At 38.6% G+C, this 72089-nt stretch overlaps 3 protein-coding genes across 5 annotated transcripts in view; 1 reads left to right on the plus strand and 2 right to left on the minus strand.

Annotated features, from left to right (window-relative positions):
• Positions 1–27972: 27972 nt before the first annotated feature.
• Positions 27973–34677, minus strand: LOC105039003 (WPP domain-interacting protein 2). Of its 2 annotated transcripts, none has more exons than XM_029262685.2 (2): positions 33155–34677; positions 27973–28810 (listed from the first exon to the last, which is right to left on the minus strand). In XM_029262685.2, the coding sequence occupies exons 1-2, from the start codon at positions 34344–34346 to the stop codon at positions 28071–28073; spliced, it is 1932 nt and encodes a 643-aa protein (XP_029118518.1). In that variant the 5' UTR covers positions 34347–34677; the 3' UTR covers positions 27973–28070. The 2 variants fall into 2 exon arrangements, with proteins under 2 accessions (XP_029118518.1, XP_010913268.1); XM_010914966.4 differs by having other exon boundaries at positions 27973–28744; positions 33155–34676.
• Positions 34678–55640: 20963 nt separating this feature from the next.
• Positions 55641–58217, minus strand: LOC105039002 (uncharacterized). The gene is made up of 2 exons (XM_010914963.3): positions 58002–58217; positions 55641–56933 (listed from the first exon to the last, which is right to left on the minus strand). The coding sequence occupies exon 2, from the start codon at positions 56916–56918 to the stop codon at positions 55779–55781; it is 1140 nt and encodes a 379-aa protein (XP_010913265.1). The 5' UTR covers positions 56919–56933; positions 58002–58217; the 3' UTR covers positions 55641–55778.
• A 7243-nt stretch (positions 58218–65460) lies between these two features.
• Positions 65461–72089, plus strand: part of LOC105039001 (uncharacterized) — a 7265-nt gene continuing 636 nt past the window's right edge. The window contains exons 1-5 of one of the 2 annotated variants that reach the window (XM_010914961.4): positions 65461–65698; positions 69942–70389; positions 70701–71102; positions 71713–71857; positions 72013–72089. The exon at positions 72013–72089 is cut by the window's right edge and continues 332 nt beyond it. In XM_010914961.4, coding sequence (XP_010913263.1) covers positions 65595–65698; positions 69942–70389; positions 70701–71102; positions 71713–71857; positions 72013–72047 — 1134 coding nt within the window. In that variant the 5' untranslated portion in view covers positions 65461–65594 and the 3' untranslated portion in view covers positions 72048–72089. The remainder of the gene's footprint in view (positions 65699–69941; positions 70390–70700; positions 71103–71712; positions 71858–72012) is intronic. The other variant, XM_010914960.4, reaches the window with a different exon arrangement.

Consider the following 72089-nt stretch of genomic DNA (forward strand, 5'->3'; position numbering starts at 1 on the left):
AAGTTGTCCACAAAGTCTGAAAGCTTGTAGGCCATCCTCTTAAATTAAGACAAGTCTTCAAGATAGTCCATAATCTCTTAACAAAAGAACACATGAGGAAGAGATGACCCACTATTTCCACATTCCCTCCACACAAATAATATCTCACACTCACTGAAAATCCTTTCTTAATCAAAATTTTCTTCATGTGGAGCCTTTATTTTAGTGATAACTAGGAAAATCTTAACTTTCTCCATTCCAAATTGATTTATAGAAAGAGCAAAGGACCCCACCCTTGTTGATGAACTCATAGAAGGATATCTCACCATAAAGGATCCATTTTGAGTTAGCTTCTAAACTGGAGTATTGGCCACTCATGAGGGCCTCACCAACAAGAACAATACCATAGACTTTCATAAATATCTCCATTGAGATGCCACCATAATATTATGCTTTTATGCTATTAAGAATAAATCTGAAAAAAGCAAAGACAAGGGAGTCAAATCCAACCAAGTATCCTCCTAGATCCTAATTGACTAGCCATCACCCAAGTCAAATATCATAAAGTTCTAGAATGATGAGAGGTTCTCGAAAATATCCCTCTATACCGGAGAAAAAGATAGCATATACCTTACATGGATGCCAAACCTCCTCTGGGAGTAATAAGCATTCTTGATCATCTTGCACCAACTAGATTGAGAGTCACATAAGATTTTTCAAACCCATTTCACCAAAAGAGCTTTGTTCATGTGTTCAATGTTTTAAATTCCAATACCTCCTTCGTTCTTGGATCAGCATATATATTCTCAATTGACCAAACAATTAAAATTACTTACTCTTTCGCTTTCTTTCCATAAGAATGCTCTCCTCATCTGACCAATTCTATAAGCAATTCATCTTGACAATTTGAAAATTGACATGAGATAGAAAGGTAAAGCTGAAAGCACTACATTAATAAGAATGATCTGACCAGCCCAAAAGAGTAATTTTTCCTTCTATAATACTAGCCTTGAGCTTGACTTCTTATATAGCTGCATCCAACATTATTTTGGCAATGGCAATCTCAAATAGGTGAAAGATAATGACCACTCATACAATTCATCATCAATGCGAAATTAGACACTTCCTACATGCTCATATTCATGCAAAGGATCATGCTTTTGTTGAAATTGACCTTCAATCCTGAAGCTATCCCAAAAGCAAACAAAATGGCTAAGGTTATTCTCACGACCAGAGCAAAACAACAATATGTCATCCACAAAGTGTGGGCTTCTAATACCACTGAAATAGGAATCTCTCCCAGTACCTTTGATAAGGCCCGTATTGCTAGACTGTTTCAAAATCTTAGCAAGCACATCCATGATAATAATGAAGAAGATTAGAGGAAGAGGGTCTCCTTATCTCAACCCTTGTTTACATTTAATCCACTTACTCGCCAAACCATTAAACATTACTGCAATAGAAGATAAAGACATCAAAACATAAATCCAGTTCATCCACTTTTGAGGGAATCCTCTAGCCTTTAGGATTGCTAATAAAAATTGCTAATTGACTTTGTCAAAAACCTTCTCAAAATCAAGTTTATATAGACATCCTTTCTATCAAGTTTTCTTACAAAAAGCCAACATTTCATGAGCTGAAAGATAATTCTCGATGATTGATCACCTTTAACAAATGTCGATTGTAATTCATCAATGGGATTTGGTAGGAAAGAGGCTAGCCTTTGTGTAAGAATCTTAGCAATTATCTTGTAAGGAGCATCAAGGAGGCTAATAGGTCTAAAATCCTTTTCCATAGATAGTCTGTCCTTCTTTAGGATAAGAGTGATAAAAGCAAAATTTAGTTCATATCGAGCTTCTCGATGTGAAAATTCTGAAGAAGGATGAATATGTCTTTTTTGATCAAGTTCCAAATTTTTTTAAGAAAAGCGAATGAGAACCTATTAGGTTCTGGAGATTTGGACCCTGAGAAAGAGAATAGGACACTTTTGATCTCCTCCATAGTAAAATCCCCACCAAAGGATCCAAATTCAGTTGAATACTATTCATGTAAATTAACTGCCAATTGATAGATAAGGAAGGAAAGAAATCACCACCAAAAAGAATTTTGAAGTAATTATGCGATGCTGAAGTAATCTAAGCTGCTTAGTAAGCTCCACTCTATTCTTTAACAAACAAGGGATTTGATTGCTTCTCTTCCTTCATGAAGCCACATGGTGAAAGTACTCAGTATTTTGATCACCCTTCTTTAATCATTGGATTTTAGAATATTGGTGCCAAAAAATCTCCTTTTCATAAAGATCATCGATGTAAGATAATAAATTTCTAGAATCAAGCTCTGCCATGATGAGATTGAGAAGCTCCTCCTTCCTATTGAGAGCATCTAGATCCTAAAGTCACTTCATTTTTAAGTACTCCTAATTTTTTATTTTTTTTTGAAGTGGCCCAACCTTTAAGCATTGATTGCAATCTCCTCTAAGTTCTCTACCCACTTCGCAATAGGATTGGAAGTGAATTTCATACTCCCCCAATTTTGAAGAACCACCTCCTCAAGGTCCCTTTCTTTCAACCATCAATTTTCAAACCTGAACACTCTAGACCTCTAAAATAATGTTTGGCCATCCAAGATGATGGACAACAATCAGAAGAGTGGGAGACCATTGCTTTCTACACAAATGCTAGGAAAAAGCCATCCCACTTATAAGATATCAAAAAACGGTTAGGTCTCATAAATGTCGGCTAGTCTCTAACATTGCTCTAAGGGAACATTTTGCCTTTAAAAAAATGAAATCCATAAACGATATAACATCCTTGATAGATTGACTCTTTTCCTTCCTCTCCATCAATGATCTCATTACATTAAAGTCAACTCCTAACAACCAAGGTCCGGAGAACTCCTTCCTCATAGCATCAATTTCTTGGAAGAATAAACATCTTTAAAGATTATCATGTGGCTCATACATAGAGGTCAAGACTAGATTAGTGTTCAGAGCAGTGTAAAGAACATTGATTGTTAAGGAGTATGTCATCACTTTAGACCTCAAGAGTTGAAAGCAAGCAGAGTTCTAGCCTACAATCATTCCTCCGAAGGATCCAACTAAACCTAGGATAGTCCAAGCATTAATCAGAGAACCACCCAATGAGTGAAGAAAGGCCAAAGAAGGTCCAGCCACTTTAATCTCTGTTAGGTGGATGTCTGACCAGGACACTACCTCCCAAAATCTTTTTCGATACCGCGTAATGCAGCAGAAAAAAAGAAGAAATAAAACAGAAAACAATCAATTATGTGAATCAGCAAAAAAAAGCTCGCCTCCACGGAGTATGCAAATTTTACTATGAGAAAAAAAATATTATAAAAGAAGATCTTATCCTCAACACTCGTATATCCAATTTCTCCCTCACAAGAAGTTCTCCCTCACAAAAGCTCTCTCTAGGAAGACTCCTCTGAACCCCTGATGTGACCGCTGTCTACTGTCCAGGAGTCCTGCTTTTTCTTCTCTCAGCATTTCAGCCCCTTTCTCTCTCCACGGGTGTTTACTTTTCTTTGATTTTTGCATGAAGCCGTTCGCGCCACCACATCCCATGCAATTCTTTGTTGAGCATCAGGGCCTTTTAAAAGCCTTAAACCTGATTAGATTAGGTTAAAGACTCCTAATCAAGCTCAAATAAACCCACAGACCGTCGGATCATCATCGTAATCAACCCACGCCGTTAGATCATGCATCGATCCATAGAACAGTATCGTGAACCGCAAGAAATATATGAAAAATACCCACACAGTCCACAGATCTCTCTGTGCACCACCCGATCCACGGTGGATCGGGCTATGGGCTCCCAGCGGTGCACTGGGCTTGGTTCGCACCCACGCCGCACACCTGGGCCTAGGTGGACCAGGCTGTGGGCTCCCAGCGGCCCATTGGGCCTGGGCTGCGCCCGCTCTACGCGCCCGAGCCTGGGCCGCGCCCTGCGTGCCTAAGCCGGGCTCGACCGCTGGGCCGCACACTGCCAAGCCCAGGCTATGCGCTATCATGCCTGGGCCGAGCACAATCGCACCACCACCGCTCCGCCGGCCCACCGCCAGCGGTCCTCCATCGCTTCGAATTTCGTACCAACTTCTCTCGCACATATCTCCTCCGTTTGAGCTCTGTTTGACGTGATCTTGATCTCGTTGGACTCTATTTTTCATCATGAACCTCACTGTGGGCTCAATGTGAATTGAATCTTAAGGCATCAAATCCTAACAATCTCCATTTCAACTTGATATTCAGTCTCCTCCTAACTATGAGAGCTTCTAAATCTCCTCACCCCCATGCCCTAGGGCAATCGCCTGCTGATCATGGATGGGCAAACATGAGAGTCGAGCTAGGCCACTCGATCCCATCTCCATCGTATGCTGTGCTCCTTCTGACCTAAGATTTGCTCGGGGCATCATCCTGCGGCAATAGAAATCTCACCTTGCGACGTCGCTTCTCGTCCTCTCGAGTCTCCTGTCTCGTGCCCGATCCACCTCCACTTGGAGCTCTACCTCACTTTGGGCTCCATCTGGCTCATGAAGCTCCACCTTGTACTGGACTCTCCATCAGATAATAATGTCCTCTCCTCTCCTTCTTTCTCTTCAGTACAATCCTATCACTGTGTAGTACCTCCAGGATTCTTCCACCAGCTACCGTTCTGTAGCCTTTAGAATCTAGTCTGCTTAGTGAGATAAGATTCCATCTGAAATCAGATATGTATCGAATCTTCCTCAATCTTCTCACTGTACCATCATGTGTCCTCTAGCTGACCATCCCAATGCCTCTGATCGCATAGCTCGATCCATCCGGTAGATAAACAGTGCCCTCATTGTTCTCCAAGGAGTCAAACTGCTCCTCTCTACAATATTTATGATGGGTGCATGCAAAATTTAATATCCACTGCTGGAAAGAAGTAGATATCTCGTCAGATATCTTTAGGACATCTCTCTCTAAATCGCTACTAGCCATCGCTACAGCAACCATCGTCCGATCTTTGAGTTGAGAGCAATCTCTAGCTAGATGCCCCAACTCGTCACACCAGTAACATCTGGTCTTGCTCAAGTTTTTTCTGGACTTGGACCATCCTCATCGTGATCTCCTGTCGCTCTGTCTACCGCCTCCTGCTCCTCCAAAAACCACCAAAGCTGAGCTGCCACCACCTGAGCTCAAAGATGGGTTCTCCCTCCTAAGAACCTCGTTCTGGAGTATCTCCGCAGTGACATCGTCCATCTTGATGGTGCTCTTTTCCACTAGAAGAGCAGTCACTAAGGACTCATACGAAGGAGGAAGCGATGCTAGCAAAACCAGCATCCTGATCTTCTCCTCAACATTCTTGCCAACACTGAGGAGGTCGGTGAGGATCTTCTGGAAGTAGTTGAGATGCTCCTACATGCTCTGTTCCTCAGTCATCCGTAGCTGGTAAAACTGCCTCCAGAGAAAAAGAGTGTTGGTGAGAGATTTTGCCATATACAACTCCTCGAGCTTCGACCACAACACCATCGGAGAAGTGTCACTAAGCACATGGATCACCACCTCATCCGCTAAATACATGCGGATGGTACTCACCACCTACATCTGGAGCCACTTCTAATCCTGCACCTCCATGGTAGTCGGCTTCTCTTCGCACAAGAGAGCATCGATCAACTCTTGTTGGATGAGCACGTCTTTCACCTTTGCCTGCCACAAGGAGAAATTGCTCTTTCCATCAAACTTATTGATCTCCATCTTGATTGATCCTGTCTTCTTCATCTTCAGTCTTGCTCACCACCGCTGCAATCTGTATCCTTATACCGCCTCACTCTGATACCACTTGTTGGGTGGATGTCTGGCCAAGACACCACCTCCCAGGATCTTTTTCAATACCGCACGATGCAGTAGGAAGAAAGAAGAAATAAAACAGAAAATAATAAATTACATAGATCAGCCAAAAAAAGCTCGCCTCCACGGAGAATGCAAACTTCACTATGAGAAAAAAAAATATTATAAGAGAAGATCTCACCCTCAACCCTCGTACATCCAATTTTTTCCTCATAAGAAGTTCTCCCTCACAAAAGCTCTGTCTCTAGGAAGACCCCCCTGAATCTCTTAAATGACCGCTATCCGCTATCCAGGAGCCCTGCTCTTTCTTCTCTCAGCATTTCAGCCTCTCTCTCTCCACAGCTGTTCACTTTTCTCTTATTTCCGCACGAAGCCGTCCGCGCCACCACGTCCCACACAATTCTCTATTGAGCATCAGGGCCTTTTAAAGGCCTTAAATCTAATTAAATTAGGTTAAAAACTCCTAATCAAGCCCAAATAAGCCCACAGACCGTCGGATCATCACCGCAATCAACTCATGCCGTCAGATCGCGCACCGATCCATGAAACAGTGCCGTGGATCGTGAGAAACACATGAAAAATGCCCATGCGGTCCACGGACCTCTCTGTGCACCGTTCGATCCACGATGGACCGGACTGTTGGCTCCCAGTGGAGCGCTGGTTCTGGGCCGCTCCCGCACCGCGCGCCCGAGCCTGGGCCGCACCCTGCATGCCCGGGCCGGGCTCTGCCACTGGGCCATGTGCTGCCAAGCCCAGACTGAGCGCTGTCGGGCTTGGGCCGCACGCAGCCACGCCACCACCGCTCCGCCAGCCCACCGCCAACCGCCGGCGGTCCTCCGCCACTCCAGGTTCTGTGCTGACTTTTCTCACGCATATCTCCTCCGTCCGAGTTCCGTTTCAGATGATCTTGATCTTATTGGACTATTTTTTATCGCGAATCTCGTTGTGGGCTCAATATGGACCGAATCTCGAGGCATCAAATTTTAACAGTCTCCTATAATAATATAACGTCACAATTGCATAAATTTAGGTAATCCTTAATAGGTCTCCTTTTATTTCGGGACCTCAAAGCTTCTAATATTTTATGATAAGATAATCATCCAGCACAGGATGATCGCTCCCATAAAAACCACTCCTCTACTAGTGAGGACCCCACAAACAAACCAAACAACCCATGAGGCCCTATCAGTGAAACGAGTAATGCGGCTCGACAAGGAATCCAACTACCATTACAGCTGATGCGTACAACCAAGCCAAAGGGTGAGTTCAAAAATAAAAATCAGAACAACCAAACACGACAAAGGCCAAATGCCAACACTGTAACTGAGCAACAACTACATGACAAAAGCAACAAAATAGAGACCCAAGTGATATAAGCCATCCAAGAGCCAAGCTACACCACAAGAACCCGCATGCCTAAGGTTTTAGAAATCCCACACACAGTACAACCCAACATCTCATGCTATAAGTCCCATAGACTTGACCTGTTCAAGGGCTAGTATGGACTCCACAACTTCCATCATCTTGTCCTCAGGACATAAGAACCCACAAGCCTTTCCCCAGTCAACAATAACCTGATGGACAACCGATTGAAGGGGGGTTAAGGTTGCTTGCTGAATTTTTTTTTTTTGTTAACATCTACTCTCTTCTTTCTTCTCGGCGAAATAACCTTAGCGGCGGCTGCTTTAACTATATCAACGGTGTTAGACCTCTTCCAAACCACATCAGCTCCCTCAACAATAGTGGCCCTTTTGGTACAGTCAGCACCATCCTCATCCACCACATCAACTTCAAAAGTATCATATAGGCTAGCTCCAACAGCCAAGTCCAGGGAAGTAATATCCCCTGTTTCGTTAAGAATCCCAATAGGCCCCGTCTCAACCAGCATTTGACCTTGCCTCACCACATTCGGATTAAAATGATAGGCACCCCAAGCCAGAGGATGGGCCCCATCCAATGGCTGATGTTCAGTAGCTTGGGAGTAACGAAGGCTGACCAAAGAAATCGGCAAACTGTTGATGACCCCTACCAAGATAAGACCAGCCAATGGAGACTCAGTTGCAGGCCTTATCTCCTCAAAACCATTAAGGGATCGATAGCATAGATTGGTCTTTTCTAGGAGTGGAAGAGGTCAGTGCTATCTTTTCAATTGCAGGAACCACCAACCTATCCATAGAAATCACTGGATCACAAACTTGATCCTTGACGTTCTCAGGCCCCACACTTGTACAATCCTCGGTGTGAAAAATATTTGAACAAGATAGTATGGTTGAACCAAAAATAAGCCCCTTTTGGTTGGTCCCAACATTTGGGTTCACCACCGCAACCGCCTTTGCTTTCCTTCGCCATCAGAACTGGATCATCACTGCCAACTCCCGAGTCTTCCATAGAAGCCAATAAGTGGGGCTCAATAGCAGTAGAAGGCAAAAGGTGGTCAAGCAGGAGATCCATGGAAGCATCGGCTTGTATTCCCACGCCCTTCACGTTATCTCGAAATGGAGATTGCCAACTCATATATCTGTTAGAATATTCCCCTAGATCATTAACTGAATCAAGCAAAGAATCCCCAACCACCAAAGGGGCTTTCCCTTTGCTCGAATCTCTAAGACATGCCAGAGATGGTGAGAAGGTTACCAAGTCTGGAATGACACTTCTAATACACCGGCTAGGCGACCCCAAATAAACCATAGCTCGACCTCTGGGGAGAACAGATTCAAAAAACCCCAATGCAGAGTCATAGGATTTGCCGGTCTCCGGATCAAAATGGACACCATATTTCATCCAGTCAAACTCACAATCAAAATGCAGTGAGATGTTAGATGGTGGAGGTCCTCCTAGTGCAGCATCTTGGATTGAAATATGAAACTTGTAAGAGGCATCACCTAGCGCGATGCTCATTGAAAGAGGGATGGACTGCAAGCTCTCATAAAAAACATAAAACCTCAGTAAGAGAAAGGTCCCTTCCAAAAAGAGAGGCCGACAATATCCTATCAAGGAGCTCGATGGGAGAGACAATCTTATGCAGAGATTCGGCATCATAAGCATGCAAAGGAATTCTGTAGAGTTCCAATAGAGCTCTCACTTGATAGACTTGCTAAGTTGCACCAAAACAAAAGGACCACAGCCTGACGTTAAGTATGTAGTTTAATTGCACCGCTCTCGTGGGGAGGCTCGAAGAAGATGGCTTCTTGAGGGGAAAGCAGCCAGAAAGAGGTTGTACCCAAATGGCAGTGGATCCCACTTGTGGTTGGCAGCAAAACATTGAAGAACTCTTTTCACTTGGCCAATGCAAGGTCTCACACCAGCACCCAATGCCTTAACATGAACGATACCAGTAGTGGAAAACTCATATGCCTCCTATGGTGTTGATCCTTCACCGAAATGAATGCGTGGAGATTATTGGGCCTCCTCAAAATGAAAAACATCCCTTTCCATTCACACTATGACCCAAGCTACAAACTCTTGAGGAGAAAAATTCTTTGTGAACTGCACGTGGTGTGCGAACGCACGCACCGCACGTGCTGATTGGCTCACGCTTAGGGTTGGATAAAAAAAAAAAAAATTTCTCACCACTATTTAATCCCATGCATGAGCCAATCATCATGCGTGGTGCACAAAAAATTTTTCCTCTTGAAAAATGACCAACACCCTAATAAAGAAAACAAGCAAGCCCATTTCTGTACTCTGAGGTAGCCTCTCTCTCCAAGATGGAAGCATGATCTAGGTTTAAAAAAGGATGGGAGTGGTAATCACAGCACCCGAAGGGAGACAGATGTAGGGGTTTGAGGCTAGTAGTGTTACCTCTTGACTGGCCAACAGTTGAATCTTGTAAAAAGATCAGGCCATTTACAAATTGGGGGGCTGACGCAGGAGGTTGGTGAAAGTTTGAAGAAGGACCATTAAGAGTATTATCAGATGAGAAGTAGCTGCTGCTAGGAAGAGCTAGGGGGTCATTACTTCGATTTGGATGCACATTGCCAGCCGCAAACTAGCGCACTATCTTATGACACTTTCCCAAAGGCACCGCATTAACCCTGGTAAGAAGGACAGGGCAAGCACTTTCTTTGTCACTCAGAACTCCAATCCAAGCAAGAAAAATCTCAGGAGGCCAAGAACCACCAGATCTACCGTGAACACCCCCCACTATGTATTTCCATCCCCTCTATCAACCCCTGTCCATCTCCTTCTCTTCCATCTTATCATCTCTTCCACCTCTTGCCCAAGCCATCACAAAGGAAGGATTCACGTCATTCTATAGGTGAAAACTCTAGATTTCAACATCTTTGCCAAGTAAATTTATTCTTTATTTACTTTTCTTGTGAAAGATAAAGCCCCATCTCTCCAAGAGTTTGGAATGCCTTCCAATACCACTTGAGATAATTAAGATTTTTATTTCAAGTGGTATCGAACTTGAAGGGATATTTAACTCTGACCAACAGTGTGGTCCATCGTTGTCGAAACATTCCATGCCTAAAACTACCAAATATGAAGCTACTGCTTGGAAGAAAATTCTCATTAGGTTTGCAGTACAATTGAATCAAATTATCCTAAAAGCTATCATTATAATAATTTTTTCTCTAAGATGCCTTCTGATCCATGTTTGATAGAAGCAAATTGGACCAGTTTGTTATGAACAAAATTAAGAATTTGGATAAACAATCCACCCATTTTGGTTAATCAAGTGTGGATCATATACAAAGAGTTGTTTCATTTTATGTTTTGCTAGTAAAAATTAAACTTAAGACGTTGCAATCCTGCATAGATGGTACTGGAGCCTACTCTAACATTTTGAACTTTTTAACATTGTTCCTCAATATGTATGTGTTATGTGTATGACCTATTTTGTGTTGTGAACAACAAAATAAAAGTGAAAACTAACTATTCCATTTTACATATTTGCTATTTAACATTTCAAACTTTAATCCAAAAAATTGATCTATGGGTGATGGTTAAAATTATGTTACAATAGACTTTGTTTTACCTCATTTTTTCTGGACACATGAATGCTCCTCTCTCTCTCCCTCCCTCTCTCTCTCTCTCTCTCTCTATCTCTCACACACACATAAAAACACGTGCATCCCTTTCCTCTATCTCTCTCTCTTTCTGTATGTGTTGTGTCTGAGTAGAGAGAGAGAGAGAGCAGTGGCATCCCAAAACTTCAAAGCTTAAATAACAAAGCGTATTAGGTTGGGATATAGGTTCTCTAGTGAGTCCACGAAGTAAATGTATTAGATAGTTATATTTAATTATATGGTCAATTTACAATTCAGTTGGACTTGGCTGGTATTCGAAAATTTATGTCAAGTTTACACTTGTATGTTCGCACACTTGCACGCAAAGACACATGCACACACACGTGTGCATGCACACATATATTGGCTCTTCTATGTGACAAACGAAGGAGCTGATATGACATTCCAACCAAATCTTCTATGCCCTTCCCTTATTCTTCCAACTAAATCTTGTCCAGATAAGCCTGAATTCTCACGATCCGTAAAAAGCTTTAGCCAATGTCGAGTGCAATCCTGGAGAGAAAATTGCATCAACTTCATCGAAGGTTTAGTTGATGAGCCTTTGATCTGTAATAATATATATCATATGTATTGTTCCCAAGCTTTCTTTCATATAAAATCCTCAAAATCTTTTAAGAATGGTATTGAAGATGCTTGTGCAAAATGAAACTTGTAGCCAATATATTTGGGCTTTTTTTTTTCACTATTTAATCCCATATTTCTTTGACAGAAGCAAATGATTTTTAAGCCGTCCAAAGATGGTTGATCATATACAGATAAATGTTCTTGTGCATTAACGACATTACTTTACCTAGAATATACATGCACTTATATTGATCGAGATTATTTAACTTAAACATGTGAATATGAAAATAAAATTAGTAGTTTCACTTTTTGTTTTTTTTTTTTTTTTTCCGGTCCAAGCAAATTTAGGAAACCTTATTTCATAATTAAACTAAAAGGTGGCAGTTATTCTCAGGACATAATTTGCTGTCTTATCACATCAAAATAAAGCTAACAAAACATGGAGGAATGCAATTTGGCATAGGTCAAGGACCAATTAGTTCCAACCTGACCAACTAAACAGTCAATGCCTAATTGGCCCAACTAGACCTACCATTTGAACAAGGTTGGATTGATTTAGATTTTTTTCTCAAAATAATGGGTTCAGGTTTAGAGGTATTTTTGGATCTAGTCTCTAGCCTAAACCTAGGAAGACTCAAAATGAGGCTCGCATTTTTCAGCCCAAGTCTGACCAAGTCCGATCCACATGAAGCCTAACTGACCAATTCTCGGTTGGGACCATATCAAGTTCAGGTTAACCCCAACTGGAAATTATCAAATGCAACATCGACTACAAATGGCTCTCTTTTGCAAATGCAATTCATTTCGCTACTGGGACAAGAGTTCCTTAGTAGAAGCTATAGCTACGAAACAATTATTGTGAACATGATGCAGCACATAAAGCTGATGTCCAGCACTGCACTATTTAACTCGATTAGGTAACAATTTCATCGAAGCATCATTTTAAGTGATTCTCCAAATTGTCCATGACCAATTTACCCTTCTATTATTCTCTTGAGCACCTTGCGGTTAGTTATCTAAGTGGAAATCCTTGATATTGCAAGCGCAGCATATTCTTCCACCATGCAAACCTATCCTAAAACTTGAAGCTACTGGCCACAAATTATCTCAATTCAAAATCTAATTTTTGAATTTTGAATTCAAATTATTGTTATGATCTTTTACTTATTATTCAAATTAAATTCAAATTTTGAATTTAAATTATTTCTGAAATTATTGCTGAAATATATAGAGAGAGACATTCGTACGCTATATATTCAATACATGCTCAAAGAAATCACAAGGAAACAAGTGGTATGTGTTTCTTTCATGGTATCAGAGCAATAATTTGACATCATTGTATTGCTTGTCCAAACCTAGCTCTTTTTCTCATATCAAACCCAATAATATCAGTAATATCACATTCTTCATCCGAACTTAAATCCTCTCCTGCTACCTCCTTTGTCATCTCCAATATCTCAAATCTAATATCAATCAAGCTTGATGGCAATAACTATCTCTTTTGAAAGTCTCTTTTAGAATCAATTTTATGAGGACATAAGCTTATACCCTTCATTGATGGCTCACTTTCACCACCTTCCCCAATGCATTCAACATTTGCTTCATGGTATGAACGTGATCAAATGCTCCTTTCTTAGATCAATACTATATTATCAGAATTGGCTCTTCCTTATATAGTTGGAGTCACCTCGGTCAAGCAAGCTTGGGATGCTCTTTCTCATTACTTTGCATCCCTTGCTCCTCATATCATGACTATGAAATAATAGCTTCATCATATTAAGAAGGGATCATTCTCTATGCAAGATTATCTCCAATAATTTAAAGTTCTTGCCGACAAGTTAGCTACGTGTGAATCGTCAGTAAATGATGATGATTTGCTTATCTGCATTCTAGATAGACTTTCTCCATCTTATCGCTCATTCTCTTCTTCAATTCGGATTCATGCTCACACCCATCCTCTTTCTCTTGAAGAACTCCATACTTTATTAATCTGTGAGGAAATTAGTCTCACAAAAGAGGCCTCCATGCAATCTACAATCGCATTTATTATCTCAAGTTTTACTAAAGTATTGAATCTAGGCTATAGTTCTACTAACTATAGGAGTAATCGGCATCATAATAATGGCCAACGATCCAATCAACTCTTAAATAATAGTATCCTACCATCTCCTAATGAGCAAGCTCATTTCTTTTCCTCACATGACCGCTCTTCATAGTCTACTCGACCAACCTATCAAATCTGCAACAAGATTGGACACATTTCCATCCATTGCTATCATTGTATGAATTATGCATATCAAGGTCGCTATCTTCAAAAAAAATTTGTAGCTATGGCTGTTGCTCCCTCACTCATTGATGACAATACTTGATGTTTTAACACTAGTGCCACTCACCATATCAACACTAATCTCAACAAGTTATCTATTTCATTCAAATATGGTGGGTTTGATAGTGCCCAAGTTGGCAACAGACAAGGTTTATCTATATCTCATGTTGGTTCATCTTCCATCACTAATCAAAAAAATAAAAAAATTTTATTTATCTAATGTTTTTTATTATCCTCAAGCCTCCATAAATATTTATCTGTAAATTATTTTCCTTATGATAATAACTACTATTTCTTATTTGATGAATTAATTATTGTCAAGGACAAGTAATCAAAAACAACATTATACCATGGAATGATTGAGAATAGACTTTATCTCTTTCATTTTCTTGCAAAAGATACAAAAGTTCACTCACCTGTAGCCCATGTTAGCTGTCGTATCTCTATTGATCTTTAGCATCATTGTCTCGGCTATCCATCTCTTGATATCTAATCTTCTATTTAATCCTCTTTTACTTTCAAACAAATCAAGACAAACTCTATGTTCATCTTGTCAATTAGAAAAAAATAAAAAATCATCATTCTATTTATCTATTTCAACTTCTCAATGTCCTCTTGAAATAATACATTGTGATATTTGGGGGCCTTTCCTACTCTTTCATGCTCAAATTTCTCTTATTCTGTATTATTTATTGATGATTTTTCACATTACTCATGGTTGTTTTCTATGCATTATAAATCTGATTTTTTTGATATTTTTGTCTCTTTTGAAGCACAAGTCAAAAATTTATTTAATTCTAAAATTAAAATCTTTCATTTCGATGGGGGTGGTGAAATTCAAGAGTAATACTCTTAAGTATTGTCTATCTTTATATGACATAATGCACCAATTTTTTTTTCCCTCACACTCTAGAGCAAAATGGTATTGTCGATAGAAAACACCATCACATAGTTGAAACTGGACTTATATTTCTTACTCATGCATCTCTTCCTTCAAAATTCTAATTAGAAACTTTTCTACTATAGTATATTTAATAAATCGAATGTCTATTGTTTCTCATTTTAAAATTTCACCATATGAGAAGTTTTTTCAAAAATATCCCACTTACTCTGATTTACGAGCTTTCAATTGCTATATTTTTCTTGGTTTCAACCATATAAGTCCAATAAATTAAAAGTTTGATCCACCAAATATTATTTCTTAAGATGTAGCACTATTCACAAAGGGTATTGTTGTCCAGCAAGACAACCCAAGAAGGAGGAGGTGAATTGAATTTTTTAAAAAATTTAAACTAATAATGTGTTGTTTTTGCAAACTAGTATAGTATTGGTGAGTGCAGAATTTAATACATGCAACCAGAAATATAAATGCAATAAAAAGCTAAAAAAAAAATAACAAGCACAAACATCATAATTTATAGTAGTTCGGTACCCCCAGCACGTACGTCCACTCTCCAAGATCTACTTAAAATTTTCACTATAATCTATCCAAGATTATAGTCAGATAGTTTTTTCGGACTGACTATTCAAAATTTAATTGATTTTACATCGGATTACCAACCACAACCTACACACAGCCAATCCTTAGCTTACAATCCAATTTTCAGACTTGGATTGGCCTATCCTCTAGCTTCAATATCCAATTGAAGTTAGTTAAAATGAAAGAAAAGAAAGAGTGACAATTGAAAATAAAAAGCTCCTTAATGAGTAAATAAATATTATTGAAGCTTGAGACTCTTCTTTTGTAGAAGCTTTTGAAAGGATGAGCTATCTTCTTGCTGAAGAAAATCTCTTGATTTGATGATTCAAGTGGTTGAGAATTGAATGCTCTTTTTTCAATATCTTTTAAATTTTTTCACTTGATTTTTGCTTCTCAATTCAATTTTTGTGAAAGGTCTTGTCTTCAATCAATTTTGTAGGTGTTTTTCACTATTTGGTAGGTTGGATAGATATTTTTGACCATTGAAAATCCATATGTAGCCATTAGAGTGAAGATTGTGCAGTTCTAAAATTTTTATAGAACTAGTCGTTAAAATTTAAGTCGACTCGACTAACCTTCGAGTCAACTCGACTGGGCCTCGAGTCAACTCATCTGTGCCTTAATTTGACTCGAATGATCTTTGAGCTTGTCTTTCTAAAAATATGCTTCTCTATCTTTTTCCTGTAACTCCGACTCAAATTGCTCGAGTCAACTCAAGCTGCCATCCAAAAAATGACATTTCTATCATTTTTCATTTGAGTCGACTTGGATCATACTTGAGTCAACTCAAGGATGTGCTGGCTGAAATATTTGCATGTCAGATTTTTTTTCTTCTATTTGTCCGCTTGAGTCGACTCGAGGTGCCCTCCACTGAACTTTTTGTAAACTTTTTCATTTGAAATATTCTTCGATTCCAATCGTTAGATATCCTTCTCCAACTTTATTTTAGATGTATGTCACACCCAAAAGCTTCCAAATTTTTTTCATTTATTTTTTATTATACTTTTGAAAATTACTCTCTTGATACTCTACAATTTTTCTAAAATATAATCTGAAAAAAATTATTAGTCCAAATATATACTCAAATATTTTATTATTCATCAAAATCAATTCTTGGGGTTAACAATCTCCTCTTTTTTGATGATGGCAAAATTTTAAATATATGAGCAATTGGCATAGAAATTAAATGCATCAATATTAATTTCAAGAGAGATGTGCTCAATTTAATAAGAGTGTAGACTTTTCAGAATTTTAGATTTTGCTCCCCCTTAGTTGATCATGCTCATATTTTTAGTATATTTCTTCCTTTTCTTCAATCACAAATGTAAAGTTTGTTTTATAAAATTCAAGGTTGAAGTTCAAAGGATCATTGTAATCTTGATAAGCATTTGAGAACATATGTATTCATCCAAGTTTCATTTGAATCAAATTTTATTTACTCAAGCACAATCAAATATATGAATATTAATCAACCACATGTGCTCATAAGGTTTATTCATCCTTCAAGCTCATCGATTTTGCGATATATGCTCCTTATTCATATTGAAAAATGAAATGCTCCATTAAAGACACATTAATTTTACACAAAGCACATATACAAAGCACATATTAAAGCTCACATATAAAAGCTCATTTACTCGCATTTATACTCCTACTTTTTGTCATCATTCAAAATAACAATACACAAAAGATTAGCACACTAAATCATGAAAAGTAGTAGTTTTTCATTGTATTAACAAAATGAATGTACTAGACCAACAGAGATCATAGTACACCAATATACAATGACATAGCTACATAGATAAGTCCATACAAAAAGACATAAAAAGCTAATACATCAAGTAACTAGGCAAAAATCTCCTAGGGCACTACTCCTCATTAGATGGGGTGTCTAGAGTCTCAGATGAAGAGGCTGTGGAAGTGGAGGGTCCTACTCTCTGACTCATGGTCCTGTTGGATGGATCAATCATCTAAGATAAAGGGAATCCGACACTAGCTCTAGTGTAGACTCAGAATGGTGGTCTGATCTGACTGGTGGATGGCTAACTGGATTGAGCAGGAGATTAGGGCTGAGTAGGAGGCTGTGGTCGAGTAGAAGCAGGATAGGCCATAGAAGCTCTAACAGCTGCATTAGCCATGACTGCTGCTGGTACTGCTCCTGGAATAGCTCTCAGAATCATCCCGATCAAACTCTCCATGGCTGTGAGAACTGACATAATCCCCTATTGTTGAGACTGTCCGAGTCTGCTAATAGCTGTAAGCATCTCAATGCCTTCAAACTCAACTCTCCCCCTCAGTTTATCAATCTCACTGGCTATCTCAGATAGATCCATTAGTGCATCTAGTCTCAGCTTTCTCTGCTCTAATATAGTGAGTCTCTCTGATATAGCCCTCATCTTAGTCTGAACAGTCTCTACCCTCTCAGATAATATCTTTATTTCTACATCGATTCTAGCTGAGATCAGATCAGTCAGCCTCTCTAGGGATGCTGAATCAGTAGCTACTGGCTGAGCAAAGGCTGTAGGGGGTGAAAACTGTGGTGTAGCTGGTGATGTAGGATCAGGGGCAGCCCTAGATGGTGAGAGAAAGATAGATGGAGCTCTAGGGGCAATGAGAGTAAAGGGCTCTCCTCACTCCTCCACCCTTGGCCTCTCTTCTCTCCTAACCTGACATCTTCTTTGTCCATCTCCCACCTTCTACTCTATACTGCATCTGATGCAGGGCTCTATCGTCATATATATCAAAATGTGACAGCTTTTTGAATGCCTTATGTTTTAGAGATACTCCTGCTGACTCAAATACTCTAGTCAAGGTCATTCTATAGGATAAACAGATCTTGTTCTTAGCTGCTGTCTCTCTAATTTGATTCATCATGATTTCAGACAAATTTAGAGGCATGCCCTGAACAATGTGATACATCAGCATCCACTCTCTCTTCGAGACAAAGTCGTGCCTCCCTAGTTTGAAAATAAATATCCTACCTATGATGTGATGTAACACTCTCATCTCCATTGAAAGAGTTTTGGCCAATATATCACCTACTACATCTTCTCTACCCACAACCAACCTCAGTCCACTATTCTTATCGAGCAGTCTCTTGGGAATAACCCCATCTCTAGGTAGATCAAATACTCGAGGTAGGATTACATCAGAAATCTCGAAGTGTACCCTCTTTACTATTGTTGCTATTTCATCAGCCCCTCTTCTTAAATTTTAATAGAATTCCCTAACCAATCTTGGATACATTAGGATATCTAGATAATAGAAGTTTTTTCATCACATCCTCTGAATCCAAGGTCCTATTAAGAAATTATATTTTTCAAAGAAAGAAAAATCTATTTTTCTATCCATTGCAATGGCCCTAGTGGCTATTCTCTCGGATGGAGAGGGCTGTGGAGGAAGAGGAGTCTCAATATCTTGATCCTCAACCTTATTTGGCTCATCTTCCTCGGATTACACAATGGGTTGGGATGATTCAGCAACTTGAGACATCGATCGTTCCAATCTAGCTTTCTTTCTTTGTTCCCATTGTGCAACCTACCAACTCAAAGGAACTTTCCACGCACAATACCTTTCCTAGACCATCCTATTCAAATCCATCACGAATCAAGGGAAGACAAGGAGATGGAGGGCAAAGATTATAGAGGACACTATTTGAGGGGGTTTTAGAAGAGGAGGGACCCTCACGTGGAAGTTTGAAATCAAGTTAGGGCACAACAAAAGATCACGGATCCATTTAAGCGCTTGTGGCCCAACAGTCAAGTCGGCTCGAATTTATATTCGAGTTGACTCGAGCAGAAATCGACTCGAATTTTTGTTCAAGTCAACTCAAGCACAAGTCTGAAACATATCATTATTTTGTTGAGTATTCAGTGCACAAGGAACATTGGAGGTTTCCTAAAGAGGTCAATCGATGGTTATATAGATAAAATTGATTGTTTTGAATTTGGATCAACTTAGTTTTGGCAAAGAAGATGAGATCTAATCTAAGTGATAGCAAATCTCTAGATCTCTTCTAATGATGCTAAATCTTTTTTCACTAAAAGATTTGGTAAAGATGTCAGCTAATTATTTATCAATACCAACAAACTCAAGCAGTACATCATTATTTTGTATATGATCTCTTATAAAATAATATCCTATCTTAATGTGTTTAGATCTTAAATATTGAATTAGATTCTTAGTTAAGTTGATTGCACTTGTGTTATAACATTTTATTGAAATATTATTAAGTTTAATATCCAAATCTTCAAGTTGTTATTTAATCCATATGATTTGAGCACAATAACTTTCTACAGCAATATATTCGGCCTCGACCATAGATAATGCTGTTGAGTTTTATTTCTTGCTAAATTATGAGATCAAATTAACTTCAAAAAATTGACAGATGCCACTTGTACTCTTTCTATCTAGTTTACACTCAATAAAATTCGCATCAAAATATCTAATTAATTCAAAAGATGATAATCTATCATACCATAATCCAACATTAAGTGTACCAGATAAGTATCTAAAGATTTTCTTAACAGCTAATAAATGAGATTCTCTAGGATTTGATTGATACCTAGCACATATGCAAACACTAAATATAATATCTGACCTACTTACGGTAAGATAAAGTAGAGATCCTATCATACCTCTATACTGCTTAATATCAATTTTCTTACCCATTTCATCTTTGTCAAGCTTACAAGAGGTGTGCCAATTGGATTGAAGTCTCCATTCCAAACTTCTTAAGTATTTTTTTTGTATATTTTGTTTAGTTGACAAAGATCCCTTTTACATTTTGCTTAATCTAGAATCTGAAAAAGAAGTTCAGCTCTCCCATCATGCTCATCTCGAACTTATCTTGTATAAGTCAAACTCTTGACAAAGATACTCATTAGCAGTATTGAAGATAATATCATCCACATAAATTTGTACCACTAATAGATCATCAATTTTTTTTTAAGAATAGTATTTTATCAATATTTTTTTTAGTAAATTTATTATCTAATAAGAATTTACTTAATCTTTCATACCATGTACATGGAGCTTGTGTTAATCTATATAGGGCTTTATGTAGTTTAAAGATATGATTGAAAAATGCATGATTTTCAAAACTTAGTGGCTATTTAACATATCCTTCCTCAGCTATATATTCATTTGAAAATATACTCTTAACATCTAAATTTGATATAATTTGAAATTCATGAAATATGCAAATGCAAGTAGTAGTCTAATTGCTTTCAATCTAGCTACTAGGGCAAAAATTTCATCAAAATCAATGTCTTCTTCTTGATTGTCTCCTTTAGCAACTAGCCTAGCTTTATTTCTAACAATAATATCATGTTCATTAATTTATTTCTATATATCCATTTAGTTTCGATTACATGATAGTTATTGGATCTATCAACTAGTGTCCAAACTTTATTTCTTTCAAATTGATTTAATTTTTTTTTATAGCATTTATCCAACAAGGATCATTTTCACTTCTTCAATCATTTTAAGTTCAATTTAGGATATAAAAATTAAATAATTATTAATATTTCTTAAAAAAGATCGAGTTCTTATCCCTTATGATGAATCACAGATAATAAGATCTTTTGGATATCCATGTGCAAACCTCTACTCTTTAGATAGTTCATTTCTTTGGTTTGGAGTTTGTTCTTTATCTTTGTCTTCTTCATTCTTTTTCTTGAGTCTTCTCCATTATCTTGAGATGGATCATCCTTTAGTGTGAAGCTATCCATCTTGTTGTTAAGATTTTGTACATCCTCATCTAAAATATCTTTTTTTCTAGAAGATTTTTCATTAGATTCATCGAAAACTATATGGATAGATTCTTCAATAATAAAAATTTTTTTGTTGAAGACTCTATATACTTTGCTTGATGAGGAGTATCTCAAGAAGATATCCTCATCTAACTTGGCATCAATTTTTTTTAAATTATCTTTTCCATTATTAAGTATAAAATATTTACATCCAAAAATATAAAAGTAGTTAATATTTGATTTTTCTTCTTTCCAAAGTTCATATAGGGTTTTCTTTAAAGTGGATCGAATTAATATATGATTTAAAATACAGCATGCGGTGTTGATGGTTTTCACCCAAAAATATCTAGACAAATTACTTTCACATAACATTATGCATGCCATTTCTTCTAAGGTATGATTTTTTCTTTCTACCATCCTATTTTGTTGAGGTGTTCTATGAGCAAAAAAATTATGATCAATTTTTTTATCATTACAAAAATTTTTAAAATACTGATTTTTAAATTTGATGCTATGATCACTACGAATGCAAACAATAGATATGTCCTTTTTATTTGAAACTTTACGATAAAATTTAAAAAATACATTAAAAGCTTCTTCTTTTTATGCTAAAAATATTACTTAAGTAAATCTTAAAAAATCATTCACAATTACAAGACTATATTTTTTACCTCCTAAACTTGTGGTCCTAGTGGATCCAAATAAATCCATGTGAAGCAATTCTAAAGATCTAGATGTTGAAACCATGCCTTTTAGTTTAAAAGAGTTCCTAGTTTGTTTTTCAAATTGACAAGCATCACAAATCTGATTTTTTTCAAAATTTAATTTTGGTAAGCCTTTAACAAGATCCCTCTTAGTGAGTTTTGAAAATAAATCCATATTTGCATGACCTAATCTACGATACCACAACCAGCTAGTCTCATTAACTTTGCTATTATAACAAGATATTAACCATTCTTCATGTGTAGATTATCTAGATCTACCATGTAGATATTATCATATCATGTCCAATGAATATGATGTCATTGTTATTAGCACTAGAGACTATGCATAATAAAGATTCAAATGTTACTTTATATCCTTTATCACAAAATTGACTAATGCTAAGTAAATTATGTTTCAATCCTTCAACTAACAAAATATTTTGAATAGAGGTGGAGGGAGTGATACGGATGTTATCGATACCAATGATACGTCTTTTTTCATTGTCTCTAAATGTAACAACTCCTCCATCCTTAGATTCAAAAGTGACAAATTATGATTTATCACCCGTCATGTATCTTGAATAGCCGCTATCAAGATACCAATGCCTTGTTCTTTCACGGGCTGCAAGACACCACTATAAGAGAAAATTAAGTAATGTTTTTAGGTACCCAAGTCATCTTGGGTCCTTTAAAATTAGTTCTTATGGTTCTTTTTAGAACCCAAATCATTTTAACTATACTTTCATTTAATTTTCTAACATCACATATATAAGATTTATGGCCTACTTTTCCACAACAAAAATATGAAACATTTGAAATAGAATTTGGTGAGGCTCTAACAAAAAAAAAATTCATTATTTTTTACTTCTTTTGAGGTTTGAATCTTAATCTAGCCTTATTAAAAAATAGCTCTTTGTTCATTTAAAAGCATATGCAGTTTTTCAGAACTATAAGTAAATTTTTCTACAAAAGGTTTAATTTTTTTTAGTTCATCATTCAATTTCTAATTTTCGCAAGTTAGTGAATCAAATTTTTTAGAAATCCTTTCCTTTTTATAAGTAAGTTCAAGATTTAGCTTTCTCAATTCTTTATTTTTCAAACTTACTTTCTCATATTCAGTCATAAGTTCTGAAAATACATCTTGTAATTCATCAAATGTAAAGTCTAAGGAGTTTTCAGCAGCTACCTCTTGATGTGTCATCAAGTAAAGATTTGCCACTTTTTATGTTTCTTCTTTGAAGCTTGAGTCCTCACTATCGCTTCAAGTAGCCATCATTGCCTTCTTCTTAAACTTTTTGGATGATTTCTTAAGGAGAGGACAGTCCATCTTAAAATGATTTGATTTTTTGCATTCGAAACAAATGAGCAGCTCCTCTTTTTCTTTCTCTTTATCCTTGCTTGGTTCACCTTTGAAGTTCTTCTTTTTAAAACCTTGCTTCTTCTTCCTTATGAACCTCTTAAACTGCCTTGCAATCAAGGCCAAGTCTTCTTCTTTCTTTTTTTCATTGGACTCTTCACTTTTATCATCCTTAGAGGTTGTTGTCTTGAGTATGATGGTCTTTTTTTTTTTTGATTTTTTTCTTCATATTTTGCTTTATAGTTAACTCATGAGTCATTAGAGACCCAAGGAGTTCTTCTAATAGTAGTTTGTTGAGGTCCTTGACTTCTTGAATGGTGATAACTTTTGCCTCCCAAGCCTTCGAAAGTGACCTAAGAATTTTACGAACAAGCTCACTGTTAGTAAAGAATTTTTTCAAGCTTTTCAAACTATTTATAATATCCGTGAATCTAGTAAATATTTCAAAAATAGATTCATTTATCTTCATTTTAAATAATTTATATTTGTATATAAGCAAATTTATTTTAGACTCTTTAACTTGATTGGTATCCTTATGGGTGACCTCTAAACTATTCTAAATTTTTTTAGCTGATGCACATGTAGAGATTCTATTAAATTCATTAAGATCTAAAGCACAATATAGAACATTATAGCTTTAACGTTTAACTCTATCATCCTTATGTCATGCTCATCCCAGTCCTCTATGGATTTTGGAATATCATTACCATCTACTTTGATTGAGAGTGTGTGAGCCTTTAATTATAACTCTCCAAGATTGATAATCAAATGCTTGAATATAAATGTGTATATGTGCTTTCTAATAAGTATAATTATTCTATTAAATAAAAATGGACGGTTGGTCGATTGCCCTTAGACAAGAGATGTACTCATTTAGATTACCATTTGATCTTAACTCCTAATTGTTAGATCAAATATAAGTAAGTACCGAATTTTGATACCACTTGTTGGCCAGTAAGATAATCCAAAAAGAGGAGTAAATTGGATTTTTCAAAAATTTAAACTAATAATATACTGTTTTTGCAAACTAGTGAAGTATTGATGAGTACAGAATTTAATGCAAGGAAGCAGAAATATAAATGCAATGAAAAGCTGGAGAAAATATGACAAATACAAATACTACAATTTATAGTAGTTCGGTGCCCCCAATATCTACATCTACTCTCAAAGATCCACTTAGAAATTTCACTATAATCTATCCAAGATTACAGTCGGATAATTTTTCTGGGCTCACTATCCAAAACTCAGTTGGTTTTACACTCGATCACCAACCACAATCTACACACAGCCAACCCTTGACTTACAATCCAATTTTCAGGCTTGGATAGGTCTATCCCCTAGCTTCAAAATTCAATTGAAGCTAGTTATAATGAAAAGAAAGAAAGAGTGACAAATAAAAACAAAAAGTTCCTTAATGAGTAAATAAATGTCATTGAAGCTTGAGACTCTTCTTTTATGGAAGCTTTTGGAGGGATAAGCTTATGCTCTTGCTAAAGAAAATCTCCTGATTTGATGATTCAAGTGATTGAGAATTGAATGCTCTCTTTTCAATGCCTTTTGAATTTTTTCAATTGATTTTTGCTTCTCACTTCGATTCTTGTGAAAGGTCTTATCTTCAATCAGTTTTGTAGGGGTTTTCCATTGTTTGGTAAGTTAGAGAGATATTTTTGACTATTGAAAATCCAGATGTAGCTATTAGAGTGAAGACTATGCAATTCTGAAATTTCTGCAGAATTAGCTGATAGAATTTGAGTCAACTCGACTGAGCCTGGAGTCGACTTGACTGTGCCTCGAGTCGACTCGAATAGTCTTCGAGCCTATCTTTTCGAAAATTTTCTCTCTGTCTTTTTTCTGTAACTTCAACTCAAACTACTCGAATCGTCTTGAGCTGTCGCTCGAAAAATTATATTTCTTCTATTCTTCATTTGAGTCAACTCGAATCCTGCTTGAGTCAACTCGAGGGCATACCAGTTAAAACTTTTGCATGCCAGATTTTTTTTTTTCTATTTATCAACTCGAGTCGACTCGGATCCATCTTGAGTCAACTCGAGGTGCCCTCCATTGAACTTTTTGTAAACTTTTTCATTTAAAATATTCTTCAATTTCAATCTTTGGATACCCTTCTCCAATTTTGTTTTAGATATGTGTCACACCTAAAAGCTTTTAATTTTTTTATTTATTTTTTATTATACTTTTGAAAATTACTCTTTTGATACTCTACAACTTTTCTGAAACATAATCTTAAAGAAATCATTAGTCAAATATATACTCAAATATTTTGTTATTCATTAAAATCAATTCTTGAGGTTAACAGATATAGATGCCTTGATTTAATGAAAGAAAAAATTTATATATCACGTCATGTTATTTTTTATGAATATATTTTTTCTTTTTCGAGCACATCATCATCTCAATCAACTTCTCACGACCCCACTTCTACTCCTGACTCCCTTTTTATATGATTACCTTAACTCTCCATACCTGTTAATAGTATTTGGACTATAAATAACTATATATTGTTAGATTATTTTATAGATAGAATATGTCAATCTCAAGATTCTTTTATGGCAACAATATCCAATTCAACCACTACACTATATGACAATACGAATATCCCAATTGAACCCATCCCACCATCTCAACACAAAACACTACTTACATTTCTTCCCCTGAATCTCTTTTACCACCACTACCACCACCCATCATCAAACTCCCCTCCTAGATCGACCAACCAACCACAGTGCACCCATCCCATGATCACCTAGTCTTAATCCGATATCTCCAAACATAAAATACTATACCATACTTGCTATCCTCTCCCAATCGCCTTTACTATGTCCTATCCAATTAAACCAACATATTATACACAAATCTCAAAAAGTCTAGAGTGGAGATGTGCTATGGATTTCGAATTTACATCTCTTCAGAATCAGCAAACAGACTCTTGTCCCTATTCAGCCAAATATGAAGATTGTCAATTGTAAGTAGTTGTTTCAAATTAAATACAATCTGGTTGGATCCATCAACAAATATAAAGCCTATTTAGTTGCCAAAAACTTTCACCAACAATCTGAAATTGATTTTTTTGAGACATTCAGTCTTGTGGTTAAACATACTACAATCCAAACTATTCTCACAATAGCTTCGACTCACAACTGGCTACTCCATCAACTTAATGTAAAGTGTGTTTTTTTATATGGTGACCTTCGAGAAATGATATTTAGGTCTTAATCTCCCAGCTATGTTGATCTATCAAAACCTACTCATGTCTATAAGATGTGCAAATCAATTTACGAACTCCATCAAGATCCTCAAGCTTGGTGTGAAAAGTTCCGCTTAAAACTTGTGGAGTTAGAGTTTATTATTTCATAATCTGATCCTTCACTATTTATATATTTATCTTCTTCTTTATATTGATGATATTATTTTCACTAACAATAATAACATTGCTCAACAAGTTTATTATAAAATTTGCTAATTCATTTAAGATAAAAGATATGGATTTACTATCATACTTTCTTGGCATCCAAATGGATCAAAGGAATAAGAAAATTTTTTTAAATCAATCCAAATACATTCTAGACTTGTTACAATGCACCAACATGCTTGGATGCAAATAATATTCAAGTTCTTGCTCTACCCAAAAACTGGATCATATGGATAGCCCTCCTTTTGATGAACCTTCATTTTTTTTTTTTTTTTTTTTGGATGAAAATAGAGCAGAGGTCTCTTGACATGGAGATAATGACAAAGTCCATCACTGAAGGGTCTCATCAACGATACACAAACATAAAAGCAAAGGATGGGATGGTTGTGCCATGCAAGCTGCAACCACTGATGACTGATGGCTTGCCACAGCTACAATGGATCAACAATATCTGCAAGCATATTTTGTGCGGACAAGCAAGAAGACCTAAAACAACTCCCAGTAGACCCTTAAAGAAGTCACATATGCTCATAATGTAGATGCTGGTTGGCCATGTTAGTAATTGATGATCATCCCTTGGACCAAATCTCACACATATGCTCTAGAATGAAATAGTGGCTTGCAATTGATCAAGCACCATCCATCAGGCAAGCTTGGACATACATGATATGGTTTAACATGCTTCCACTGATCAGTTCAGTATAAGACCCTTGCTCAACAAAACCTTGGACGTCTTCCAAAATGTCCATAAAACAACCCTCCAGCCATTATGTCACATGTGCCCGGCATCTTCTTCTCAGTACATCCATCGTGGAAAGCGTATTAAAATAAGAAACTTGGAGAAGGTCAAAATTTCCTTATCACCTGCCCGTTGGAGTTCTTCTAAGCATCATGAGGATTAAACTGGGATAGAAGCTGGCACGAACACAGCAGCTGGCAGGCTCTGTTCCTACCTTTCCATCAACCAGTGAGTGAATATGGAATATTATCAGAAGAAAGCAGCAAAAGAAGATTGCTCTAAAAATTGTATAGCACAGTATCCAAGTTGCAGTAGGGCAAGCCCATGCAGCAGAAGCCAATAGAATCCACATAACAGTTACGCATACCACAGCTTGAGGCAGCTATAATTGGTAGCCGCAACTTCTCAAACTTTTCTACTTCATAGTAAAAGAGAAAAAAAATAGAATAGTAAAACATGTTGTACAAAACATTGCAAAGAGTGGCAGAGCAGAGCGTAAAGAAATATAGAACTAAATGACAAGAGTTGCATGTCTGGTAAAGAAAGGCAAATCTCAATCACTTATACCAGAGAAAACCCAATTGCTGATACATGAATCTGTCTAAATAGAATAATCCATTTGCAACATTGATATTAACTCCATGACAGATAATGCTACACGATATTGCTAGTGTATAATAAAAACTCTTTAAAATTGCAGTACAAATATTAAATAGAACTAACTTCTTCTGAAAAATGTGATACAATAAGCAAATTTATTGACTTGTGTGCTAAAGAATATTAAGAAGACAGCACGTACATTCATATTTGCCTAATAATATCTTACACAAAAACTTCTTCTGAAACTGATAGAAGTACATGAGGGCTGTTTTCAGAATTTAGGTGGGTACAACCCCGCTAGATGGGGACAACAGCTGCATGAGAAACAACCAAAATGCAATAAACAACATTACCAGCTGAACAAAGCAACAGAGAGAAGACTTAAAGACTTTATTCTGCAGCCGCAACACCTCTTCGATCCCTACCAGCTCTGCACAGTAAGCCTCTAATTCCTCCATTTTCCCCTTCAACATGATAGCCTTATTCTCAGTATCTCTCAACTCGCACATAATCTGCATTTGATCTCCAGCAAGAGACTTCTGGTCCTCAAGCAGAGCGATGTGATCTTCTGCCCGGACTTTCCAACTTTGAGTAGCTCTTGCCATGATCAAATACTCGATTTCTGCCTCTATCTTCTTCTCAAGCAGGCTCTCAAGTTCAAACTCCATCTCCTTGCAGTTCTCTTTAAGTAATGGTAGATCAGTTTTCTCTATTTCCTTTTTTGGCAACTCAGATTTGTTGAGGATCGCTTCAAGTTCAAGCACCTTTGATTCTCTAGAACTGACAGCTGCTAGTGCTTCTTCCAGTTTACACTGAAGATGTTCTATCTTTTGATTCAATTGGATTGAATCAGCTTCAGGAGATGGGGAACTACTACCTTCCACTTCTTCATAATCGTCATCAAAGTCATCGACGTCTGGCTCCTTCTCAATTTCTCCAAATTTCTCAATTTCTGAACAGGGACAACATATCGGACAAAAATGATCAGTTCGTGATGAAGCATCGTCCTCCGTGCAAACTGGCACAAGTCATAAAATATTCCAGGCAATTACAGAGTTCTGCTCATTTCTGGCATAGTCTCAACCTAAAAGGCAACTGTAGAAATAGAATATAATACTTAAAGCAGCGTGAACTACAACCATCTGTTTTACCTAGAAAATCAGCATCACATAAAAAAAAGTTTGACATACAGCATCATATACCCATAAGTTCGTAATTCTAACCAACGACTTTCTTATATTTCTATTTAATGTGACATAAGGATCTTGCAGAACCAGCTAAAGTCAGTCAAACCTGAAGTCCTTTTTGACCAATCATCTAACAATTCAGTACCTCATGTTCTAGCTAATGTGGTATTAGACTAAGACTTTAATAAAAGAGAGCAAGATGCTTGCACAAAATTTTATAATTCGAGATACAAGGTCCTATGAAATAGATATCTTGATGAAAAGATACTTGGTCTGTACAGACTATCATAATAGAGAAGAGCACATAAATGTGCGGTAAAACTAGGAAGTAGGAACGAGAAGAAAATAAGCGATGAATTCACTAGAGAAAGCTTGAGACTCGTACCAAGCAAAGTAATGAGCATGATACCAAGAAAATATAGTCAAGAACAGCAAAAACATGATGAACCTAACAGTTAGATGCAGATCGAGCCTTCATGTCTAGTCCTAAAACTTATGTAAATACAGCTTTCTATGAGTAATGGTAGATATAGGTTACAGTCGCAGGGATGGAAATTTAGGACTAACTACATGCTCCACACTTAGATTGACATAATCAAATTCTGTGAATGCAGCTTTCTACAAGTAATGCTAGATATGAGCTACAGTCACAGGGATGGATATTTATGAATAACTTAATGCTCCACATTTAGATTTACATAATCAAACACTGTGAATGTGGCTTTCTATAAGTTATGCTAGATATAAGTTACAATCACAGGGATGGATATGTATGAATAACTACATGCTCTATTTTTAGATTGCCAAAGTCAAATGCTGTAACCAGTTTCAAGTCTGCATGAGAACGGACTGGGAAACCATGGAGATGGTCAAAAATAACCACTGAACATGTTGGCCAATGTTCAAGAGAGACATCAAGGAATTCTTCAAATCATTAAAAATTGTAATCAACCCAGAATTGGGATGCTATCCTCATCCTAGGGAGATGTGAATTGCTCTTCTAATGATCTTCCATTTGGTACTATCGACTCGTCATTTGTTTGATCTTCAACAATTTTCTTCTTTGATTCTGGTATGAATGGTCTTTCTTCATTAACTAAATTTTCAGTTCCTTGATCCAGTCTGTTCAATTGTACAACCATTAATTCTTCACCATTCTTTCTCATCAATTTGTTTTCACATCCAGGTCATAATGCAATGCAGCTAATCAAACCTCTTATCACATTGTTGGATCTCTTGTGGCATTTTTCATCCATCAACATGTTGATGAAAAATATGGCATGGTTTTGCCTTAACAATCTCACTTTTATTATACCAATTTAATATATATTGATTGTCAACGAACAGATCTACGAGCAATATAGATCTGAATTTCAAGATTAATATAGATCTAATATCAAGAAACATAGAGTGGAATGATATGCCAACTGAATCCATGGTCATACAAGCAACCTCAAGCCTAACAAAGTCCTTATTAAGTGTGGACTCCACCACAAGAAAAAATAAATAAATAAATTGAAATCTTCATTAGCATTTTTCACTATCCTTGGGGACAACCTTGCTGTACACATGTAAGTCATACCGATTTTAGTATTTAAGAAGCCTATTTTAAACTGAAAACTTACTATAAAAGACAAGGCATCCTTATATCCTGATATTGCAACTTCGGTCCATGATACCCTGTTTGTGCATCACAGGCGTGCACAAGATGTGGCTTGCCTAAGAGACCCAAATGCATACTTCTAAGCTAAAAACAAACACTCAGAAAATAAATCTTGATCGTTTCAGCTGTTATTTTACCCTAGAAAAGGAAATACACATGAGTTCCAAAGCTAATGCCTAATCTAATTGCAACAAAAAGTAGATGGGATGACAATGAAATGACAAGGTGTAACCTAAAAAGCCTACCTGGAAGTTTGAGAAAGCATTCAAAAATCGCCTTTGATTGGATTGCATGAGAAATCAAGATAATTTAAGGTTAGAAGTATGCATTTGCAAATAGAAGTATGCATTTGAAAATAGCCTTTGATTGGAATTCATGATATGCAAATGCACGGTGATAAGAATGAAATGATGAAAAGTTAGCAGATAGCTAGCACACTTCATGATTTCTCTGATTCCCACACGTAAATTTGCACCTTGCACCATCACTATTTGATAGCTTATGCAACAAACAGGACATACAAGTACCTTAGTTCATACATGGACTGCTAATAAGCCAGTGTTATGCAATTGTGAAGTGTTAGAGGAAGGGCTTGATCAAGTAGGACAGCAGTGTTAAGTTTCAAGGTGTCCTAAGTGCCAATCACTAGGACCTCCAAAAGTCCTTCAAAAAAAAAAATAATATCATATATCTAATGTGCTAAATAGTATACTCAGTTAACTACAATGATAGTCAGTAATATAAAACTTTATTATGTTATATTCAGAAGAAGATTTATTTTCATACTTCACTAGAAGTGTCATTCATTGCACTTTTCTGTCGTTAAACATCCTTTAACATTGGTCATGTCATTGCCATCCTAAAAATCATCATAAGTGTCGACAATTCAAGCAAACATAATTATGTCACTCCACTTTGAATACCAGGGAGTGGTGTCATAGCAAAGAGTCCAAAAGTTATAACATTCATAGATTCTTAGTGGAGTTTCCAAGTAGCAAATGATGACTTGGAAGGTTATTGAACAGTTGCAATCTCCACCCCATGAGGAATTTGGATGGATTTGACCATACATTAGATATTGATCAAAAGACTCCTTTTTCTGATAGAAACACTTATTCTTTTAGTTTTTGGCTAGAACATCATTGTGAGAATGAGCAAATTAGTGCAAGAAAGAGAAAAATACACACACACATATGGGCACACGTGCATGTACACACACACACACACACACACACACAGAGAGAGAGAGAGAGGTGCAAATATTTTATGGATATGTATGTCTTTGTGTTACTTTTTTCATTTTGTGTTCAAGGTTTCAGGGCAGAAGTTAGAAGGTGAAATAAATAGCTTGTGCAGGAGCTTGGTAACAACTTTTCTAAACACATGCATGCGTCCATTAAACCATGCATGGACACATACTCAGTCAACTGTTTAGGCATTCAGCAATGGCATACATAAAGAATGAGCATTTCCCTGATAAATGCTCACAAAGATGGTCATTAAAGAAGAGTTAATTATCTTCATCAATATTTAACCTACAAGCCTAGCATGAAAACACTACATGGATAAAAATCAAGATAACTTTCTGCAACATTTTGTTCAAAAGAATGCAAAAACTAGTACTTCATCCCAAAAATCAGAAATTACAATGTTTCATGTAGCAAAGAAAAGGCATTGACCCACCAAAATATCAAGACAAAGTGAACAAAAATGCAATTGTGATTGCTAAGCATTCCAAATCCTCAGCAGATGTCAAGCAAAAATCTTTATTGTGTTGCTTTTTTCTTTAAGAGAAAATTTTCTGTAAGGCATAAAACGGAAAGACAAAAAGCTTCTAAAATAGGACAAAAGAATCAATCACATACACACAAATATATGCATGCACATACATACATATATGCGTGTGAAAGCATACATGAAATGCAAGGACCCTACTCTTCTACAAACTTAGCTATAATATCAGCTCAAGTGTTTTAACAAAACAAGAGTCTGGCAAAATTAACCAGGTGCCCAGCTTTTCTGGGAACAACTGAAACAACATTCAATATTCTTGTCATGTAATTTATTAGCACATGTGATTGATAGAAAAGTTAGAAATAGTTATCAAATTTATGATGATAGTATTGTGATCCACAAATATTTCTTAACATATGACAGATAAGTTCTGAAATCGCTGAAGAAATCCAAGGCTTCTTCTCTGATAACTTAAACACCATCAATGCTCAGTGCATCTATCTATAACTTCATCCACTGTAGCGCAACGCAGCGAGCAGATAAGTAATGACACAAATGCTACATTTTATATACTGTTCTATCAGCAATGCAATTTCATTGTTTTCTACAAGATAATCTAACAACAGAAGAAAGTATATAATCTAAAAGAGCAACTATAGCATGAAATAGCAAAAGAGAAATGCAAATCATTGTACATGAAAACAGCAAATAAGGACAGTGCCTAATCGTTACTCAAAAAAAAAAAAAAAAGGGGTAAATAAAGATATACATGCCATACCACTTTCTAGAGCTTGCTGAGCTGCCTCAAGCAAAACAAGTGACTCAACAAAAGGATCAAGACTTGGGTGTGATCGACAGCTCTCACTGTTTTCAACATTCTCGTCTGCCAATAATTCAGCGTCTAAATTTTCCTTCAATAAATCTTCAAGCACCCCGTTCTCTTTGTGGTAAGCTGATCGGACTTCCTCACTGGGCTGAGCTTCATCGCTGTTCCCTCCATCATAATTTACTGATTTCTCACTCTGCTTTCCACTACTAATCATGCTGCCCCTCTGCGCAAAGGCTGCATTAGAGCTTCTCAAGTCAGACTCTGCACTAGAATGTGAATTCTCCTTCTCAATTCTAACCTGATCTCCTCTAAACTTCTTGATGTTATCTAAGCCACCTCCTCTCCCCCGTTGACCCCTTTGTTGTACAACATTCCCTGATCCTCTCCCACCAAAATTTTTCACCCTGCCTCTCTCCCTCCCAAATCCCACCGCTTCATGCCTAAGCCTTGGAGCACTTGCAGCAGTTGAAGACTTGCTACTTCGGTCCTCACTATTCTCAGAATCCATGCCAATAGAGAAGCCAGTAGCTGCCACCAACAGTCCAAGCTCCGGGTCCAAGGTGCCACCAGCAACTGCGAGGGGAGACCCTCTAGCATTCCTCGACTCCAGAGAAGCCACTGAACCCTCGCCCTCACCCTCACCATCACTCTTATGCTTGTTCTCATCACGAGGCTTCTGAGTCTCCACAAGCGGAAGCCTGCGTTTAAGAATCTGAGCAGAATCGGCACCAGTCGTTCCATCCTTATTTAAATCTCTCCTTATTCTCCTCCATTTCTTTAATCCATACCCCTTCGTAGGCGTCTGCTTCAATGCCACCACCTCAGGCGCTGCAATCGGAGGAGATACAATTGTCCTTAACAGCGAACCGGCCGAATTCCCAACTCCAACTCCATCCCCATTCACTTTTGCTTCTGCCGGAGACGAATTTGCTTCAGGAGGAGATACACTCCCTATCTCCTCCCTATCCCCATCAGCATCCCCTGTTTCAACCGGGGAATGGTTCTTAATATATTCTTCAGGACCCATATCGCCATTGACCTCCACCTTATTTGCACCTAAAGGTGCCATCTTTCCTACGGTTTCATTCCTCTCTCCCACCTCCTCCGACCCAGATTTCGATCTATCGTCCTTCAAATCCATGCCTCAACCTTCCGCAACAACCTAAACCTAGCACAATTTACCAAGATCCACCACAGAATTCCTCAAATCTCAATGCCAACTACAACCAAAAATCTCAAAAACCGAAATTCGTCCGCCCATAGGGAACTAAGAACGCAGGCGATTTTACTGAAAACCCAACGAAATTTCCCGGGAGCAGCTGAAACATAAAGATCAGAGCATGAATTGCGAGTGAAAGGGTACCTTCCTATGGTCACATCTTCGGGATTAGCGTTCTGCGATCGGGGATGGGGAAAGATCAGAAGGCAAGGGGCCTCCAAACCCTAGGAATCAGCGAAGCAGAAGAAAGGGGGTTGATAAAGACTATATAGATATATATAATGAAGATAAATGGACGTAATAATACGAGTATATTATTAGTTTCTTATTATTTTTACGTGGACGGAAGGCGGTGGACAGATAGATACGTGGGTCCCGCACACGTGGCGCTGTTTCTCGGCGTGCGCGTGTTGGATCTCTTATTGCTTAGGGGAATGCCACTGGTTGCTAGGTTAAATTACGAAAATGCTTCAGTCAGGGCTCACCTTTGCCGCGCCACGTGAAACTTGGCAACTTCCAATCAGGAGTTGACACGTCATCAATTTCTCGCTTCATTAGTGTCGGCAAGACGTGTCATTCTTCTATTTGCAGTGATGTTGCATTAGCGACGTTCTCCACAAAGAGAACGTAATCATTGGAATCAACTGATCCCTCCCAAGAGAAGAGCAGTTAGGGTTAGGAATCATCTGGTTACACCAAGTGGCTGTTTTGCTGTGGAGCTACAAGAATCTCACCTAAGCAATCCTTCTCCCATTATTCTGAGGTCCAGATATGGGGGCCAAATTCACAGCTGGGTGTCTAGGGACGCAGGGGGATCAACAGGAGGCATTCTTTTGGGTTGGAATGGTACCAAGCTTATAGTGTTAAGATAGGAGGTTAAAAGATTCTCTATCTTAATTTTGTAAAATAGCAGTGTTGGGATATACCGGCTGACCCCCATACACCGACTTACCTTCGGATCAGTCTGACCGACGACCGACGGATGACTCCGACCGACGCCCGACTCTACCGACCGCACTGATCGACGACTGCCGATAGTAGCTGCCGACATTGTCCGACTGAAGAAGTATCGACCGAACCGACCCATGTTGTTCCCGACCAATCGAGCGGCCGAACCCATATTACCGACTCACTGTCGGGGGTGGCAGCCGACGTCCGACTTAAGCAAGACACCTGACCAGCCGACGGTGCCTCCGGATCATCACCTGATATCCCACAACCAAATACCGACGTATGGTCGGTCGGCTTCCTCAAACGCCGTACGATTACTGAGGGCCACCGTCCTGACAAAGGCATGCAGCATAGCTGCCCTGGGACATTGTCCTGCCGAAGACATGGGTTCGTTCTGACAACCCGCGGTGATTTGACAGTCCATGGCGACTCTGATAGCCTCCGGCAATTTGACAACTCCTCCCATTGTCTGCGCTATTAATGATGGCGCCATGCCACGCTCTACTATAAAACGGGAAAGGCAACAGTGCTGGAGGAGGTTCTTTCGAAACCCCTTAACTCCCCCCTCTCAAGCTCTCTCTCTCTCATTGCTGAGCTCCTTGATTCTTTTCTACTGTTGCCTAGTCTCCTCTCTGACTTGACCGTCGGAGGATCCCCGCCGGAGTCACCTCCGGTCGGTGCAAACTTCTTTTGCAGGCGCTCGCTCCCGGTGACCAGGCGACGAGAGGATTGGCCGCAACAGGTTTTGGTGCGACAGGAAGGGGGACGACAGGAATCACGACTCTCACATAATTCGAAACATCTTTTCGAGATGACAAGAATCAGGGCTCAGCGATCGAGGGCCACCGGATCGGCAAGGGACTCTTTCCGTCGGGAAGAGGCCTCTCCTCCACCCTCCATGGCGGAACCCAGCTCTCCGCATCTTGTGGTGACCACGGAGGCGCAAATCACGACGATCGTACGGCAGATGACCGTGCTGACGGACGCGGTCAAGAGCCTTCAACAACAACCAACCCGGTTGCCGCACTCGCCGGCGAGGCAACCGACGGTGCATTCGATGCCCTCCAGGAGCAGCAGCCGACGCCCGCATCGGTCGCCGTCTCCCCCTCAAGAGCAGCTGTCACAACACTCCCACCGAGAGGAGGAGAGGCGGCCACGGCATGATGCCCACCAGTCCCGACAACCGTCTCCTTCCCAGCTGGAACGAGCAAGGAAGGAGAAGCGGCCGCGTACACCGTCCGCTTCCCTCTCAGATTCATCGGGAGACTCCACTCCCGGGGTCTCTCAGCACCGACGGGCCGACGACTACGAACATAGGTTCGGAGAAATCGACCGTTGACTCGCTCAACTCCAGGTGGATGGTCAGAAGTCTTCGAACGATGTCGACTTTCGGACCACCCAACCTCTCTCCCGACTCATCCTCGACGAGCCGATCCCTAGTCGGTTCAAGATGCCTCACGTGGAGCCTTACGACGGCTCCACCGACCCAATTGACCATCTGGAGAGCTATAAGGCTCTTATGACAATCCAAAGGACAACCGATGCCCTCATTTGCATCGGCTTCCCCGCCACACTCCGTAGAGCTGCCAGGACCTGGTACTCCGGCCTCCGCTCAGGAAGCATCCACTCCTTTGGTCAGCTCGAACATACTTTCGTGGCCCATTTCAGCACTAGCCGGAAGCCCCCACGAACATCGAACAACCTTTTTTTCCTCAAGCAGGGAGAAAACGAGATGCTCTGACACTTTGTGGCCCGGTTCAATGCGGCCACACTTGAGGTCCGGGACCTCAATGAAGACATGGCTATCTCGGCCATGAAGAGGGGACTAAGGGGGTCTCGGTTCACATATTCCTTGGACAAGACCCTCCCCCGGACGTATGCCGAATTGCTGGAGCAGCGTACAAATACATGCGCGCGGACGAAGGAGCTTTCTACCGGTGCCTGACTTAAGGCACAGACTGGAAGAAAAAATGGAAGAAAGGTCGGGCCCCTACTGAACCTAGCAGGCCCCCCCATCGATAGATGGGCCTTACCCCGACGACGGAGTCTGAGATCGATGCATCGCAGGTATGACTCCTACACCCCTCTCCCCGCTCCTCGTGCGCAGATCCTGATAGAGATCGAAGGAGCGGAGTATCTACGATGGCCTCGGCCTCTGAAGGCAAAAAGCCCTGACCAACACGGCTCGATCGTCGATCGCCGAATCAACGGCTCGATCATCGATCGCCGAACCGATGGCCTCGACCTCTGAAGGCAAAAGGCCCCGACCAACACGGCTCGATCGTCGATTATCGAATCAATGGCTCGATCACCGATCGCCGAACCGACAGCCTCGGCCTCTGAAGGCAAAAGACCCCGACCAACACGGCTCGATCGTCGATCGTCAAACCAACGGCTCGATCATCGAACCGATAGCCTCGACCTCTGAAGGCAAAAGGCTCCGACCAATACGGCTCGATCGTCGATCGCCGAATCAACGGCTCGATCATCGATCGCCGAACCGATGGCCTCGGCCTCTGAAGGCAAAAGGCCCCGACCAACACGGCTCGATCGTCGATCGCCGAATCAACGGCTCGATCACCGATCGCCAAACCGACGGTCTCGACCTCTGAAGGCAAAAGGCCCCGACCAACACGGCTCGATCGTCGATCGTCGAACCAATGGTTCGATCATCGATCACCGAACCGACGGCCTCGGCCTCTAAAGGCAAAAGGCCCCGACCAATACGGCTCGATCGCCGATCGTCGAATCAATGGCTCGATCACCGATCGCCGAACCGATGGCCTCGGCCTCTGAAGGCAAAAGACCCCGACCAACATGGCTCGATCGTCGATCGCCGAATCAACGGCTCGATCACCGATCGTCGAACCGATGGCCTCGGCCTTTGAAGGCAAAAGGCCCCGACCAACACGGCTCGATCGTCGATCATCGAATCAATGGCTCGATCATCGATCGCCGAATCGACGGCCTCGACCTCTGAAGGCAAAAGGCCCCGACCAACACGGCTCGATCGTCAATCATCGAATCAACAGCTCGATCGCCGATCGTCGAACTGACGGCCTCAGCCTCTGAAGGCAAAAGGCCCCGACCAACGGCTCGATCGTCGATCGTCGAATCAACAGCTCGATCATCGATCACCGAACCAACAGCCTCGGCCTCTGAAGGCAAAAGACCCCGACCAACATGGCTCGATCGTCGATCATCGAATCAATGGCTCGATCATCGATCGCCGAACCGACGGCCTCAGCCTCTGAAGGCAAAAGGCCCCGACCAACATGGCTCGATCACCGATCGTCAAACCGACGGCCTCGGCCTCTGAAGGCAAAAGGCCTCGATCGAAGTGGCTCGATCGTCGATCACCGAATCAACGGCTCGATCATCGATCGCCGAACCGACGGCCTCGACCTCTGAAGGCAAAAGGCCCCGACCAACATGGCTCGATCGTCGATCACCGAATCAATGGCTCGATCACCGATCGTCGAAACTGATGGCCTCGACCTCTGAAGGCAAAAGACCCCGACCAACATGGCTCGATCATCGATCGCCGAATCAACGGCTCGATCATCGATCGCCGAACCGACGGCCTCGACCTCTGAAGGCAAAAGGCCCCGACCAACATGGCTCGATCACCGATCGTCGAATCAACGACTCGATCACCGATCGCCGAACCGATGGCCTCGACCTCTGAAGGCAAACGGCCCCGACCAACACGGCTCAATCGTCGATCGCTGAATCAACGGCTCGATCATCGATCGCCGAACCGACGACCTCGATCTCTGAAGGCAAAAGGCCCCGACCAATATGGCTCGATTGTCGATCGCTGAATCAATGGCTCGATCATCGATCGCCAAACCGACGGCCTCGGCCTTTGAAGGTAAAAGGCCCCGACCAACACGATTCAATCACCGATCGCCGAATCAATGGCTCGATCATCGATCGTCGAACCGACGGCCCCGCCTCTGAAGGCAAAGGGCTTCGACCAACATGGCTGGCTAACTTGCCAACTTAGCTTCGACTAAGAAAGGGCAAAAATGCCAAGACAACCGCGACATACCCGCCTGACCAAGGTACTGGGCAACGGATATTCGACTTGCGACATACCGACCCGGTCACGACCGGTCGAAGGATATTCGGCTTGCCACCGTCTATCATATGACTCGACATGCTACTTGCGACATACCGATCCGATCACGATCGGTCGAAGGATATTCGGCTTACCACCGTCTATCATACGACTCGACATGCTACTTGCGACATACCGACCCAGTCACAACCGATCGAAGAATATTCGGCTTGCCACCGTTTATCATACATCCTGATGCACACGCCCGATCAAGGGCCGGACAATAGATATTCAACTTGTCATCGTTATCCTATCCGAATACGTCGGACGCTACTCGACCATTAGACTCTGTGGAATGATTGTGTCGACGAGCAACGATCCAACATGCATGCTCGACCTGCAGTCAGAACGACCGACATCGGATCGTTCGTTGATGCGATCGCCAGAGTCGGGGCAAGACATGACGGAAAACCACTCCTTTCACCCGAAGCCATCGCCCACGTGTCCAAGCGAGCCAACATGACATCAGACTCAGGAGTGGTGGGGGGGCAACTGTTGGGATATACCGACTGACCCCCATACGCCGACTTATCCTCGGATCAATCTGACCGACGACCGACAGATGACTCCGATCGACGCCCGACTCTACCAACCGCACTGATCGACGACTGCCGATAGTAGCTACCGACATTGTCCGACTGAAGAAGTATCGGTCGAACCGACTCATGCTGTTCCCGACCAATCGAGCGGCCGAACCCATATTGCCGACTCACTGTCGGGGGTGGCAGCCGACGTCCGACTTAAGCAAGACATCTGACCAGCCGACGGTGCCTCCGGGTCATCACCCGACATCCCACAACCAAATGCCGATATATGGTCGGTCAGCTTCCTCAAACACCGTACGACTACTGAGGGCCGCCGTCCTGACAAAGGCATGCGGCATAGCTGCCCTGGGACATTATCCTGCCGAAGACATGGGTTCGTTCTGACAACCCGCGGTGATTTGACAGCCCACGGTGACTCTGACAGCCTCCAGCGATTTGACAACTCCTCCCATTGTCTGCGCCATTAATGATGGCGCCATGCCGCGCTCTACTATAAAATGGAGAAGGCAACAGCGCTGGAGGAGGTTCTTTCGAAACCCCTGAACTCTCCCCTCTCAAGCTCTCTCTCTCTCTCATTGCTGAGCTCCTTGATTCTTTTCTACTGTTGCCTAGTCTTCTCTCTGACTTGACCGTCGGAGGGTCCCCGCCGGAGTCACCTCCGGTCGGTGCGGACTTCTTTTGCAGGCGCTCGCTCCTAGCGACCAGGCGATGAGGGGATTGGCTGCAACAAGCAGAATTCTCAATGTGACGTGGATGTCCATTGTCATGTATGGGCCTCCGGAGCATGCATTAAAGAGAGTGTTCTGGAGAGAATTGAAGCAGATTAGTGCATCTTGTCCTGAACCCTGGATTATTATTGGTGGGAACTTCAATACTACCTGTAAGTCTCCATGAAGGAACAGAAACCAGCGAGCCATTAAAATCACTAGAGCTTTTGACCATTTTATATCTAGACCGCCCATGTGATTGATCTCCCTTTGAAAGGCTAGCAATACACGTGGAGCAACAGGCCAGAGTCACTTGTATTAGCCAAACTGGACAGATTCCTTTTCTTTTTTTTTTTTTGAAAGTAAAGAAAGCCTAAACCACCTAAATTTATTTGGAAAGTGAAGAGAAAATACAAAGATGGGTTAGTCCAAGATGGAGTAAGCCCATAGAAGTATCACAGTGTGATTTTAATACAACTTTGCAACAGCAGAAAACAAACAGAGAGACAGAATGGCCTACAAGATGCTTTGGCAAGCCAAAGAAAAGGATCAGCAGAGAAACAGAGCTAGCATGAAAGTTTTCAGAGTGGAGCAGATGACTGACCTAATGTGCAATTGGACTACTGATTTGAGAGATGCTTCTATGGCTGCTTCCCAATATCCCGCAGCAGTAACAAAGGAAGCAAGGGAGCCCCGCGAGATGGAGAGCTGATGGCCTAGCATTCACGATCCTCCTAGAACTACAAAATTCACTGCAAAAGGTTAGTCTTTCCATTGAAAAACTGAGCTGACACTGTTGCAAGACCAGATATCTCTTTTTGGTTAAGAAAAATTGGACAGATTCTTGATTTCCATCAAACGGGATGATGTGTGCCATCAGTCATGGTAGTTGGCCTTGCCGAACTCTGGGTTTTTCTTCCCCCTCCTTTGTAAACGTAAAAGTTTGTTTAAAGTCAGCAGGAGCTGGTTGGAATATAATGGATTTCAAATATTATGTCAGATGCTCCGAAATCAGTTAATTGGCTCTCATAGGAATACAACTTAAAGTTGAGTATTTAAATTGAGAGCAACCAGAATTGCTTTGAAATCATAATTAGCTGAGGTAAGAGCGGAAACAAGAGCTGTTAAAGAAAGGTTACTGGGGAAGATTCAAAAGCTGGACCGTAAGGAGGAATTAGCACCACTCTTTCCTTCTGACAGAGATCATAAAAAGGCATGCAGAATTGAATTGCAATGTATTTTCAAAATCGAGAAAATATATTGGAAGCAAATGTCAAAGGTAAAATGGTTGACTGAAGGAGATAGCAACATGGCTTTCTTCCATAAGACTGTCAGTTTTCATAGGAAGATCAACTAGATCAGCTCAGTTCAATGGTATGGACAGGGGTTTCTGATTGTGGTAGCGTCTTCAAATGTATGTTTGAGGTTTCACTCGTGGAACTTGATTGGGAGGCTATTTATTGCTCTTCTTGCATGGATCTCTCCTGTCTTGAATCTTCTTTCACATTAGATGATATCAAACGGACACTGCTCAATTTTCAAGGGGACAAGAATCGGGTACCTGACAATTTTTTCATATGCTTCTTTTAGTATTTCTAGGATAGTGTCGGGGGTGATATCTTGTTTCTCTTCGAAAAAAAAAAATCTGTGCATGTGACGTAAACTTGGAGAGACTAAACTATGATGTCCTCTCTCTAGTTTCCAAGAAAGATACGGCTAGAGCTCAAATGGACATCACACCAATTAGTCTCATGGATAGAGAAATGACGATCTTCATCTATGTCTTGGCAAATAGCCTGCAACCTTTCATGAATCACTCATTGATCCAGCCCAAATTGCATACATCAAGGGAAGGTCTACTCTTGATCATGTTTTTTGTGCAAATAATATCATTTTTGACTTGAAAAAGTTAGAGGGAAGTGTGGTGTGTAAACTGGACTACTCCAAAGCGTCTGATAGATTGACCCCTTTTACTTCATCAAAGTTCTCTCCATCATAAAGTTTCCCCTTGGATGGATTGATCGGATGAGAAATATTATGCTTTCTAACAAAGTGACAGTGAATGTCAACAAAAAATTAGGAAATTGGATTTTATGCAAGCGTGGGCTCATACAAGGAGATCCACTTCTAACATTCCTGTTCATTATTGTAGTAGATCCTCCATGTCACTTGCTCAACCATGCAGCCTATTGGGATTTTCTGAGGGGTTGGATAGCCTGTGGATTCTTGGTGGTACCAAGATGCTCTAATATGCAGATGACACGTATTTCTTTTTATCTAAAGCAAGGAAGGAATTCATTGCAGTGTTGAAAATCATTCTCTATTATTTTAAGCTGACCTCGGGCTTTTCAATTAACCATAGCTAGAGCACCATCTTTCTCACTGGATACATTAGAGGCCATGCTGACTTGCTGGGGATTGAACAAGATTGCTTAATTGCTCTCTTTCTCCTCTACCCCTCAAATATCTTAAATTGCCTCTTTGTGGAAGCAAGCCTTTTAGAAATGTTTGGCAGATGTTACTACAAAAATTTGAGGGTAAATTGGTGGGTAAATACTTGTCTTTTGGGGGAAGATTAATTCTCATAAACTGGATTCTCACTGCACTTCCTTTTACTATATGTCTTTGTTCAAGTTGCCAGTGTGGATTACGAAAAGAATTGATAGGTACAGGAAGAACCTTTCTATGGAATGCTGGTAAGAATGCCAATGGAGTCTCTAGTAAAGTCAATTGGAGTACTGTTTGCCTTCAAAAATATAAGGGATGATTAGGAGTCAAGGGTATCAGTCAATTTAATCTATCTCTCCTTGCCACATGGCGATGGAGGTATCTAACTCATAATCAGAAATTTAGTGCACTATGCCTACCACAAAAAGTGAGGCTTTCAATGAAATGGAAGCCTAGTAGAAAATGTTCTAGTTCGGTGAAGGATGTTATAAATGCTCTACCTGTGCTTTGGAATAGGACTATGTTTCATACTGGCAAAGGAAAGGAAACATTATTTTTGAAAGATGCTTGGATTTGTGATGCCCTTCTACAAACCTTGTTCCCAAAACTTTTTGAGATCAATAGAAAGAAAAATAGAGTGGTTGCTGACTCTCTAATTTCAACTCTAAGTATTAGAGACTCAAAGGAACTAGGCCCTCATCTCAGCAGATTCAAATTGAATTTGACTCTTCTTTCCCTCCTTGCATTTACTGCTGCCTCTTGCTATTAGTTTATTAATTCAAAAGGGGTAAGATGCTAGTTTGCAAAGTCTTTTGGGACACTTCGATGCTTCTTGTGGCTTAGATGGAAGAAAAAATTGACTAGTAGAGAGCTCCTTCAAATCAAAATAAGTAAGCATTAAAGGGGACTATATTCTCTGTGGCCATGGGAAAGAAACTGTAGAACATTTTTGCTACTTGTATTAGTACTTTCCCTTTATCTGGAAGAATATTTGCATTTGTCTTGGAGTATTGCACCCTCAAACATCCTTTGTTGATCGGTGTGTTACTTGGAGAAAAGGGATGTTTTCTAAAGCATCACCAACCTACGATGCTCGTCTTAAACAAGTTGTCTTCAGTTGTTTTTACTGCTCTTCTTTGTGCAACCAAAAGCTACTCCTTGAATTCGGCAAAATCTAGATCAAGTTAAAGAATCTCACATCTTTGTTGCATGAATGATAAAAGCTCGGATAAACCAAAACTAAGTATCTCTTCTTAGAGCCACTTCTACTATGTGCTTCTAATGAGTTCTTGGTCATCTTTCTGCTACAATGAGCTACTGTAAGTTTTTTCTCGAGTTCATTCCCCTGACTATGATCATGCTCTTCACCCCTCCATATAGCAATTATCTCTGTTTTATTCCTGATTCATTTTTCATTTTTCTTGTGTTCATTCTCCTGAATTTGGCTTCTTAAAGACTGCTTTTGATCTATAAATAGAAAGACCTCTCTGGCTTTTGTTTACTATGCGGTAAGCTTAATTTCATGTGGCCACTATATCTCCTGCTATTTCTTCAGTACTTGCTCCCCTGTTTAGGGTTTATTCTAAAGCTTTTGGGCTCTAATTCGTTGCTATTTTCTCCCTTTCTAGTTACGGTTTTATTGGAGACAATGATGGAGAACAGATACTACTCTCTGAGTCTCCTTCTTTTGATCTTTTCTCACTAGAAGAATGAATTGAGTCTCATTGTGGGCTTTCTTTTAGACTTTTTTTTCTATCTTTATACTATGTATTCTCTGTCTTCTTTTCTTATCTTTCTAAACCTCTATGTGGTAATTTATTTTTTTGATCAAAGGAGGAGGCTGCAAGGGGAGCAGCCACCTATCATTTATTGATAGAGAGATGAAGAATTATATACAAAAGAGTCAATTTTAATATGGTAGAGACACTACAAAGAAGAAGCAACGAGGAACCTGATATTGATTCCATCCTGACCTTAGAAGGGGCCAAGGGCCTTTGAAATCGGCTATGGCCGACCTAGTCTCCTCGACCGACGATTCTTGAGATCCACTAAGATTGACCCAATCTCCTTGGCCAAAGACAAGGTGAAAGACACCAACCCAACATGGTAAGCTACCAATTCTGGAAGGCAATCATCCCCCCCTCCCCTCCAATAGTGGTAAGCCAGATAAGGCATTCATAATTGCACAAAAAGGGATCAGCATGACAACCAAGTAACAACCTATCTATACTACATCCAAAACGTAGGGTGTGATCTCCACCGACGTAATTCACAGGCACATTTTGCTAATGACTACTGCTAGTAGTAGGAAAACCCCTTGCCCCCTCTCATAAATAGGAGGAAACAATGGATCCTAGATAAATCTCGAGTTCACACCGAAGATGGTCAAGGAGGGGCAAGACCTAACGAGAAGAGTAGTCACCCTCAACAAGTTTGATCCAAGTTAGTGAAAAAAAAGCCTGTCATTTTTCAAGGACCTCAATCAAATAAAGAACTTTCAATGGTTCAAGGAATGCCGGTCGCATTCGATGAATTGAAGGAGACCTTGGCTCTCCTTCGCTCCTCAACAAGCTTGAGATTGAAGACATGTACTTGTATCTTGCGATTTCTAACTTGACGGTTAGCTTGATGCTCATCCAATAAGAAGAGACATGCCCTGGTGATCTCGGCAACAAAGTTGCATCTATTCTTCAAACTCGATCGGCCATTAAAGTGCAAATGCTCACCAACTTTATCCTGAAATGTAATGTTCTCAAAGAAGAGATGCTTAGGACTGAGCCAAAGGAAGAAGAACCCAGAGAATATTGGATCCTACATGTAGATGGATCCTTTAGTATGGCAGGCTGTAGGGCTAGACTGTTCATTACTAGTCCGATGGGGCTAGTCGCGGAATATGTCTTGCACTTCAGATTCGAAATCTCAAACAATATAGCAGAATACGAGGCCTTTATTACTGAACTCAAGATTACTAAGGACCTAGAAGTGAGCTACTTGAAGATTTATAGTGATTCACAGCTCATCATTGGGCAAGTACAATGAGAGTTTGAGACATGGAAGCCCAATATAGTTAAATATTTATAAAAGGTGAGGGATTTCTCTTCGATTTTTACTACCCTCAATATCTAGTAGATCCTAAGGTTCAAAAATACCAGGGCCGACCTTAACCATTAGAGGAGATAATCCAAAGAGAGACCCCTGGGCTCCTTGCATGAGATGTGAGTCGAGCTAAAGGCAAAGTGCTCCTCGCTTAAGTATGAGCTGAACACAAGCTGACCTTATCGAGATAGATGACAAGTAGATTGAATAAGATGAGAAGAGCTTTTCTTTGGAAGGGCATTGATAAAATTTTAAGATTTCATTATTTGATGAAATTGGGACTCCGTTTGTAAATCAAAATATCAAGATGCATTAGGGATCAAGGATCTTAGCTTGATGAACCAGTCCTTGTTGGCCAAATCTTCCTACAAGTTCCTGAAGGGGTCTCCTAATGCTTGGTGGTATGAGGTGGCTCAAGCCTACTATTCGAGGAAGAAATTGGGTATACAGTTGAGGAGATGCAGCAAAGGGCTTCTCCAATTTGAAGGAATGTTTACTTGAAAAGTTCAAGGTGGGGAATGGGAGGGCTATTAGATTTTGAGAGAATGTTTGGCTTGTTGTGATTTTTCTTTGCTTGCATTTCAAGGATCTTTGTGATAGGTTAATGAAGCCAAATATGTGTGTCGTTGTTTTGGACTTAAAAGACTCTAGCTTGGTGCTTCCGTGTTCATGGATCATTAATTGCAGATCAGGTGTCTCAACTCAACTACCTTCTTGCTCTACTTTGGCTCTCCTGTATCATGGACATGCCAATTTGGAAGTTGAACCAGTCAGGCTTGTTCACTGTTGAATCTTTTTACAAATTCCATAATTTCAGGGATCTCCAATTTTTTTTCTGAAAATATTATGTGGAGGATACCTATGCTAGAAGAAGTTAAGATTTTTTTATGGCTTGCGACAAAAAGCAAGCTACATATGGGTGAGATCTTGGCATAAAAAGTTTGGAACGTTAATTCAGGCTATATGTTTTGCTGCTTGAGTTAGGAAATGGTCAATTCACATCTTCTTCAGATGCCCATTTGCATGGAGCCTATGGAATATGTTCAAGGAGCAGTTGAAGCTACTTGGGTAGTTGTCCTCCTTCCTTAACATTTGGATCTCTTGGAGGAAGAACAAGCTGAAGTTGGTTAGAAGGGGAGGAGTCCAGTTAATGGCAGCTGTTTGCTGGGAATTGTGGAGAGAAATAAGTGCACACTTGTTTATCAACAAGAGAAGATCTCTATGTTCTGTTGTGCAATTAATTATACTTTTCTTTCATCCCTAGAGATAACTCTATAACTCTAAAGTAGTAGCGGAGCATCTGAGTTTGTGGGAAAAGATTAAATCTCTATATTCCTAAGAGATCTTCTACTTTCGCTACTATAAATGGCATATTGCAATAAAGGTCTATTTGGGTTCTTCAGCAATTCTGGTAGGGTCTAAAACATTATTTGATATGCTTGTCAATGGGGTCTGAATGCTAAAATTTTTGCAAAGTGTTGTATTGCTTATTTAGTTTGTTGTGTAGTGTTTGGCATTATCTCTTTATACCATTTGCTTTCTGTACATTTATTGCTTTCAATAAATTAGGGAAAGCTATTCACTTCCTCCTATTCCCATCAGAAAAATAGGAAGCATTGGCTTTCATCAGTATTTGGAAAAACTCAAGTAAGATCAATCTTTTGATATAAGAGGATCAATTCCTTACCAACTAATAATCAGTAGCGCCACATTATAAAATGGACCCACAGTTTCATTTCTTTATTTCTCTAGATCAAATGTTGCATTTGAGGTTTTCTCTGCTTAATGTGATTTCCACCACCACTCCCTTTCTGTAGCATAATATTCTTTTTTAGACAGAATTTTCTTATCTGGACTGTCAAAACCAAAAGGATGTTTTGAATTCGATCAAAGTTGGCTGACCTTCAAAGGAATTCATGATGTGATTTCTTTGGCATTGACCTCTACTGATTTCTCAAATGATGTGGCTGCGAACTCTGTGTTTAAATTGAAGGATGCTTGCCTCAAAGCATTAGTCCTCCAAGATTAGAGCTTTAGTGAGAGCTAGCTAAGAAGATCAACTTGCTAAATATTATTCAAGATCTGACAGAAAGGAAGAGCGCAACACTACCTCTCAATCTAAAAGGGAGCTTAGAGAGATTTATAGGGAAAAACTTCATCAAATTTATGCATCGAAGGAAATTTATTAGAAGTAAAGGACAAAAATCAAGTTGACTACTGTGAGAGATAATAATATAGCTTTTTTCCACAAATCCGCTAATTCTCGTAGAAAAATGAATTGGATTTCTTGTGTTGAATGGTAGGGAGTAGAATATTTGGAAAAGAAAGATTTGAATCAGATTTTTGTTGAAAATTAACTTTAAGCAGATTTTGATGACCCTGGAAAACCTTCCATTTATCTTGATAGGGACCTTCTCTATCCATCTCCATCAACTTCTTTGGATGTTTTAGGCAACCTTTTTACTTTTGAGGAAGTTAAAGAAGCTGTATTTAGCTTCAAGGGGAGATAAGAGCTCAGGATCGGATGGCTTCTCTACGTACTTTTTCTAATATTTCTAAGATCTGATTAAAATAATATTTTTGCCCTTTTCAACAGTTGCACAATAGAAACTTGGATCTTGCTATAGTCAACTATGCTATACTATTATCCTTATCAAAAAAAAGAAAAAAAGAACTATGCTGCACTATGATCATCCCAAAGAAGTGACAAAATCTCCCCCAGATTTTTAACCAATTAGCTTTGTACACAATTGCATAAAAATTATCTTGAAGGTACTAGCCAATCATTATAACCTTTCATCAATGATCTTGTAGATCCCGTGCAAACGGCCTACATTAAAGAGAAGTATATTATACATAACATTTTGTGTGCCAATGTGATCCTTCATCACTCTCGAAGATTCAAGTTCAAAAGAGCCATTTGCAAACTTGACTTCATGAAAGCATTTGACAAAGTTGGCCATTATTATCTTTTCAAGTTGCTTGTGAGGTGGAAGTTCTTGTCATTGTGGATTGATTGAATCTTTAACTTAATTTTATCTTATAAAGTTAAGATAAATGTCAATTGGGAGATTGGTGATTGAATTTTTTTTACGCTCAAGCAAGATGACCCACTATCTCCCTTTTTTCCATCCTAGTAGTGGATCCGATATGTAGAATGCTCCATGCAGCTACTTCAGTAAAGATCTATGAGGGCTTGAGAAATCCATGAATTTGTGGGAGGACCAAGATACTGTAATATACAGATGACACTCTGGTATTTCTCAAGCCAGAAAAAATTATTGTGCAGTTTTGAAAATTATTCTCTTCTATTTTGAATTTGTTTTTGGGCTTTCCATTAACTTTCAAAAGAGCTCAATCTTATATATTGGTCGAAGGCTTGATAATAGGTCGGCATGTGGTAAATTGCTCAATTATCCAAAATTTCTGGCAAAATTTCTTTGTGCGCTACGGATGGTGCAAAATCTCGTGCACCGCTCGCGATGATTGATTCCTCCACAGGGCCGACGAAAAAAAAAAAATTTCTCGCACATCGCATTCCAGCCTCGTGCGTGAACCAATCACTGCGGGCAATGCGTGCGGTTCTGTACTGCCCGCGGTGCACAGAATTTCTCAGCTTCCAATACCCTAGAAAATATTTGGGCCTCCGTCTTAGTGGCGCAAAGCCTTGCAAGTCGGATTGGTTTAGTCTTCTCCGAAGAATTGAGAATCAGTTAAGCTTCTTGGAAAGATGAGCATCTATCTTTTGATGGGATGCTCATCTTGATCAACTCTGCTTCTATCTTTTGGTGGGATGCTCATCCTGATCAACTCTATTCTCACTTCACTTTCCCCATGTCATTTTTCAAGTTACCGTCTTGGGTTTGTGGGAGAATTGATAAATATAAGCGATCGGGCCGGCTCTTCTAACTCTCTTCGTTTTTCAAACAAAGTCAACTGAAAATTGTTTGTTTGCAAAAGGATGAAGGCAGTCTGGGAATTAAGGACATCCCAAGTTTCAATGATGCTTTGTTGGCAAAGTGGTGATGGAGATATATTGTCAAGGATCCAGGATTATGAAGGAAACAAATCGAGTATGCATATTATAGGAATGTAAAACTACCGAGGTGATGGAAACCGCCAAAGAAATGCTCAAATTTTGGGGAGGATGCTATCGAAGCACTTCCGGCATTTTGGAATAGAAGCAATGAAAAAAATGTTTCTTTTTGGAAAGATGGTTGGCTTTGTGATACTCCACTTAAATTAGTTTTTCCCGGCCTCTATGCTCGAATGCCAGAAAGAATGAAACAGTTTCAGATATTCTTCAATAGTAGGTCCAGGACATGGAACTTCAAACATTGCAGAGACCATTCAATTGAGATTCAACACCAATGAAGTTTTTTGCTGTCCCAACTTGATTCGGTGACTTTGAACACAGATGAAGGTAGGCTTGTTTGGAAATTAAAGAGCAATGGTATTTACATGCCCGCATCTCATTAACAGCTCATTGTTTCAAGAGCAGTGAAGTGTAGGTTCGCTTCATTGCTATGGAGTTGTTGTGGCCAACTCCCTCGTCGTCTATCATCAGTGAAGAGCACCTGCAAACATAAATCCTCACAGATCGAAATTGTGTCCGGCGGAGACCCTCCGATGCCTAAGTCAGAGAGAAAATTAGTGAATAGTAGATTTGAACGTTTAGAGTATTAGAGCTTTGGCTCAGAATTATCTTCCCGGTGCTGCTCACTTACCCTCCTTTTATACATAATTCTGATGTAACCGTCGAGCACGTAGTCCCGCTTTTTATGGCACTAAATTATCAGATCATTATTGTGGAGTTAGTGGATCGTTAATTCTCACTAATTGTCATGATATGTAGTTGATAATCATTTACAATGATTAGAATGTGTTGGACAGATAGACCGACTGTATGTCGGTCGGTAGCAGTAAGTTGGTAGAAGATCCGAATGACCATCGGCTAGTAACTCTGATATGCCGATGGTCTTAGATCGGAGGTTCATCAAGTTGTTTGTTATAATTGATTATCGATCAGTCAACCGATTGTAAGTCGGCATAATATATTCAGTCGGCCAATATAGAGTCGGAGTCGAGGATCGATTGACTTGTCCCAACAAGAGTCTCTCTATACCAATGAAAATCAAATGCTTCCATTGGCTCTGTTGGAGGATGCGGCTGAACACCAGAGATATAATTGGACGAAAGCTCAGAAAAAACCTTGGAGGATGTTTGCCGTGCCTTAATTTAGTTGAATCGGTCGACCACCTATTTGCGGACTGCAGCTTCTTTTTACCAATAATTGGAAATCCATATGCCTTTTGATTGGAGTTTTGCATTCCCATAATATATTTGAAGGTCTGTGTCTGGATTGGAGAAGGAAAAACTTCAAGACAGCCACACAACCTGTAATTTTGATGTTGATTGAAGCTGTAGCATGGTCATGATGGAGTCCTCCTTTGCTAATTGTTTCACAGCATGTTCAAATTGTGTCACCAAGTTTGGGGCGAACACAATATGATCACACCATGTATCTCCATTTCTGTGCTCCTGTGTGACAAACTTTGCTGAACTTAAGCATGACACATGAACAAGGAGAGCACGTGTTCCCTGAGTTTAAGCCACTCCCCTGGATATCTGCTTCTCAGATGCACTTGGCATGATGTAAGCGCTTAAGTTGCATAAAGCTTTGGACATGGTCATGCACCTTCTAGTACATTGAACATTACATAGGAAAATAATTTGCCTAATCTGTCTAAATAAATGAATGCTTAATTTCCATCATTAACATGGACTATTGCACTGGTAGGAATGTCATTTTTCTGAACATGGGGATGTCATTTTGAGCCAGTGATCTGAACAAATCAACAAAAACTCAAACATGAGCACTTACATGTTTTCCCATTATTGAATGCATCTACCAGTTCCATTCATTCAGCACTGGTTTTTTTTTTTGGGGGGGGGGGGGGGATCAAACATTCAGCACTGGTTATGGAGAATTAAATACGTTTTTTTTTTTTTTTTTTTGAGAAATCAAATATGGTAGACAATTGGAGAATGGCCATAGTCAGTCACATCCAAAAACCCATCTTCTTGCTGACTTCAGTAAGGCATCCTACAGATTTCCCCATAAAGTTAGTCATGTAGTGTGGAAACAGAATAAAAAACAAAAAAGTTCAGAAGAAAAGAGAATCCACAAGGTAAGCACTGGCAATGGATCAACTATGTACATCACCATCTCTATTGAACAAATTGATTTTCCAGAAAACATGTACAATTTTATTCATACCACTCACAAGTAATTTTACAAGATGTTGGATTTTGATTTTCATGTCGGTAAGAACAAGTAATCACATTCCAACACCTTGTTCCAATTAATTTGCACCACTGGTCACCCTCAGTCACCAACATTCAAAGAACAAGCCACAACCAAGCATGAGAGATGAAAAGGGTGTGGATACACCTTTCCAGTGAATTTACTGCCTGCTTGTAGCTGAAGATTGTGCAAAGAGGAGGATTGCCCCCTCCCCTTACCACAACCTGGATGAACAAAGGATAAACAAAAAAGAATAAGTCATGGAAATAAGTTGTGTCATGCGCATGTGGACATACAAATACAACTAACATGGAATAAAAGAGCATGAATTATATATACAAGTACTGTATCTGCATCAGAAGAAGAAGAAGAAAGTTCTTTGCATGCACAAACAGACCTGCTAACTAGGAATTGGTCACTACAAAAATTTAACCTTTTGATATTCTCGAGTTAGTTGATGGATAGTTGCTTATGAGTCCATCATAAATGAAAATCTTTTTTTCTCTTTTTTTTTTTTTCTTTTTTTCCTTGGGCAAAGCCTAATCATTTTCATTAAGCAACTGAAAGAGAAATACTACTAATATATAGTCAAAAGAATAGGAAAGGAAAAGGAAGGGGAGAAAGTAGAAATACGAGAAGAAGAACAAAAAACTAAACAGGGGGGGGGGGAATACGAGAAAGGCTTTTAAGCAAGAATAAAGATTAAAATCTTGAAAAAAAGCTAATTGAAGCTTAACCTATTTGTAATTACAGCCCTTAAAAAATTAAAGGTTCAGGATCTGAATCTTGGATGGAGCATCTCGAGGAACTTAGACCTATGTAATTACTGTCACCCTCCTTTTCCTATTAAAAAAAAGAAAAATGAACAAAAATCCCAAAAGAAAGGAGTAAGCTTCCTCTGTTCAAACTTTGTTCAACTTCTATGTAGAAAGTCTATATATATATTTTTTTTGACATACTGGTTTTTTTAGCAGGGACAGATAGATAGATAGATAGATAGATTAGAAAGAAAGAGAGAATGCCTCCAACTCTGTCCCTGTGGTCCCTGAGAAACTCTCTGGGGCATTTGTGTTAGTAGGAGGGTATGATAAATGGATCAAGCCATATGTGATACAGATATAAATATTCTTTTTTAGATAAAAAAATGAGAAATAGCAGACCAAAGAAAAACTGAAAAGAAACAGAAAACTTAAATATGCAAGATCATAGCCACAGTCCTTACAGCCTTCCAAAAAATCATTAAAATCTATGGAGAGTCCCTCCCTCCATTTCTAAAAAATTTAACCAAAAGAAAATCAAGACATCCAAAGTGGCAAAGGCCTTTACCTGGTTACCTCCTAACAGAGAAGGTACATCACGATGGTAGGGGATCGAACTCTCAGCCTTAATAACAGAATATTTTGCAACACAACCATCAACCATTGGTGCTGCCGCCACCGCTGCCAAGATCATCCTCATAATTGCATCCTCCTTGCAAACATAGATGAACTCAGTGTGGCTCTCTCTCTCTCTCTATTTATGCCTTCACAACCTCTACTATAAATTGCACTTGGCCTAAGAAAATGTTGTGCATTTTGGCATACATTGAACACGACATTGGAAGATCACTTGCTCAATTTTCTCATTCAGCAAGGACTTAAATTCTATCCCTAATATAAATGGAAATATTTACACTGAATAGGAACCTTATAAATCAAACGCTTTGACTCAATCCACTGAACCAACTCAGGAAACATCCTATGTTAGCACTCAGTTCTCTCTCTCTTCTTTTTTTGGATCAATAGGGCTCTACTTTCCGTGTATGAGCTTTTGCTTTTTCCTTCTTCCAGATCTTTTTGTTTAGCACGCACTTCTTGCTTCCTTTCTACGTGCTGATTCCACCATTTTCTCACTGGTGTCACTGTTATAAAGTAGATCCTGTAATCCCTCTTCAACATGAGAGACTCAATTTTCTGTGAGGCAAAGATTAGCATTTAAGCCTTTTCTTATGGTTTTCTGAAAGAAAAAAGACCTGTTTTATTGATCTTGTTCTTATATCGCACCGAATGTTACATGAAACCTGTTTAAATTAAACAGACTTGGTTTCAAAAGCTGCATTGCATCAGTAATAATTGAACCTGGAATGAGGAAATCTTGTTGTAATTCTGATGATTTGGTCTGTGCTAGCTTCATCCAATATTGGAGCAAGAAAATTGCATCCCAGGCTCCCTATCTTGTGCAAGTTTGCAAATTTAGATGCATGAATATGTGGATAAATCTCACTGGTTGATTCACCAAATCCGTTTTCTGTTTTCAATTGTTCATGTACAGAACTCATAGAAATCAAGGAGTGCAGGTGCATATGAGTCTGGATGAGCCAAAATTGCGAAAAAAAAAAACTGGGCTATGGACCAGTGGTTGCACCCTCCTTAATATGGGAGGTTGTTTTCTAAGTATTTGACCTAGATAATTCTAATTGGTGGTCCTCCCACTATTATCCTCAAATCAGGATGCTATGTTTTGCTTTGAACCAATTTGATCTTGACTCAGATTGCACCATAGGCTGCAATTTTAAGCGACAAACTAAATCTTGTTCTAAAAGACACCACTGTGGCACCTTGGGTAGAAGATTACTCCTCTATAGTGCTACTCTAGAACCTAAGAGCTGAATCAGAACTCAGAAAAACAAGCATTAGAACTTGGTTATACTTCTAGATCAGCAAAATGATGAACATGAATCTAAGGTGGCAATTCTCAAACACTAAGTATCAGAGGACCAATTCCCGGACCAACTAATAATCAGTAGTCACTCATTAAACAACCAGCCCACCACTTCAATTTTTTTACTTTTGTCAATCAGAAGTTGCATTTGAGACTTGCTTTGCTTACACCTTTCTATGACAGTATTATTCCCCCTATGGGAAATCTCCTTTCTTCTTGGGCCCTGTGGACAAAAGTTTCTTGTCTTAAGGCAGCATTTTTGTTTTGGCATCAACTGTTGCATCAATGATTTGATCATATTTCATCCATAAGAATATGCAAACTATTTTATGAAGTATAAATTGTTGAAGAACTTCACCTTAAATATCATAAATTTTTTTTGGAGATGCCAGATCTGTATTAATTACAAAAATATTACAACATTTATTGCATTCATATTTCTGTGATTCAGTCTAACCGTCAATCTAAAGTTAAATCCTATACTGGTATGTGTTCTTCAGATATTTCCGCCCTCGAAATGTCTCCCTCATGGCCTTTCTCCAAGCTCTCTACAATCTGTTTAAGGACAAACTCCTCTTCAATTGTCAGTTGCTTCATTGCCTGTTCAAACTGTGCTATCAAATCTGGATCAAAGACATTATGATCACACCCCATTTCTCCATTTCTGGGATCTTGTGAGACAAAATTGCCAAACTTAGGCGTGACATAAGAACCCGGGGAAAACACTTGGCCTCCTAGTTTAAGCCACTCTCTCAGACTTCCAGTCCTTGAGAACTCAAAAGCTGGAACTTTGAGAGCTGTGAGCTCCTTTGCCATGGCTTTTCTCTTGGGACCCTTTTCACTTATTTTGTCGAGTTTTACATCTACATTTTCCTGGACACCAGCTTCTTTTCCAATGCTTTTCGGCTTCAATTCTTCATGCTTCTCTTGTTCAACACCATTGACCTCCATCTTCACAGAGATTGTCAAACATTCCCTTCTCAAGCTCTCTGAACCTCTAGGAAGTTGAACAACTGTGCCCCTAGAAGTTTCAGTCATGTACTTTTCTTCCTCCAATGAGTAATTTCCTGCCACCATTGCATCATAGTCCTCTACAGTGCGGATCCTTCTAGAATGTGTGACCACATCATCACTGTTATCTTCGATCAAATTGAAACTTGTTGATGGTATTGAGTCATTGTGTAAAATGAACTTGTAGTCTTCATCCTTCCCAATGTTAGAACTTTCCACATTATGGTCATATTCCCTCTGCTGCTGTTGTTCTTCTTCTTTACATTCCTCCAAGCCAGCCAACAACTCCCATGCATTAATCGTTTCTATGTTTGTAAGCTCATTTGCTGGATTTGCAGTACTATCAGACTCTTCAACATCCATGGTTTTGGGATTTGTGGGCTCAATTGTTGCCTCAACATTTGTTTCGGGTTCCTCTCTCAGTGATGATGCCTTGATCTTCCTAGCCACTGTGTTTGCACTGCAGAGAAGAGCAAGAAATTGGTCTCCTCCATCCTTTGAGATAAACAACTCTTCCAACCCATTAGTTTTCTTCTGTTTGCTTTGCTTCACCTCCTGTTGGAAGCTTCCCGCCCTCATTAGTATCTTGGAAGAAGCACAACCCATTTTTCTACTGCCAATCTGCATCGAGAGATGAATAAAATATGAAACTTCCATCATTCTGCAGATGTCTTTGCAGCTATATGTACAACATCTTTTTAGCAAGGTAAGAAGTGAATATCTGATCAATTCTAGAATCACAGTCTGGGCCACTGATTGAACACATGTGAAACTATAAAAATAAAAGAAGTAACAATTTTGCTCCATTTTTTTGTGGCATGTTGGATGAGTGAGGGATCTAATTTCTGCCCATGTGTTGAGTTGATGGTGTTGTGGAAACAGCAGAAACATGTGCTTGTATCTAAAATCTAACACTTTGTAGCTTAAGGAGACTTTAAGTAGATATGTCAGGCATAAATTGCTCAAAACCACAATTTGTGGTTGTTAGACTTGACATATCTCAACGCAGGAATTTTAGCAGACTCTTGCTTTGTTATCATAAAATTTCCATACTTGGTGAATCCATCAGGGAGACGAGTTCATTAGTTTTTTTTCATTTGATAACCCTTTTTTTAGGAAGTGTTCTGGGTTTTGCTAAGAAAAAAGGCTCTAAAGATCGATCTTCATCTTACAAAGTCTTTAATTACTGAAACACTGAAAAAGAACATTAACAGTTGAATATACTTCATTTAACAAAAAAAAAAAAGTTGAATACACAATTTTCAGATCCAGTATATGTACAGACTTTCATTATTCCAATTTTAAAATGAACTTTTAAATATGGAAATTAGATAAGTGTGTGTGTGTGTGTGTGTGTTTTTATGCGTGTGAGAGAGAGATTGAGCGAGATAGAGAGAGGGAGCGGAAGCGAAAAGAAAAAAAGGGGAAAAAAATCAAAATATCAACTTTGTTCTGAATTTTCTGAACAATAATTGAAAGAGAACAAAAGAAGGACAAGATTGAAGGATACTAATCACATACTATGGATGATTCATCTCTACCCATAAAGCAATGGAAACCAAATCAAATAATGATTTGCACACAGACTAAAGGCATATATTAAAGCAAAGAGGTAAAAACTTGTAGGAAAAAACTAAAAAAGAACCACCACTCTTACATAAAAAGTTCAAGAGCATTTGATATACTTACTCAATCGAACAGATTCATCAAAATCCTCTCGGTTTCTCTTTAAATCCTTGTGCCCAAAGTCTCCTCACCCTCTGAAGACCATTTGTATGTCTCCACAGAAAAACAATGGCATGTCTACCTTGGTGTTCATCTTATAAGAATATATGATTTTTAAAACCAATGGTGCCATATTCCAATTACATGAGGCCCGGAGTTCAAGTCAATCACGCTCTAAACAATTCAGCCAATGCCTTTCGGATTGGGTAGTGCCACCAACTAAATTTCTATTTTGAAACTTTCTTCCATTGTTGATACCAGCTGCCACTTATTCCGCCCTTGCTTCATAGGCAAATTACAGATTTGAACCATTCAGATTTTATTTGGACCTTTTGGGGTTATAGTTTGCTAATAAAACCAAATGGTTGTGATTGCGTCGATGCGTCGATCAAGACCATTGCATATTTTGCTTGATGTTTGCTTCTAGATTAATTTGATATAATAAAATGGTCAATAGTCAGCTAAAATTATATCATAGAAATTATTCAAAGCTTTTTGCTTGGAAGAAGTCGTGGAAAGTTTTATATTTCTGTATTGCCAAGCAAAAGGTTTTATATATATATAATCTTATGTTAAAAAAAAAGGACGGTCAAAAGTGTTGTGGTTCTTGCCCCTTTGACCATCTGCTCTGTATGCACATTCGTATGGAAGGTAATGCTGGAATTTTTCTTGGCAAAAAACTCAACTACTAACATTGTCCCCCATATTTCTTTCCATTATTCACACATCTGAATTGATTCCCTTGCATTGTACCTTATTCTTGTTGCTTTTTTATTTTTTTTTTTTGTTACACAACTACTACAATTATAAAAATTGAGCATGATACGTAGAGCTGGCAAAATATGATCCGATCCGTGTTCGACCCACCATAAATAGATTTAAATTTAGACTAAACGGATTTGAGTCATAAACGAAACGATCCGTTTAACTTTTTTAATAATTGAATCGGATCTGAGTTTTAGATATCTAACCCGTTTAATATTCAGGTCGGATTGAGTCAGATAAATCATTTAATCTGTTTAACCTATTTCTAACCCATTTAATCCGATCTGTTTAATCTGTTTAACCAATTTAAGATCTATTTAACTTATTTAAAATATATTTAATCTGTTTCTGATCCATTTTTAATCCAACCTGTTTAATCTATTTAATCTATTTAATCTGTTTAATCCATTTAATCTAATTTGATATATTTAATAAATAGATTAAATAGATCGGATCGAATTACCTGTTTAATAAACAGATCGGGTTCAGATTTAAATTTTTGATCTGTTTAATAGACAGATCAGATTTGAGTTAATAATTTTCTGATCCGACCCGCATTGCATGATCTGTTTATGATCCGATTCGATCCGATTGCCACCCCTAATGATACATCACTTACCCTTTTATACTTTTTTTTTTATAATAAACATAAATCTTAAACCCTCCTGCTCTCAATTTCTAATTAAAAGCACACTACCATAGCCATGATCAAACACTCCAGTTGACCGTTTTGGACTAGAATTTCCATTCATAGTCTATCTTTGTAAGTTCGCAATGTTCCTAGAATTTGTATGTTAATTCATATAAATAATATAATTATATATGATTTGAAGCCCTAAAAGATCCTTTGCTTTGGTAGCCGATGGAGACTAGACACTTTATTTGAAAACTAAAGTGTCTGGTGCTTAATTCTCCATCATCTACTAGTGATTAATATGTTATAACATTCATGGTATAGGTAATCAAGAATAAATATCATTGTTTTAACATTTTTATTATTCTTCCTCAGAACAATATTTTTATGAAGAACATCTAACTACTATCTAGAAATACTATTTTATTATAAAATAGTAGTATAATTATACCACAATACCATTGAACTGTTTTAGTTTATTGTTTTCTGTTCAAATGGGATTCTCTTGTTCCAAAGAAATATCATTCCCACAGAGGGATGGGTGAACAGTAATTAGTACTGTCAAAATAGAACGGCTCGGCCCATGAGGGCCTAAAATTTGATGGTCCGGATCGGACTAGGCCTATCCAAAAAATGGGACATAATATTGCTAACCCAGCCCAGTCCTTTAAGGGCCGTGGACGGGATCGGACCAGCCCATGGGCCTTGAATCTCAAATGATTGATAAAAAAAATTAATAATCTAATAAAAATCAACATATCATTAATTAAAAGTTGAAACATCATCAATTCAACCATTTAAAATTTAAAAATTCAATCCAAACATTAATAAAGTAGAAATTAAAAGTTTCGAACATCACCAATTCAATAATTCATCATACGAAACCATGTAAAATACTAAAATTTAATATCCACAACAAATCATATTTCACTATCTTCATTGGCCTCTTCCTCAAGCTGTACGACATTTGAATCTGCTTGTAATACACTTGTCTCAAGGCTATCATCTTCATCTAAAATTCACAATAATAAAAAAATTAGACAATCAATCCCATTGAAAAATAAAAATCAATAATTAATCAAGATATTAAAATAAATCTAAAGAACATTAAAAAATATCATTTGGAGCAAAGCCATGCAATCAATTTCGCGTGCAAATAAGAGTTTGGACATTTTCAGGAAAGAGAGAGCTTCTGTACTTGTTCAAAACACGACCTCCAATATTAAAAGCAGATTCAGATGCTACTGTAGTAATTGGAATGTTTAACACATCACGTGTCATAACTGAAAGATCAGGATATTATGTAGTATCCCTCCAGTACTTGAGTACATCCAAATTACTAAAGCAGTCATAATCAAATATTCGCTCTTCCAAATAAAGATCCAATTCAGATTTGCCATCATTAGATTTAGTTGTACTCCCATTTCTTGAACTCTTAAAAAATTTTAAACACATTCACAACAAAAAAAGAGAAACAAATAAGATATCAGATATCAAATAACATATAGCTGAAAAAAAATTAAAATTTTAAAATAGTAAATTTTAAAGAATATTCAAAACTTATACTAAAAACTTTTGTATCCTTGATTTTAACTCTTCCACTTGGCCTAGGCAAAATATTGGATTGAAAATCACTTGCACTTGCACTTGATGGATGGAGGTTGAATGGAGGGGCATCTGTCGGTGGAAGGAATGAGGGGGCCGGCGATGTGGGGCTTCATGATCGAATTCGAAGGTCGGAGGCAGCGGCATCGACGACGAGTAGGAGGAGGGGGCGAAAGGGTTAAGGGAGAGGAACCGGCTGCTCGGCATCTTGCTGCTTGACAGAGGCGATCGTCCTGCTGACGAGGAGGAGGAGGTGGTCATCCTGCAGCGATGTGGGGGCAGCGGGGCGGTGGCGATGGCCGGCGATGTGGGGGCAGCGGGGCGGCGGTGATGGCCGGCGATGTGGGCAGCGGTTGGGAGTTAGATTAAAAAACTTAGGTCCCAGCCTCCCAATCCCAGAATCCATATAGATTAAAAATTTAGAATTGAAATAAAACCTAATACTAATAGTAATATGTTTTTTTTTAAAAAATTTTCATGGCCCACCTCGGCTAGTCCGGCCCAACCCATATTAGCCCTTGGATTGATGTGGGGCGGGCCAAACAGATCCGATTATTATTTGGGCTATTCATATGGCAGCCCAGTCCATTCCATTTATAGAGTTGGGCCAAGCCTATTTTGACAGCCCCAACAGTAACCATTAGTTTTGCTGTAATACTATTTTTTGAAGGATTTTCTTGGAAACCTAATAATTCAAAGGGACTTCATATTACTATTAATTATTAATAGTAATAATTTAATGTCCCTGAAATGGCAAATAATTATAAAAATCTTGAATATAATAAATGTTTATAGTTACTATTAATTATTATACAACTATATTTGCCTAATTATATATTGGAATTACAATGTATATATATCTATCAGTCATAGAATGTTTGGAGAGCACATCCAAAGTCTACTTATGCATGGTGCTATTTGTAATATAAAATAAATTACATATAGTGCTATTTGCAATATAAAATAAAACCTATCTACCATTGTAAATAAAGTAGTTTCTATTATTTGCTCAAACTTGTCTAGGTGTGGGGTATTTAAAAGAATAACTTCCAAAAAAAAAGTAATAAATAATGATATATCAGCATTTTATGCATACTTAAATTTATTCAAGTCTTAATTATAGAGTATCTACATAAGGATCACTATATTTCATGAGAGGTGCTGAAAGTCAAATGACTCATGTTAAAATAGCTGTAAAATAAAACTACAATAATCATAATGAGTAATGGCAACTACAGTGCATACCATTATTTAACATATAATTATGTTGAAAAGAAGATTGCTTAAGTTCATGACTATAAAGTTTAACACCATCAAAGACGATTATTATGTTGAATGATACCAATGATCATTTAAAGTTATAGGAAGAATATGAGATGATTTCTTTTTTTTTTTTTTGGATAGTAGCACAAATATCCCTTTTATATAATCCTTATATCCTGAGCATGATTAATCTAGGATCAACAACTCTACTACACCCATCTCTTTCCTACCATAACTATACTCTCCGCAGAATAAGTTGTTTGTGCTTCGAAACAATATATACATTTAAGACATGAGTCAGAATTATATACATTTGTTATATTATGAAAGTTATTTGAAATCGTTATAGTTCCATTCATGAATTCTAAGGGCAACTTGCCTTTGAAAATTCTAATTTCTCCTCTAATTCCGCTGATCCTAATGTTGTTCTTCCAGGTGGCGTCAATGATATTTCTTTCCAGAGCAGGGTCAAACTAGAACTTATCGGTGGGACAGTCGAAACGGTCACGAGATGCCAAAAGTCTTGGAAGGAACGAGAGGAGCACTTGATATTAGATCACGCCCTCGACTCAGATCTGGACGGCTCGCCGTGTTCAGGTATTGCCGACACTACGCCGCTAACACATGTTTCGTGGATTTATTTAAATCGGTCAATTTTGACTTCAACGTAGGGTGCAGACCTCATCCATTAGTTTTTGTTAGCGTTGATAAAAAAAAAAAGCCTTGGGGTCCCCAGCCAAAAGAATTGGGTCCACTAATTGGATGGTAAATGTTGAGAGCCGAGCTATTTATGTCCAATTCATGGGAAGTCCATGGTCATATACACATATGTAGTAGAAAGCCAAGGTGTGAGGTCCATCGTTCAGCCTCTTGTTGCATGGGTCTGACCTGGTGTTAGCCGGAATCTAAGCTAGACTGGCATGGTTATGAATGGTAGCAAGTCACATCCGACATGAGGATCTCAATGGCAAACATGATGAGCTTTTTTTTTTTTGGGTAAGAACATGATGAGCTATTTGGAGTTGGATTATTCTGGTTTCTCATATCCAGTTTGATTTGGATTCTACCATTTTTTTTTCTTTTTAATTCTACTTTCAATTTTGTATCAAAGAGCTTTGGAATGGATTTCAAAAATTACTACTTGTACTTACATTTTATTTTTCTAATAGTTTTGCTTCCACTGTCACCATCCTTATATCATTAAAGAGGCTGAACAATGACTGGAATGTGCATGGTTAGAGTATCATTTGCATTTCATGAAAAGCAAAATTTTTGTGGACATTACAAAGTGACAGAAAATTGTAGTATTATAAAATAAATATTTTTAATCCTGCTCCAACGAACGATGTTTATAGTAAACATGTCCATGGCATAGTCGATGGAGAGCCAGTACCAACAGGCTATAAATATAATTTTTGATTTAATTATGTAAAAAATCATAATTTTTTTTTTTAATTTTTATTTCACTTTAAATTTTTATTTAGTATAATTAAATTATTAAATCATTAAATTATTTTAATTTAGATTTTAGATTTAATTTTTGTCTGTCTGTCGTGACTGAGTTGTCATATGATATTATGGGACCGCTTACGTAGATATAGGAAAAGATTTTCAAAATTTTTTTCTCTTTTTTTTCTTTTATCTTTTCCTATCTAAAGTTTCTACTAGTAAGAAGACTAAAAAAATTATTTTTCTCGAAATTTCTATCCTCTCTCTTTTCCATCTTCTTAGAATAAAAATAAGAGATTCCACTTTTGGATTGGTAGATATCATAGCTAATATAATTATATCTCCTCCAACCCCTTTTCATCCCAATTTCACGATTCCACTGACATCTAATTAATGGAAGGAATCTTCTCCTTTACTTACCCAAGATCCCTTCCTCCCCTTTTAGTCAACAACACCTTCCTTCTTAAAAGTATCTCTTTTAGGCCACCTCCCCATGACCAAAATGGGAAGGTCATCTCTTTCCTTCTTTTTGTTATTTTTTTACATTTAATTTAATTTTTCGCTATGCTTTGGCCTCTTTTCCATAGTTTATTCTATCATTTATGTTGTTGTTATGTTTATTTGGCAAAGGAAGAGAATGGTGGTGCTGATTTTGGATTCTTCAAATAGATTGAGAGTTTGTAAGTAAGATTAGATTCATAGGCATTTGCCTTCTTCTTGTTATTGATTTTTTTTTTCTTTTTTATTGATCTCTTGCTACATAAACAACTTGATGCCATAAAAGTGAGCCATATAGTAACTTTATTTTGGCAGGACAATGAAAATTAGAGCTAAGATTCGGATTGAAATAATTTAAAAATTTGACAATCTCATTATACTAAATAATAATTTAGGATGAAACTAAAAATCTCTAAAAAAGTTTAGAGTTTTTTTGCATAATTTAAACCTTTTCACAATAACAAAAGCCGGTGGATCTCTACATTAACTTATACCAAATTTATAAATATATAATAATATAAATATAAGATATTATTATTTTTTCAAAAAATATTATGGGATAATACTACTAGCGACTCTGGGTCTCTCTTAAATAGAGTGGGATGCAAACCAAAATTTTTTTCCCTTCCAATGAGATGTTATTAATACTTTAGGTCACGGTTCAGATATTACCGTCTAAGTTTTGACTTAATAGTGTAGCTTTAAGATCTAAATTTTAATTAAAAAAATATAAATTTTCAGTAAAAAATTATTTATTAATTTTATATCTCTGAATCCTACCAAATACAAGTACTAAAAACTCCTGCAAACAAACTAGTGAAGAAGCACATGCAAACATAGTTTTTATCAACCGGAAAGCTCAAATATTTGACCGCAACAAAACTAGTGCATGCTGTGGTCATGGTCCTTCAATTGAGCATTTACATCTGAACATCAGGAGGCATGAAGTGGAATCTAATGACACTTTTTTAGAGAGAAGAAATCTATTGATATACTTTGCCCATCTGGTGCCGGTTAATTTGTTTCCCTAGCACTATGATTTGGGCTTGTCACGCTATTTCCAATTAGCTTCCAATGATACATCAGAAAGAGCAACCCAACAAGATCCAACGGTGAATTTGTGAAAAGATGAATGAGATCCGACGGCGAAGACAACAACGGAGTGAACCCAACAGGAATCGCTACCCTACCCGTCCAAGACCCCACCGGTTAATAAAGCCCCGAAACTTCGACTCGTCATCGCCTCCGGCGGCGCCGCCCTCCGCCGCGCGGCCAGCTCTCTCATCTGTCACCGTCGCGGCCGAGGCGAAGTCGGGCCTGAGCTGGCGGTGCTCTCTCCATCCATGGCCCCTCTTTCTCGTCTTGCCTCAAGTAAGAAGATTAGGTCGATCTGTGGAGCAGTCTCTTCTTATCGGTGTTTAGAATCCTCTCGTTGCTGTCCCCCAAGGTAGTTCTTTTCCCTTTCCTTGAATCTAATCTAGGGTTTCTTTACCAATACTTCCTTATTAATGTTAGATTTCCTGAGGGTGCAGTTAAAATTCCATTATGGATTTTTTTTAAAATTTATTTTTAGTTTTTTTTTTTTTTGTAGCAAGAATGTTTGTTATTAAAAGTAGGATTTTTCATGTCTAATCAAACTCTTTGAGATTTTCTTGTGGTCCTTTCCCCCTCTTCATTTACAATTCTTATTTAGAAGAAAGAGTTATGTATATTGAATCACTCTCACTTAGGTTTCTGCGGGAGAACTGAATTTCCATCAATTTTGTTGGGAATTATCCAGTGTCATCTATGTTATGTTGGGCATGGCAAAATTGGACTGCGTTATTCAATTTAACGCTTCTATGTACACTTTATTGTCTGAAATTTGTTATAAGCAAGCTCAAGTTTAATGTTTTTCTTGCTCATTTGAGTGATTTTGTTGGAAGAGTAGGTTGCGATCATCACTTAATGTACTAAATAAATCATATATGAGCACACTCTGGTTTAATTTATGTGTATCAGGTTTTATGGATGGAATGACAAATAGATAAACAGAGGTCTTATACAATAGAGCAAGATGGATGAAGTGGATGCATAACTCCAGAGTTTTTAGTGATTATCCTATGCTTATGAGAATTCTCTTATTTCTTTTAAGAGAACACTAAGGCTAGCGTTATATCACTTGATATATCAGGTATCTAGGAGGGGTCTAGAACATATGACAGAAACATCAGAGAGGGGGGCACAAGATTTTCAAGGGGTAAATGTAGGAAAAGAAGTTAGAAATAAGCTGGCAATGGAATTTCATGTCCTTTATGTGTAAATTGTAAAGTTTTTTACACTTTATTTAAGTATTATGATCATGTCTAACAAAAATTGAAAGATAATCTAGTGAGAGAGGGAATAGGGTGTGTGTGGGATGGTTGGCAAAGGCAAATGAAAGGCTGAAAGAATCTGTGTAGAAACCAAGGATTCAAGTCCCAGTGGGACATCTCATGTGTTGGGACAGAGCCGTCCTGCTAGCATCCTAACATTCCGATCGAGATATCTTGAGACATCCCCTATCCCAAGTGTCGGGATAAGGCGGGACAGTAGTGCATCCCATTCCATAGAAAAATCGAGATATTTCTATCTCACGGGATTTAAAACCTTGATAGAAACATGAGAAGATATTGGGAAAGGTTTGGTGATCGAGAAATTACCTTCAAGGAAGAAGCATATGTAAAACTGACTCTAATGCGGGCTATCCTCGTGTGATTACTCTCCTCAATGGTTTAATTCAATACATGCCCTATTTAAGATTCTTTCTTGATGCCAATTGATTTTAAGAAGGTTCAAGGAGATTTTTAGTAGGAGGAACTGGAACACATGCTATGAATATAGGTACCCAGGCACCATGCTCCTACCTATCTGGTATATACACAAAATTCAGAATGACTGGTGCCATAGGATACATTAATCCATGTGTAATAGACTTAAATGATTTTTATCCTTTTAACCATATTTTTGAATGTGGGGAGTAAAACAAGATGTCCAAATGAGTTGAAGAAAAAATTGAGTCTGGTGATGGATTTATCTTTGGGTTGGCAATACCATGTTTTAGGCTCTTATCCTAAGCTTTAGAGATTACTGCATTTTAAGGTCTGCTTATAGGTAATTATAATGGGAAGGACTGTGGACCTGTTGTTTGTAGCATAGAGGTTAGGGGTGTCATGTTAAAAATTGACCATTGTGGATTTTAATTTGATTCTCAGTTTTCTTAATAGTATTACATTTTGATAAAAAATTGAAATATGTTGTTTTTCATTCTATTCTCAATTTGCTTAATAATATTACATTTTGATTGCTGTGGAGGATGCATATATAGTATGTCTGGACCACAATTATATATTTTTTAGACCAAGTTTTCCTTCAAAGATTATAGAGTATGGTATGTCTTGAAGTCTGGCTGCTTTTGTTTCCTTTGGTCGGGCTCCTGTTAGGGTGGAATTATTTGTTAGATGATGACACTGGAGAAAACTCTAAGATGTATCAATTCTGCAACATGTATTCTTAACTTTCTTAGGTCTTTCAATCCAAATGTGTAATTTCTGTTGGAAAGATGATGAGATAAGCAGCCACCTGTTTCGCAAATATGAGGTTGTCTAGCAAACCTGATTGCACTTTCTTGAGTTAACGAAAATGTATTCCTATGGAGTGGAGGGGCACTGATTTTTAGTGGTTTTTCTAAGTGTCAAGGTGCTAGGTGCTTGACTCCTAGCATTGTGTTTTTGGTGATCTGAAAAGAAAGAGATATCATTTGAAGATAAATTGAATCCACTCTCTTAAGGCTGATAATATGAAGATGATATTATCTTTCAGTTCATATATTTCCAAAGACTGCTAGCATTTATAACTTGGTTTTGTGTCACTTTGAAGTATTACTATTCATTTTTCAACTAACATAGTGAATCTAGCCATCACCAAGCTGCTTCATTCATTCCTCAGAACAATTTTGCTTTTCACTCTTTCAGAAACTGGAAACCTAGCATAAATCTCTGATTAGTGGGAGACTGTCTTATCCATCTTGTGGTTTCTAGGGCTATTAAGCTGACTATTTGTGGTGAATCAAAAGTTAGGTTCTTCTTCCCATCTCAAAAGAAGTACAAGAGTTCTATAGGGATGCTCTAATCGGGGATGTGGTGACTAAATAACTTTTTTTTGTTTATTGTTAATTAGGCTTCCTCAGAAGCTTGGAAGTACCTCTCATAAGGTACTAGACAATTTGACATCCCTAAAGAAGGTGGTATTGACTTTTCTCATTTTCTTGATTTTAAATATCCGGTAGATTCCCTCTTTAGGAACTTCTTGTACATATTTTGTATGATAAAGAATCATAAGACCTTCTACAATTGGATTATTGGTGAGGGATTGCAGTGGCATCATCTTCCAAATGATTTATGACCAACCCGATAGACCACATGTAGAAGGAAAAGCAAAGGCAAGGTTCTCTGTATCATCTCTAAAAAGTCCAAGGAGCTCATAAAGGATCCTTCTATTGTAAAAGGTGATCCAAAGAGATGCTTTCTTTTGTTCTAGGCCTGTTTGAATCTCACCTCCATCTTTGTCTGTGGTCTTGTCAATGCAATAGAAGGTGGTAGTATCTTGTCTCATGTTTTATGAGTGCAAGATTTAGACCTCTCTCTTATCTATTATTCAATATCTACCAATTATCTCCAATAAAAGAAGAAAGTGCAGTGGATTTCACACATTCTTATTACTTTATTTAAATTCTCTAGACTCATGAAGCTTTTGTTGGTCCAAGTTTGTCTCTTCTTTATTTTCTCTTAGTACTTGACCGTTCATGTAGATTTATATCTAATTCAAATTCTTTGCAAAGCATTCTCAATCTTTTTTTCTTAAAACATTTGGAAATTCTAGTCTGTAAACTTGTGCTGGATGGCTGTTAAATATCTTCTGTAGAAGCTATGCATTCATTTTTTATTGAAAGATATTCTTTTGGAGCATTGCTGTCATAATGATTTTGTTGATTCATGGCTGGTTGACCCTTTTTTTGGCTGTAATGCATGCCAAGTTGGCCTTGGATCTAGCAATCAACTCAATACTTTGTACCTACCAGTTAGAGTTGATGGTAGCCATTCAGCTTGCTTACATGTCAAATGCTTGGTAGGCATGAACTATGATCTAGATCAAGTGAGATTATTTGAATAACTAAAATATACCTAGTAAACAAATTCTGCCATGTCCTATAATTTCTTAACTTACCCTTAAGATTCACTAGAAAGCTAGCTTTTAGAGTGGTTGAACCTGTGCTTTGGCTAGTCAAAATTGTGCAACCATTTTTGTGACTATTTGCCATGATAATTGCTGCTTTATATACTTAATGTTGTGAATTAGCTTTCTTATTGTTTTGAATTAGCAGTGCTGATATATGAGGTTAATTTATCAAATTCTTTATGCTTTTATTGTATAATATCCTTTAAGCGAAAGCGTTGGATGGTTGGATGGCACAGGGGATTGTATACTTGCAGAGATTATATTCACGAGTGTCTCCAACTCTGTAGCTGCTCTAATATTGTCAATTAACTATATTTTCCACTCTACAACCTTCAAACATCAAGTAGTATTGTTTCCATGATATTCATTCAATTAAGTTACTTTCTGATTCTTCACGGGGGCATGTGCAAATTACTAGAAACTTGTGCTTGCAGGACTTCTTGGACGGGATTCAGTGATGGATATTGCTCGATGCCAGTGTTATTTATACAAAGATTCACAATGGTTTCTCATTTTTCTATGTGTTCGTGTCCACATCAGAGAGAATACAAGACCATCTCATTTTCAATGCCCACTGCCATGTCTTCTTTGACAGTTCAAAGATCAGTTACATATAAATTATTTGGCCTTCAAAGGTGGCAACCTGTTAGATTTAGAAGCAATGCGTTAGTGACGCTGGATACAGATGATAATGTAGCTAGATTTTCGCTTAAAGAACCAAGTGCCAGACCACGAGCTCAGACAAAGGGAATGAAAAAGCCTAAGCGTCAGAAAATGTCCAGGAAAGCAAAACTAAATGAGCTCAAGTGGTACCGCTTGAAGGCAAAAAAGAAGTTGAAATCTCCAAATCCTGAAGTTAGGATTAGATACAAACTTGAAAAGGTTGGATACATGATGACTTTTCCCTCTCATTTTATCCATTTCTTAACAATTGTTTTTTAAGATGTGTGAATTTCCATCAGTCATTTGTTACTCTCAAAAAAAGAAAATTTACAAACATTTATCTTCTCCAGATCCCTTCATCAACAGCAAAACTGTAAAAGTAGTTTTGGGTTCTATAGCTCCTTACAGTGTGCCACTTAAAATTCTGCTGTTCTGTAAATATAATTTGATGAAGATGTTCATTTTCCTTTATTCTTGATGTATAGTTGATGTTTCTAAGCCTTCCTGACTTGCATATGTTTGTAGTTCAGGCTAAAAGGAAAGAAGAATGGCTGATTGAGAAACTGAGGAAATATGAGATTCCGAAAGTTCCAGGACCTGAATATGATCCCGAAATCCTTACCGAAGAAGAGCGGTTCTACCTCAAACGTACTGGTGAAAAGAAGAAAAATTATGTCCCTGTTGGGAGACGAGGAGTATTTGGTGGCGTGGTTCTCAACATGCATCTCCACTGGAAGAAACATGAAACCGTGAAAGTAGTCTGCAAGCCTTGCAGACCTGGCCAGGTTCATGAATATGCTGAGGAGCTGGCAAGACTCAGCAAAGGCACTGTGATTGATATAAAACCTAATAACATTGTAATATTTTATCGTGGAAAGAACTACGTGCAACCAGAAGTTATGTCACCTCCTGACACGCTTTCTAAGCAGAAGGTAACAATTTTATCCATGTTTTATTATGTGATATATCCATTTCAGTGCAATTCATTTACATTTTGTTTACGTCCATTCACACAGTGGTGGGAGTACATCTGTCCCTCCCCAGACCCCTCAGTGGTGAGAACCTTTTGCAGTCAGCCACCTTTGAATATCCATTCACACTATCCTGGCCCATCTTGTTCGGCATGATTAAACAAATGGACATACAATACCTCTAGAAATGTTAATTCTCTAATCCAAATGTTGTTACTTTGGCATGAGGCTTATGCCATATGCTCCTGCCGACCAAGTTGGGAATTGCAATTGCACTTACATAGATCATCCCTTGAACTTGTCATTGTTGAACTTCGCTTATGTACATTCCAAAGAGATTCTAAACCTCCCAGAAACCACCAAAGCACCAAGGCATTTGCTGCTTTGGCACCATATATTCCTAATGTTCATCTGTGCCTCTTTGCCCCAGAGCTACATTCTTGACGGTGTTAATCAAACTTCTAGAACCTTATCATTTATGAATTAGTAGGAACCTTCACAATTCCATCAGCTAAAGATATATTGTTTTTCCTTTGTTCCAGTTTCTCTGACCGGTTGTAAATGTTTGCAGGCCCTGGAGAAATATAGATTTGAGCAATCTCTTGAACACACCAGCCAGTATATTGAGAAGCTGGAAAAAGAGCTAGAAGAGTATCAAAAGCATGTTGCCTTGTATAAAAAGCGTGAAGAAACTACTGCCGGAAACTCCATGAACAGTAATTAAATGAGTTTTTCTTTACTTTTTTGGTAGAATTTTTTTCTTAATTTATGGCTATATGTTTGATCAAAAAGGGCCCATTGCTGCAATCTGCATTGACTGCAGCCCATAATCTTCTTGAATATAATTTTGTACGATGAAGAATTCTAACAGATCACTTGAGAGAAGGTTCCCACCCATTCGAGTGAGCTGAAGACACTGCACTTATGGTAGGATTGCTGATCACCACT

The sequence above is a fragment of the Elaeis guineensis genome, chromosome 1 (assembly GCF_000442705.2).
Source record: "Elaeis guineensis isolate ETL-2024a chromosome 1, EG11, whole genome shotgun sequence".
In the NCBI taxonomy this organism is placed as follows: Eukaryota; Viridiplantae; Streptophyta; class Magnoliopsida; order Arecales; family Arecaceae; genus Elaeis; species Elaeis guineensis.

Excerpts from the sequence above, each read along its gene's own strand:
- LOC105039002 (XM_010914963.3), bottom strand. The coding sequence starts at position 56,918 with ATGGGTTGTGCTTCTTCCAAGATACTAATGAGGGCGGGAAGCTTCCAA.
- LOC105039003 (XM_029262685.2), bottom strand. The coding sequence starts at position 34,346 with ATGGATTTGAAGGACGATAGATCGAAATCTGGGTCGGAGGAGGTGGGA. Across the intron at positions 28,811-33,154 it reads TCAGCAAGCTCTAGAAAGTG|TTTGCACGGAGGACGATGCT; the intron begins GTATGGCATGTA and ends GACTTGTGCCAG.